Consider the following 57,834-nt stretch of genomic DNA (forward strand, 5'->3'; position numbering starts at 1 on the left):
CCCTCAGCAACGGGGCCGCAGACCCCCGCTTCGTCACTCTCGTGGGAATTTGGGAAGCAGCGCACGGATCTGTGATGAAGCCTTGATCTTTGTCATTTGAAGGTGTCACCCGGGGAGCCTTCAGGAGCGGCCGAGGAGTTGCTGTAAGTCGGGGAGCTAGGGAGGAGGAGCCAGGGTCCACTGGAGTTTCAGCGATGCCACGTCACCTCGTCTCCTCTTCACCCAGGCAGACCCTGCCGCGAGGGCATCGGCCTCCGGGCGCGGCCAGATGAGGCGGACGTTCTTAGGAGAATGGTGAGTAGCAGAATTGTTATTGGTTATTGGCCGCTGTGCAGCTAAGATCCTGCAGTGATGTTTGGTGTTCTTGATTGTAGCTGAGCAAGGGGCCACAGTCGGTGACTCTAGGAAACTGCCAGCGGGCGAGGCGGCCTTCCTCGGCACGGGACGTGGATTCTCGTCCCCGGACGTCCGAGAGATAAGTGGAGGGCCGGGACCCTGAGAGGGGATGGAAGCGAGGCGCTGGGAGGGCTTTTGGAGGCAGCTTTGGAGATGGGGGTGGCCCTTTAGGCCACCTAAAGGAAAAGCCTCACAGTGCTGAAGTGCTCAGGGCAGAGCAGTGCCGGTGCACGGTGTGTCACTTGTCTGTCGTGCCTTCTGTGTCTTTTGCCTTAGTCCTTTGAGGGGCTTATCGGAAGCCCGGGCGTCCATCTTTGCATCTCTCATCTCTGTGTTCCTCGGCCCCGTGCCGATTCCTTCTTACCTTTGGCTCGGGAGCCCGGACAGGCCTTGGAGTAGCATCCGGTCAGATGTCTTTGAGGTCTTGTTCTGGGCTGTTCTCGACAGCTGTGATTTGTGACAATTGTGACGGCAAGGATGCGTTCTAGCAGATTAGGACTCGTAGCGATGCGGAGATCCGTAGAGCATTCTGACGCTAGGATTCTCGGGCATCCTTCTCTGCCTTGCTTGGAATAGGTCATTCAGTTAGCATCTTGTTCCTGCAGGGTTCTCTGCGCCTTAGAGGCTCGCCATCAGTCTCAGCTAGGTCATCTCATTCTGCAGTCTCTGGCTCCCTGAGGGCATTCTTCTCGCTCAGAGCTTTCTCCCCCTGTTGTGTCCCCTTGTTTGTCTTGTTCTGTGTCACGGGTGTCTGGGTATTTGGTCTGGAGCTGCTCTGCCCTGCTGCATAGCCTGGTGTAGGTCTAGAATGGGGCGTGTCCTGGGGCCTGGAAATTTGTAATGTGGGGTGTATTTGGACTCTAGATGGGATCTGTAGATTGATGAAGGCTATCTGGAGCTGTTAAGTTATCCTGCAGTGCTCTGACTTTTGTCCTCACGTTCTTTCAGACGCAGCCAGATGGAATCCGTGGCAGAGGGCCCCGTCCCGGGTGAGGGGGGTCCCCCGAGAAGGTCAGTCACCGTTTGTCTTTGCAGGGGAGTATAAATGGTGCCTCTGTATTACAGCTATTTTCTTTGTTGTTATTTTTAGGAACTAAAGCCGGATACTAGCGGTCAAGGTAAGTGGGCAAGGTGAGCAGTGAGCGGTGGCAGGCAGCAGTTGTTCTTGCTCCGGTCTCAATTCCCGGTGCAGCTCTTAGGCTCCGTTCTTGTTTGCGTGCTCTAGGCGGTCCGCTCGTATTACGCCGAGACCCCCCTCAGCAACGGGGCCGCAGACCCCCGCTTCGTCACTCTCGTGGGAATTTGGGAAGCAGCGCACGGATCTGTGATGAAGCCTTGATCTTTGACATTTGAAGGTGTCACCCGGGGAGCCTTCAGGAGCGGCCGAGGAGTTGCTGTAAGTCGGGGAGCTAGGGAGGAGGAGCCAGGGTCCACTCGAGTTTCAGCGATGCCACGTCACCTCGTCTCCTCTTCACCCAGGCAGACCCTGCCGCGAGGGCATCGGCCTCCGGGCGCGGCCAGATGAGGCGGACGTTCTTAGGAGAATGGTGAGTAGCAGAATTGTTATTGGTTATTGGCCGCTGTGCAGCTAAGATCCTGCAGTGATGTTTGGTGTTCTTGATTGTAGCTGAGCAAGGGGCCACAGTCGGTGACTCTAGGAAACTGCCAGCGGGCGAGGCGGCCTTCCTCGGCACCGGACGTGGATTCTCGTCCCCGGACGTCCGAGAGATAAGTCGAGGGCCGGGACCCTGAGAGGGGATGGAAGCGAGGCGCTGGGAGGGCTTTTGGAGGCAGCTTTGGAGATGGGGGTGGCCCTTTAGGCCACCTAAAGGAAAAGCCTCACAGTGCTGAAGTGCTCAGGGCAGAGCAGTGCCGGTGCACGGTGTGTCACTTGTCTGTCGTGCCTTCTGTGTCTTTTGCCTTAGTCCTTTGAGGGGCTTATCGGAAGCCCGGGCGTCCATCTTTGCATCTCTCATCTCTGTGTTCCTCGGCCCCGTGCCGATTCCTTCTTACCTTTGGCTCGGGAGCCCGGACAGGCCTTGGAGTAGCATCCGGTCAGATGTCTTTTGAGGTCTTGTTCTGGGCTGTTCTCGACAGCTGTGATTTGTGACAATTGTGACGGCAAGGATGCGTTCTAGCAGATTAGGACTCGTAGCGATGCGGAGATCCGTAGAGCATTCTGACGCTAGGATTCTCGGGCATCCTTCTCTGCCTTGCTTGGAATAGGTCATTCAGTTAGCATCTTGTTCCTGCAGGGTTCTCTGCGCCTTAGAGGCTCGCCATCAGTCTCAGCTAGGTCATCTCATTCTGCAGTCTCTGGCTCCCTGAGGGCATTCTTCTCGCTCAGAGCTTTCTCCCCCTGTTGTGTCCCCTTGTTTGTCTTGTTCTGTGTCACGGGTGTCTGGGTATTTGGTCTGGAGCTGCTCTGCCCTGCTGCATAGCCTGGTGTAGGTCTAGAATGGGGCGTGTCCTGGGGCCTGGAAATTTGTAATGTGGGGTGTATTTGGACTCTAGATGGGATCTGTAGATTGATGAAGGCTATCTGGAGCTGTTAAGTTATCCTGCAGTGCTCTGACTTTTGTCCTCACGTTCTTTCAGACGCAGCCAGATGGAATCCGTGGCAGAGGGCCCCGTCCCGGGTGAGGGGGTCCCCCGAGAAGGTCAGTCACCGTTTGTCTTTGCAGGGGGAGTATAAATGGTGCCTCTGTATTACAGCTATTTTCTTTGTTGTTATTTTTAGGAACTAAAGCCGGATACTAGCGGTCAAGGTAAGTGGGCAAGGTGAGCAGTGAGCGGTGGCAGGCAGCAGTTGTTCTTGTTCCGGTCTCAATTCCCGGTGCAGCTCTTAGGCTCCGTTCTTGTTTGCGTGCTCTAGGCGGTCCGCTCGTATTACGCCGAGACCCCCCTCAGCAACGGGGCCGCAGACCCCCGCTTCGTCACTCTCGTGGGAATTTGGGAAGCAGCGCACGGATCTGTGATGAAGCCTTGATCTTTGACATTTGAAGGTGTCACCCGGGGAGCCTTCAGGAGCGGCAGAGGAGTTGCTGTAAGTCGGGGAGCTAGGGAGGAGGAGCCAGGGTCCACTCGAGTTTCAGCGATGCCACGTCACCTCGTCTCCTCTTCACCCAGGCAGACCCTGCCGCGAGGGCATCGGCCTCCGGGCGCGGCCAGATGAGGCGGACGTTCTTAGGAGAATGGTGAGTAGCAGAATTGTTATTGGTTATTGGCCGCTGTGCAGCTAAGATCCTGCAGTGATGTTTGGTGTTCTTGATTGTAGCTGAGCAAGGGGCCACAGTCGGTGACTCTAGGAAACTGCCAGCGGGCGAGGCGGCCTTCCTCGGCACGGGACGTGGATTCTCGTCCCCGGACGTCCGAGAGATAAGTGGAGGGCCGGGACCCTGAGAGGGGATGGAAGCGAGGCGCTGGGAGGGCTTTTGGAGGCAGCTTTGGAGATGGGGGTGGCCCTTTAGGCCACCTAAAGGAAAAGCCTCACAGTGCTGAAGTGCTCAGGGCAGAGCAGTGCCGGTGCACGGTGTGTCACTTGTCTGTCGTGCCTTCTGTGTCTTTTGCCTTAGTCCTTTGAGGGGCTTATCGGAAGCCCGGGCGTCCATCTTTGCATCTCTCATCTCTGTGTTCCTCGGCCCCGTGCCGATTCCTTCTTACCTTTGGCTCGGGAGCCCGGACAGGCCTTGGAGTAGCATCCGGTCAGATGTCTTTTGAGGTCTTGTTCTGGGCTGTTCTCGACAGCTGTGATTTGTGACAATTGTGACGGCAAGGATGCGTTCTAGCAGATTAGGACTCGTAGCGATGCGGAGATCCGTAGAGCATTCTGACGCTAGGATTCTCGGGCATCCTTCTCTGCCTTGCTTGGAATAGGTCATTCAGTTAGCATCTTGTTCCTGCAGGGTTCTCTGCGCCTTAGAGGCTCGCCATCAGTCTCAGCTAGGTCATCTCATTCTGCAGTCTCTGGCTCCCTGAGGGCATTCTTCTCGCTCAGAGCTTTCTCCCCCTGTTGTGTCCCCTTGTTTGTCTTGTTCTGTGTCACGGGTGTCTGGGTATTTGGTCTGGAGCTGCTCTGCCCTGCTGCATAGCCTGGTGTAGGTCTAGAATGGGGCGTGTCCTGGGGCCTGGAAATTTGTAATGTGGGGTGTATTTGGACTCTAGATGGGAGCTGTAGATTGATGAAGGCTATCTGGAGCTGTTAAGTTATCCTGCAGTGCTCTGACTTTTGTCCTCACGTTCTTTCAGACGCAGCCAGATGGAATCCGTGGCAGAGGGCCCCGTCCCGGGTGAGGGGGGTCCCCGAGAAGGTCAGTCACCGTTTGTCTTTGCAGGGGGAGTATAAATGGTGCCTCTGTATTACAGCTATTTTCTTTGTTGTTATTTTTAGGAACTAAAGCCGGATACTAGCGGTCAAGGTAAGTGGGCAAGGTGAGCAGTGAGCGGTGGCAGGCAGCAGTTGTTCTTGTTCCGGTCTCAATTCCCGGTGCAGCTCTTAGGCTCCGTTCTTGTTTGCGTGCTCTAGGCGGTCCGCTCGTATTACGCCGAGACCCCCCTCAGCAACGGGGCCGCAGACCCCCGCTTCGTCACTCTCGTGGGAATTTGGGAAGCAGCGCACGGATCTGTGATGAAGCCTTGATCTTTGACATTTGAAGGTGTCACCCGGGGAGCCTTCAGGAGCGGCCGAGGAGTTGCTGTAAGTCGGGGAGCTAGGGAGGAGGAGCCAGGGTCCACTCGAGTTTCAGCGATGCCACGTCACCTCGTCTCCTCTTCACCCAGGCAGACCCTGCCGCGAGGGCATCGGCCTCCGGGCGCGGCCAGATGAGGCGGACGTTCTTAGGAGAATGGTGAGTAGCAGAATTGTTATTGGTTATTGGCCGCTGTGCAGCTAAGATCCTGCAGTGATGTTTGGTGTTCTTGATTGTAGCTGAGCAAGGGGCCACAGTCGGTGACTCCAGGAAACTGCCAGCGGGCGAGGCGGCCTTCCTCGGCACCGGACGTGGATTCTCGTCCCCGGACGTCCGAGAGATAAGTCGAGGGCCGGGACCCTGAGAGGGGATGGAAGCGAGGCGCTGGGAGGGCTTTTGGAGGCAGCTTTGGAGATGGGGGTGGCCCTTTAGGCCACCTAAAGGAAAAGCCTCACAGTGCTGAAGTGCTCAGGGCAGAGCAGTGCCGGTGCACGGTGTGTCACTTGTCTGTCGTGCCTTCTGTGTCTTTTGCCTTAGTCCTTTGAGGGGCTTATCGGAAGCCCGGGCGTCCATCTTTGCATCTCTCATCTCTGTGTTCCTCGGCCCCGTGCCGATTCCTTCTTACCTTTGGCTCGGGAGCCCGGACAGGCCTTGGAGTAGCATCCGGTCAGATGTCTTTTGAGGTCTTGTTCTGGGCTGTTCTCGACAGCTGTGATTTGTGACAATTGTGACGGCAAGGATGCGTTCTAGCAGATTAGGACTCGTAGCGATGCGGAGATCCGTAGAGCATTCTGACGCTAGGATTCTCGGGCATCCTTCTCTGCCTTGCTTGGAATAGGTCATTCAGTTAGCATCTTGTTCCTGCAGGGTTCTCTGCGCCTTAGAGGCTCGCCATCAGTCTCAGCTAGGTCATCTCATTCTGCAGTCTCTGGCTCCCTGAGGGCATTCTTCTCGCTCAGAGCTTTCTCCCCTGTTGTGTCCCCTTGTTTGTCTTGTTCTGTGTCACGGGTGTCTGGGTATTTGGTCTGGAGCTGCTCTGCCCTGCTGCATAGCGTGGTGTAGGTCTAGAATGGGGCGTGTCCTGGGGCCTGGAAATTTGTAATGTGGGGTGTATTTGGACTCTAGATGGGATCTGTAGATTGATGAAGGCTATCTGGAGCTGTTAAGTTATCCTGCAGTGCTCTGACTTTTGTCCTCACGTTCTTTCAGACGCAGCCAGATGGAATCCGTGGCAGAGGGCCCCGTCCCGGGTGAGGGGGCTCCCCCGAGAAGGTCAGTCACCGTTTGTCTTTGCAGGGGAGTATAAATGGTGCCTCTGTATTACAGCTATTTTCTTTGTTGTTATTTTTAGGAACTAAAGCCGGATACTAGCGGTCAAGGTAAGTGGGCAAGGTGAGCAGTGAGCGGTGGCAGGCAGCAGTTGTTCTTGTTCCGGTCTCAATTCCCGGTGCAGCTCTTAGGCTCCGTTCTTGTTTGCGTGCTCTAGGCGGTCCGCTCGTATTACGCCGAGACCCCCCTCAGCAACGGGGCCGCAGACCCCCGCTTCGTCACTCTCGTGGGAATTTGGGAAGCAGCGCACGGATCTGTGATGAAGCCTTGATCTTTGACATTTGAAGGTGTCACCCGGGGAGCCTTCAGGAGCGGCCGAGGAGTTGCTGTAAGTCGGGGAGCTAGGGAGGAGGAGCCAGGGTCCACTCGAGTTTCAGCGATGCCACGTCACCTCGTCTCCTCTTCACCCAGGCAGACCCTGCCGCGAGGGCATCGGCCTCCGGGCGCGGCCAGATGAGGCGGACGTTCTTAGGAGAATGGTGAGTAGCAGAATTGTTATTGGTTATTGGCCGCTGTGCAGCTAAGATCCTGCAGTGATGTTTGGTGTTCTTGATTGTAGCTGAGCAAGGGGCCACAGTCGGTGACTCCAGGAAACTGCCAGCGGGCGAGGCGGCCTTCCTCGGCACGGGACGTGGATTCTCGTCCCCGGACGTCCGAGAGATAAGTGGAGGGGCCGGGACCCTGAGAGGGGATGGAAGCGAGGCGCTGGGAGGGCTTTTGGAGGCAGCTTTGGAGATGGGGGTGGCCCTTTAGGCCACCTAAAGGAAAAGCCTCACAGTGCTGAAGTGCTCAGGGCAGAGCAGTGCCGGTGCACGGTGTGTCACTTGTCTGTCGTGCCTTCTGTGTCTTTTGCCTTAGTCCTTTGAGGGGCTTATCGGAAGCCCGGGCGTCCATCTTTGCATCTCTCATCTCTGTGTTCCTCGGCCCCGTGCCGATTCCTTCTTACCTTTGGCTCGGGAGCCCGGACAGGCCTTGGAGTAGCATCCGGTCAGATGTCTTTTGAGGTCTTGTTCTGGGCTGTTCTCGACAGCTGTGATTTGTGACAATTGTGACGGCAAGGATGCGTTCTAGCAGATTAGGACTCGTAGCGATGCGGAGATCCGTAGAGCATTCTGACGCTAGGATTCTCGGGCATCCTTCTCTGCCTTGCTTGGAATAGGTCATTCAGTTAGCATCTTGTTCCTGCAGGGTTCTCTGCGCCTTAGAGGCTCGCCATCAGTCTCAGCTAGGTCATCTCATTCTGCAGTCTCTGGCTCCCTGAGGGCATTCTTCTCGCTCAGAGCTTTCTCCCCCTGTTGTGTCCCCTTGTTTGTCTTGTTCTGTGTCACGGGTGTCTGGGTATTTGGTCTGGAGCTGCTCTGCCCTGCTGCATAGCCTGGTGTAGGTCTAGAATGGGGCGTGTCCTGGGGCCTGGAAATTTGTAATGTGGGGTGTATTTGGACTCTAGATGGGAGCTGTAGATTGATGAAGGCTATCTGGAGCTGTTAAGTTATCCTGCAGTGCTCTGACTTTTGTCCTCACGTTCTTTCAGACGCAGCCAGATGGAATCCGTGGCAGAGGGCCCCGTCCCGGGTGAGGGGGGTCCCCGAGAAGGTCAGTCACCGTTTGTCTTTGCAGGGGGAGTATAAATGGTGCCTCTGTATTACAGCTATTTTCTTTGTTGTTATTTTTAGGAACTAAAGCCGGATACTAGCGGTCAAGGTAAGTGGGCAAGGTGAGCAGTGAGCGGTGGCAGGCAGCAGTTGTTCTTGTTCCGGTCTCAATTCCCGGTGCAGCTCTTAGGCTCCGTTCTTGTTTGCGTGCTCTAGGCGGTCCGCTCGTATTACGCCGAGACCCCCCCTCAGCAACGGGGCCGCAGACCCCCGCTTCGTCACTCTCGTGGGAATTTGGGAAGCAGCGCACGGATCTGTGATGAAGCCTTGATCTTTGACATTTGAAGGTGTCACCCGGGGAGCCTTCAGGAGCGGCCGAGGAGTTGCTGTAAGTCGGGGAGCTAGGGAGGAGGAGCCAGGGTCCACTGGAGTTTCAGCGATGCCACGTCACCTCGTGTCCTCTTCACCCAGGCAGACCCTGCCGCGAGGGCATCGGCCTTCGGGCGCGGCCAGATGAGGCGGACGTTCTTAGGAGAATGGTGAGTAGCAGAATTGTTATTGGTTATTGGCCGCTGTGCAGCTAAGATCCTGCAGTGATGTTTGGTGTTCTTGATTGTAGCTGAGCAAGGGGCCACAGTCGGTGACTCTAGGAAACTGCCAGCGGGCGAGGCGGCCTTCCTCGGCACGGGACGTGGATTCTCGTCCCCGGACGTCCGAGAGATAAGTGGAGGGCCGGGACCCTGCGAGGGGATGGAAGCGAGGCGCTGGGAGGGCTTTTGGAGGCAGCTTTGGAGATGGGGGTGGCCCTTTAGGCCACATAAAGGAAAAGCCTCACAGTGCTGAAGTGCTCAGGGCAGAGCAGTGCCGGTGCACGGTGTGTCACTTGTCTGTCGTGCCTTCTGTGTCTTTTGCCTTAGTCCTTTGAGGGGCTTATCGGAAGCCCGGGCGTCCATCTTTGCATCTCTCATCTCTGTGTTCCTCGGCCCCGTGCCGATTCCTTCTTACCTTTGGCTCGGGAGCCCGGACAGGCCTTGGAGTAGCATCCGGTCAGATGTCTTTTGAGGTCTTGTTCTGGGCTGTTCTCGACAGCTGTGATTTGTGACAATTGTGACGGCAAGGATGCGTTCTAGCAGATTAGGACTCGTAGCGATGCGGAGATCCGTAGAGCATTCTGACGCTAGGATTCTCGGGCATCCTTCTCTGCCTTGCTTGGAATAGGTCATTCAGTTAGCATCTTGTTCCTGCAGGGTTCTCTGCGCCTTAGAGGCTCGCCATCAGTCTCAGCTAGGTCATCTCATTCTGCAGTCTCTGGCTCCCTGAGGGCATTCTTCTCGCTCAGAGCTTTCTCCCCCTGTTGTGTCCCCTTGTTTGTCTTGTTCTGTGTCACGGGTGTCTGGGTATTTGGTCTGGAGCTGCTCTGCCCTGCTGCATAGCCTGGTGTAGGTCTAGAATGGGGCGTGTCCTGGGGCCTGGAAATTTGTAATGTGGGGTGTATTTGGACTCTAGATGGGATCTGTAGATTGATGAAGGCTATCTGGAGCTGTTAAGTTGTCCTGCAGTGCTCTGACTTTTGTCCTCACGTTCTTTCAGACGCAGCCAGATGGAATCCGTGGCAGAGGGCCCCGTCCCGGGTGAGGGGGTCCCCCGAGAAGGTCAGTCACCGTTTGTCTTTGCAGGGGGAGTATAAATGGTGCCTCTGTATTACAGCTATTTTCTTTGTTGTTATTTTTAGGAACTAAAGCCGGATACTAGCGGTCAAGGTAAGTGGGCAAGGTGAGCAGTGAGCGGTGGCAGGCAGCAGTTGTTCTTGCTCCGGTCTCAATTCCCGGTGCAGCTCTTAGGCTCCGTTTTTGTTTGCGTGCTCTAGGCGGTCCGCTCGTATTACGCCGAGACCCCCCTCAGCAACGGGGCCGCAGACCCCCGCTTCATCACTCCCTTCCTCCTCCCCCTATTCCTGTTCTTTGTCTGTGGACCCTCCCCTCCTCTCCCTCCCTCGCAAACCCGACCCCCACTGCCCTGTCCCTATCCCGCTCCTCCGTTTTATTCCTCTTCTCTCCCTCCCCTGTGCACCGTCCCTCTTCCCCGCTCCCGGCCTTTCCCTTGCCCTCCCGCTTTCCTCCACAGCCCGACCTCCCTCCCTACCCTTTTTCATGCCCTGCTACTAGCCCTCTTCTCTTCCCGTCGCCCCGTTCCTTCTTTCCCCGCAGCCGCGGGGCCGGGGGCGCCGGAGAATAAAGCCCAGAGGGCCGGAGCCCGGCGCCCCTGGGCCCTTGCGGGAGTCCCCGCACGGGGCCGGAGGCTCTCGGCGGATCCCCCCGTGCCGGTCAAACCCCGCCCGGCCCCGCCGGACCTGCGGCTTTGCCGGCATCGCGCTGAGAGCGGTCCCCGCTCTGTGCCGTGCCGTCCGTGCCGCGTCCCCGCCGTCTCTGCCGCTCCCTCTCTCTGCCCCTCGCCCGTGACAGTGAGGCTGGGCAGGAGCTTCGACCCTTCTGGGGGCTGCCCCCTTTTCTTGTTGCGGCAGAGTCCCTTTCGCGGGGAATGTACATGTGGAAAGGGATGGAAGCAAGTGCTGGGCTGCTGTCCAGGGCAGTTAAGACTCGTTCTGTGCCTTCTTTGGGGGCCAGGAAAAAGGGGTGAAGGCTCGGGGCTCTGGTGTCATTTGGGGCACCCTAAGGTCCCTAGGAGAGTGAGGCACGCTGCGGCGGAGGAGCAGGTGGGTGGCGAATGAGGGGGGGTCATGCCGGGTGCCGTCCCCCCGAGGGACCCAAAGCTGCCCCAAAATGCACAGGGAGGGGGGGTGTGTAGAATACTACTAAATCCTGGCAAATGTTTCGTTTTTATAGGTATTGGTAAAAATAGGAAAGTATTGCTAAATTCATTTGGAATGAAAGCCCCATGTATGCGCTGTGAGGATGTAATGTACAATTAATATATGTGTATATATAAATATAAATATAAAATAGAAAAAAATACAAAATCACAGAAATCGATACAATACCTAATAGATATTCTAGTGTATATGTCTTATTATACCACATTACATGTAATATATTATATATATCTAAATATAGTATGTCAATATACTGTAATATAATATACAAGAGCATGTAAATGTAAATATCAAAAGCATGAATATAGAAATATTCAAATATAGTTTAAAATAAAAGGATTTTTAAAATTTTGTATTTGTTAGTAGGCCGGGTTTTTATTGTAAAAATTAGAAATATAAATAAATTAGAAATCTATGTATAGAAGTATATCATACGTACATTAAAATCTATATAAAAATTAAAATGTAAGTAAATAGAAGTATTAGCAGTATGTATGAAATATAATATATATATATTATTTTATCTATCTTGTTATCTTATTATATATATTATATACATTTATAAATATAATCCACCAATAGAAAGTATAAATACGATAAAAATATTTAAATATTGTTTAAATAAAGGGCTTTTTTGGTTTTTATTTGGTTCTAGGCAGGGTTTTTATTTAAAAAAATATGAATATACATTTTATTTTGATAGAATTCTAAATATAAAAATATATAATCAATGTATAAAGATAGATATAAAAATATAAAATATAAGTAAAATAAGTAATAGGAAGAGATAGAATATAAATAACGACATATATCAATCTACCTTTAAAATGCAAATTTGAATATAAATGCGAAAAATATATAGATAAATTTACAAACAGTTTAAAAGAAAGTTTGGGGTTTTTTTTTAGGTTTTTACTTGGATAGATGCAGGGATTTTATTTTTAAAAATATAAACCTTTTAGAAATATCAATCTAAATATAGAAATATGTAATCAATATATTAAGACATGCATAAAAATATAAAATAAAATAAACTTTAAGTAATATGAATGAATGTAAGAAATTATAAAATTATCATTATACATCAGTATACATTTTAAATCAAAATGTGAATATAAATATAAAAAATATAAAAATAATATAGATTGAAATATAGCTTAAAAGAAAAGATTTTTTATTTTGGTTATTATTGGGTTAGAGGCAGGTTTTTTTTTTTTTTTTTGGTCGGTGTTTTTCGGTTTCGTGCGGGATGTTTAGGGGCATTTATTGCAGAGGATGTTTTGAAGGGGGTCGCGCCTGTTCTTCTTTGCGGGCCTTCCCCGCCTGCAGCCCCAGGGCGGGCGGCAGTGCCGCCGCCTTGTGGCCAGAGTGCAGTACTGCAGCCCTCGCCCGAGGTCCTCCCGCGGCCGCCACCTTGGGAGTGGGTTGTCGCGGACTCGCTTGACCTTCCCAATATGGCGGCAAAAAAAGGCGGGAAAAAGGAGGACCACGGTCTGTTTACTGCACTGCCTGCACGCCCCCCTGACGCCGGCGCCGCCCCGCGGGATTTTTTTCGCTTTTTCCCGTGTCGTGGCCACGGACTGTGAGCTCAGCGGCTGTGCAGGCGGTCAGGTTTTGAGCGGGCGCCGACAGGCATCGGCAAAAAACGCCTCTCCCTTCCGAGGGCCTCACGCGGCCGCCATCCTGAAACTGTCGCGGCGGCCGGGACACTCTTGACCTTCTCAATATGGCGGATAGAAAAAAAAAAAAAAAAAAAAAAAAAAAAAAAAAAAAGCGCGGGAAAATCGTGGTCCGCGTGCTGCACTGCCCGCGCGCCACGCAGGGGCCGCCCCGCCGGGATTTCCCGCGGCCTTGCCAGTACTGCGGACACGGGCTGTTGCCACACTTGCGCCGCGGGCGGGTGGGTTTCAGGCAGCATTTTTCTTTTAAATAAGAGATCGTTAATATTAATATCATAGAGCTAGAATTTGCTTACAGGCAGGGCTTTTATTTTAAAGAACAGAACTATTTTTGCAATAGAAATATAGAAATGTATATTAATATATCTGGATATATAAAAAGATAAAATATAAATAAATAGAAGTCATAGGAAGAAGATATTTAATATAGAATCGAAATAACATCATGCATCAATATACATGATAAATGGGAATGTGAAAAGTATAAATATGAAAGATAGTTCTAGAGAGTTTAAAAGAAAAGGATTTTGGAGGGGTTTTATTGGGTTAGAGGCAGTGTGTTTTAGTTTGTGTGCGGGTGTTTTTGGGCCATTTATTTTTCAGGATTTTTCCAAGGGGATCGCCCCTGTTCTTTTCTGCCTCCCTTCCCTCCGGGCGAGCGGCAGCCCCCGGCTGTGGCCGGCGGCGGTGCTGCCGCCTTGTGGACAGAGAGCGGTACTGCAGCCCCCCCCAGCCAGCGCCCTGCCCCTCGCCGCTGGGTGCCGGCTGAGGGGGGAAGGACGGCTGCCGAGCGTGGGAAGGGCGAGGCGCGGGAGGGAGCGAGCGGCAAGCGGGGCGGTGTCTGTAAATAGAGGGGAGGGGTGAAGGAGATTCGGGACAGCAAAGGGACCCGATGACTGAGAAGAACGGCAGCGGCGAGGGCGGCCCGGCGGGGCCGCTTTCGGCGGGCGGCGGAGGCGCGGTCGCAGCGCTCACGGGCCGGGGGCGGCGGGCGGGGGGCGAGCGGCGTCGGAACAGGGCTGCACTCCCCTTTCCCGATCCCCGCGCGCGTCCCTCTCTAGACGCTGGAAGCGACCGCGTGCCGGAAAATGCCGCCGGGGCGGCGCGCAGGCGGCGGAGCGGGGCCCCGGCTTTCCCCGCCCCTCCTGCCGCCATCTTTGGAAGGTCAAGCGAGCCGTCCCCGTCCCGCCGCGTCGCTGTCTCGTCCCGCCGCGTTCCCGCCGCCTCCCCGTGCTTCCCCGCCGTCTCCACTCTGACACGATCCGCCCCCGTCCCGGACCCCCTCCGCTGCAGGGAAATGCAGGAGAACGCGAAAGCATCGGGGCAGAGCAGCCGCTGGAGGTGCCCGAGCCGTCTCCCCCTTGCCCGCAGGGCCGGAGTTGCCCACCGCCGGCAGCTGACAGCTACGCTGACAGCACGGGCGGCTCCGGCACACGCTTTGCCTCGCTGTGTTCCGGTGCCGTGCTGCTGCGGGAGGACGGGGCCAGCGCTCCAAAGGCCAGAGCAGAGCGCTGGCGAATGGGAGGCGAGGAAGGCTTGGGCTAAGGATGGATTGCAACCGGGCTGCCTGTAAGTGCGCAGAGAGACCTTTGTCATCCACGCTGCCAAAAGGAGCACCTGGTACACCCTATAGGTGTGCCTTGTGTTTCACGTGTTTTCATTTCCTGTTTGTGTCATCCCAAAAAGCAGGGACGGAGCAAATGGGACTGGTTCCCACTGTTGCTGTGTGAAGGCTTTTTACAGGCTGCTGTATTGATGTCATCTTTTTTTCACCCCAAGTTTGGCTTTTCCCATGCTTTTCCCGTAGCTGCTGCATTGGGTGTTCCCAGGAGGGCTGGGTTCCTCAGCAGGGGTCTTAGGAGTTGCTGTGGATTCTGATTTTTCTGAAGCTGTATGGAGGCGTGCTAGCGAATCAGCTCTTTTCTCTCCTGAAAAGCTTTCCATCTATGTCCACCCGTGCGTCTCTGTGTTTTAATCACGTAGCCGGACGCGCTGAGGTTTTTACTTTCTAAGCCAAAAGCTGAGGCAGATGACCGTTTGCTTTGTGTGTGTGAGGAGTGGCATTTGTGCTGGAGAGCTGCGGTTGGGAACAAAAGATGGACTTAATGTGCTCTGGGGACGGGCACGGGAGGAAACGCACAGAAAGGCAAGGCAGTGATGATTGCGGAGGAGAAATGAGAGGTGGTTGCTTCCGATCCGTGGGGACTTTCCTTGGGAGTGATCGATCAGAGAGCGTATGGAAGTAGAGAGTATCTTCTGGCTGCTTCTGTTCTGTAAACTTCTCCCTGGCTTCACAGGTCCGTGCTGGAGAGTGGGAGAAGGGTCCCTGCTGGCTGCCGTGTCCTGGGTGGGCACAGAGCTCTGACCTTGGCCAGATGGGCTGGTGAGTATTGAATCAATCCCTGCCTCCTCGTGAGCAAGTTGTTTGACGGAGTTTGAGGCAGGGACGGCTTTTAGCCGGCTGCAGTTCGGTTTCTTTCTCACAGGTTTCCGGGTGTTTTGATCCTGACGTCGCCAAAGCCTCAGGTTTGCTGAATTGGGGCTCTTACCTGTGTGACCCGTGAAATGTCCCGGAAGCTGATCGATGTCTTCCTGCTCCCGCTGTGTTCATTTGGGCTGTGCTTCAGGCTTCTCTCCCTGGGCCCTTGCCGTTGCCGTATCTCTTGGATGCCGTGCAGAACGGAATCAGGCAGCCAAGCCTCAGGTTCACCTTCTCCCTCACCCTCTGCGCTGCTCGTGTGGCACAGCAGATCCTGAAGCCAGGTACTGGGACGTGCTGCGTGTGTCACTGCTGGGGTGAAAAACAGAGCCCTGGGGAGTGTCGATCCCCTCACCTGCTCTGTGCTCGTGCGCTCTTGCCTGAGCTTTTCCTCCTGGGCAAGAGAAGGGGAGGGTGGGCAGCAATGGGAATGCGCCTCAGAGCAAAGGCCTTCTGCAGTTGCCGGGCTGTTCTCCCAGCTCGGAGCGCTGCACGCTCACTGACTGCAGCTTCCAGGAATTGTCGTCCGTGCTTGTGGATTGGGAGCGCTGTCCTCCTCCACCATGCCAACCTTTTCTCTTTACAGAGGAGCACGTGTACATAAGGGTAAAGAGATTCCTTCTGTCACACCGGTATTTGGACCTGAGGAAGGTACCAGGTTTTCTCCAGCTTTTCTACAGTTTTGATTTTGAGGTAAGAGTCCCATTTTAGGTACCCAGTAATTCTTCAGAAATGTATTAGAAACAGCCGCAAAAATACAATGAAACCTCATGCTCCCACGGGTAGTTAATTAGAAGCGTCTTTCTTATGTTTCATGTAGGAATTCAAAATGTTATTTCTGTGGGGTTTTTGTTGTCTTCTTAATACTAGCGCACAAGGAGTTGTGCTGTGTATGCTCTGTGAGCACAAGAAAAGAATGTTCTGCCCCGGCTAGCTACAATTCCTCTTTGAGTTTAGGTTAGTAACTTTGAGTTCAACTGAAGTATTTTAGAAACAGCAACTTCTAAAATTCCATTTCCACTGCATGTTTGGGCTGCAGACTGACTGTTCCCAATGGATGTTAGCGATTAAATTTGATAGGAATGGAAAATTGAGAAGTCCAGAAGAAGCTGTGGTAATTCCTGAGCTGGCACTCAGAGGGAACCGGGGTTTTGTGCTCTTAGGAGCATGTATCCTTTGGAAATGTCTGAATGTCTGACGGTGGTATTTTTCTTTATGGCTTCCAGTACAAAACAGCACGAGTGGATCCTCAGATTTCTTGGGGAAGGGCTGCGTGACAAACATTGCTGTGAGCTCTATGTCTACCAGAGGATTTTCCGGGTCATTCTTTCCTTTCTCAGCAGTCCTTTGTGTGACCAGGGCTCCCAGGTAAGAATTGAAAAAGAACAGTTCCCAAATACCCCAAACCACAAAAGCTTGTATGGCCTCAAGATCTCAAGTACAAAACAGAAAGGAGCAGCTGATTCTGCCTTGGTCCTCTTGAAAATCTGTTCCTTGTTGGTTTTGTGGATGTGTGGAGGGGGAAATAATTTAGGTTGTGTCTAAACCGGTCCCATCCTTATCCCCTGAAACTGGGACCGGTTCCTGCCATCGTGGAGCCTCACGTGGGTGCCGTGGTTTTGCTCCTGCAGTCGGGGTCTTTTCTTTTTGGGGTCTCTATTCCCCAGCCAGCACGTTTGTCACCTGCACAGTGCTTCGGCAGGAGGGAAACTCGCCTGCCGGGAGCTCTCAGGTTTGGGAGCATCCACCCTGAGGATTTCAGGTATCAAAACCTCGGACAAAAAGAGAAAACTGTCTTGCTACCTGAATACTTCTTGTAAGAGCAGCACCTGTGGTGTGAAGCGTTGAAGGGAGAATGTCTTTCCTTCTCTGGAGTTGCTGAGAACAGGCGGTGTTCATTTTAGCTGGAAGTTGATCGGGTACCAGCCAAATTGCTCATTTTATTTTAGATAATCAGATCTTGGCTGTAAAAGAACAAGTTGCATTTTCTGTTTCAGAGTCCTATTCTGGAGATACGACAGAGTGCTGCCCGTGTCACCTCTAGAGCTGCCCATGAGCCGATAGAGGATCACAGCCTCCTCTCGTGGGTCCTGCACGGCTTAGAGAAAAGGTAACCAGCCAAGTACGGGAGACATGGGGACAATTTCCTGTCCACGGCTGAAGAATGACGTGGCTGAGGATGAAAGCAAGGGGGACAGACCTGGAGACGGGGGCACCGAGGGCTGCACTGGCAGAACTTGCTGAACGCTGAGGTGTCCCTTGTGTTTTTGAGAAGAGAATCAAGAGGCTTTCAGGTGGTGGTGGGAGGGACGATGGTGGGGGGGCTGTGTGATTTGGGAATCACTTCCTTGACAAAGCAAAAGGACACCTTGTGCTGGTGTCTTTAGCTTTGAAATTTCAAGCAGCCTCAGTTCCCATCCTGTCACAGGACCTGCTGCACAGGAAGTGGCACAGTAATGGATTTGAGCTGTCTAGAACGTTACTTCTCCTCCCCTTGCCTCTCCCTGACAAAAAAAATCTCTTCTGCAAGCACAGAGTGCCCTGACAGGTTCAGGCAAGTGCACCAAAAGTGCCCTAGAATATGGTCCCCCGTAGGAGATGGACCAGCTGCTGGTGAGGATCTGCCTTTCAAATGTGGTTTTCTTTTCTTTTTTTCTTTTTGTTCTGTTTCATTTTGTTTTTCAGGTTTCTGGAGAACCAGGTGATAAATAAAATTATTTCCTTACTCCATCCTTTGTGGCTAATAAATTTAGGAGACAAGAGAGAAAACAGGAATCGGTCCCAGATGCTGCTGTTGAGATGGATATATGATCTATCTATCTGTATATAGATATATGTATATACATATATCTGTGTAGTGATAATAATGGGATTTTTTATGATACGTTGCTTCACCGTTTTATATTTTTAATAAAGTGTGATTTTAAGTTATTAGTTATGATATTTTATTATAGTTATTGGCTAAAGTAACATTTTCTTGTATTTTATTGGTATCAAGTAATTAATGTTAATCATTAATTGGTAAGAGTTTATAATGAATTATTAAGCTATGAATATTGTTCATTAAGGTACGTCTTTTTTACTGTAGGTATTTTCATGTGTTTATATGGGTTTTTATGTTAATGATTTGGGGTTTTTATGTTATGAATATATTAGTATTTTATTAGGTTTTTCTTGTTAGTTTAGTTGTTTGGTGTGTAGATTATTCATTAAGTATGTTTATCTATAAATGTTTTAAATTTAAGTTATAAATCTACTTGTTAAGGATTTTTGTAGAGTTCTATGTAAAAATTTAAATCGGTAGGGGAGATAAAAAGCAGTAATTATTAATAAGATGAGTATTTTAGTTTTTAATAATGATTTAAGTTATTTAGTGATGTTTTAATTCTTGAAAATATTATTTCGTTATTTTTTATTTATGTGTGATTGATTAATTTAAAATTTTTGAAATGTTTTTGTAAATTGATTTCTTGTGATTTCATCAATTTATATATTTTTTAAATGTTTTATATTTATGATTATGTGTGAATAATAAAAAATGAACAGTTGTTTTACTTTGTAAGGTAGTATGTTTAAAGATGTTCCTATTTGGCAGTAATTTATTTAATGTTATAGATGTGTTATTGTTTCATTTGGCTAGTTAATAAGTAAGTTCATTTAATGTGGTTAAAGTGTGAGTTGTAGTTATTTTAGGTGTTAAAAGAGATGCAGCAATAATAGAATTAGGTTATTAAAAGGTCGTACTGTTTTGATCCTGAGAAGTAAATTTGTGTTGGAGCGATTGGGTATTTTTGGGTGGGTGTTTTTTTTTTTTTTTTTTTTTTTTTTTTTTTTTTTTTTTTTTTTTTTTTTTTTTTTGGTTTTTGTTTTTTTTGTTTTTTTTTATGTATTATTGTTAAGTTTGGTCTTAGTGGATTAATTGTTTTAAATTGTAGGTTTGCTGTTTTGAGGTAACTTCTTTGTGGTTTGGTGTGGTTTGGGGGTTGTTTTGTAACTAAATATTGTACAAGTATTTGTAATGATTTGAGTAATTTTACTTTTGGTGGTTTACCTGTCATTTGGGGTATGAGTGTATAAATGTTATTTGAAGAGTTTATGTTACGTGTAAGTTTTTTGATTTGCAATTTAGTGTTTGTAAAGGATAAGGTTAGTTGTGAGGAGGTATACAAACGAGACACGTTGAAAAGAGATTTTTCGGGTTGGTGACTGATAAACAGTGTATTTGGATGCGTGGTTTTAGTTAGTGTTACTTGTTTGTTCTGTTTTGGTTGTGGAACTATTTCTTTTAGGGTTTTTTTGTGTGTTTTAAATAAGGCTTGACACAGTGAGTAGGACTCGTGTGTGATTTTTCTTTTTTTTAAGTGTGAAAACTTAAGTATAACGTGTTCTTTAGGTTATGAAATTGACGGGACTACTTTATCGGCTACTTACTGAGTCTTGTAGTTGAGTAGGCTTTTGTAACTCTGATTTTGAAATCAAAGAAGAAAACTGAGGATACGAAGGAGGTTATCTCCTTCTAGGACAAAAAGGGTTTAGCGCAGAAACTGCTGGGTCTAATGTGGCGCGGGGGTTTCCGTGCGCCGGCCGGGCCGGGCGCGGGGCTCGACGGCAGGAGAGCGGCGAGCTGTGCGCGTGCGCGGGAGGCGCGCTGCCGCGGGGAGCCGAACGGAGCCGAGCGGAGCCGAGCGGAGCGAGCGGCTCCGAGTTGAGCCGAGCCGAGCTGCGCCGAAGAGGCGAATCCAGCCGAGTCTAGCGGAGAACAGCCGAGTGTAGGCGAGGAGCCGAGCGGGGCCGAACCGAGCCGAGCTCCGCCGAGCGCAGCATCCCGAGCAGGGCGGGCCGCCGGGGCGGGCTCGGGGTGGATCGGCGCTCTCTGAGGCTCCCCCTCTTGTCCCTCTCTCTACCAATCCTTCTTCCTTTCTTCCTCCTTCCCGTATTCCCCTTCTTTCTCTCTCTATCCCTTAGTTCCCTCTCTCCCCAAAGCCGACCCCTTTCTCTCCCTTTTCGGTCTCCCCTCCCGTCCCCCCCTCTACCCTTCCTTCCTCCTCCCCGTATTCCTGTTCTTTGTCCGCGGACCCTCCCCTCCTCTCCCTCCCTCGCAAACCCGACCCCCACTGCCCTGTCCCTATCCCGCTCCTCCGTTCTATTCCTCTTCTCTCCCTCCTCTGTGCACCGTCCCTCTTCCCCGCTCCCGGCCTTTCCCTTGCCCTCCCGCTTTCCTCCACAGCCCGACCTCCCTCCCTCCCTACCCTTTCTCATGCCCTGCTAGCCCTCTTCTCTTCCCGTCGCCCCGTTCCTTCTTTCCCCGCAGCCGCGGGGCCGGGGGCGCCGGAGAATAAAGCCCAGAGGGCCGGAGCCCGGCGCCCCTGGGCCCTTGCGGGAGTCCCCGCACGGGGCCGGAGGCTCTCGGCGGATCCCCCCGTGCCGGTCAAACCCCGCCCGGCCCCGCCGGACCTGCGGCTTTGCCGGCATCGCGCTGAGAGCGGCCCCCGCTCTGTGCCGTGCCGTCCGTGCCGCGTCCCCGCCGTCTCTGCCGCTCCCTCTCTCTGCCCCTCGCCCGTGACAGCGAGGCTGGGCAGGAGCTTCGACCCTTCTGGGGGCTGCCCCCCTTTCTTGTTGCGGCAGAGTCCCTTTCGGGGGGAATGTACATGTGGAAAGGGATGGAAGCAAGTGCTGGGCTGCTGTCCAGGGCAGTTAGACTCGTTCTGTGCCTTCTTTGGGGGCCAGGAAAAAGGGGTGAAGACTCGGGGCTCTGGTGTCATTTGGGGCACCCTAAGGTCCCTAGGAGAGGGACGCACGCTACGGCGGAGGAGCAGGTGGGTGGTGAATGAGGGGGGGTCATGCCGGGTGCCGTCCCCCCGAGGGACCCAAAGCTGCCCCAAAATGCACAGGGAGGGGGGTGTGTAGAATACTACTAAATCCTGGCAAATGTTTCGTTTTTATAGGTATTGGTAAAATAACGTTTTGATCTAGGAATGAACCAAGCAAGTGCCCTGAAACCATCAGAACAGCTGCAGGGGCTGAAGGGAATAGAAAGGGCGCTCTGGCACCTTTTGCCTCCATTCTCTGCCAGTCCCCAAAACGTGTCGCAGTCCCGTAAGAGGCGTTTGTCATCCAGACTGCCAAAATGAAGACCTGTAAAATCCTAGCTCTGCCTTTTGTTTAACGTGTTTTTACTTCATATTTATGTCATCACAGAAAGCAAGGAAAGGAGAAATGTGACTGGTTCCCACTATTGCTGTGTGCAGGCATTTTGAAAGGCTGGTGTACTTATGTTCTCTTTTTCCACTCCAAGCTTGACTTTTCCCCTCCTTTTTCGAGGTCTGCTGCTTTGGGTGTCCCAAGGAGGGCTGGGTTCCTCAGCAGGGGTCTTAGGAGCTGGTGCTGATTCTGCTTTTTCTGAAGGTGTATCAAAGTGTGCTTCCAAAATGACTATTTTGTCCACCGGAAAGCTTTCCCTCAATGACCATCAATGCATGTGCGTGTTTTAATCGTCTAATCAGACGGACTAAGAAAAGCCAACACCCCTAGTGGATTTCTGCTTGGTGTGTGTCTGTGAGAAGTGGGCTGTGTGCTGGACAGGGAGAGGCGCTGGCAACAGCGCCAGGTGTGAGCTGTGAGGATGATGAGGGCTCAGAGCAGCCCCAGGTGTGAGCTGTGAGGATGATGAGGGCTCAGAGCAGCCCCAGGTGTGAGCTGTGAGGATGATGAGGGGGCGGCTCCTGCCGGCGGCTGTTTTAGGGGGTTTGCCTCAGCTCACTCTTGCATGGAGCTGTTGGAGAAGAGGAGTTTGGGGGGGGGCTCCCGGCGTTGTCTCATGGAAGGACGGTGAGAGCTTCAGACAGGGTCTGGGGGATCGCTTGGATACCTGGAGCATTGCTCAAAGGAGGTGCCGAGGGACAAACCTTTGTGCCGGGAAACAGCAGCCAAACAGGTGAGACGGTGTGCCTTTGTAGCGGGGACTTTTCTCCTTTCCCTTTTAAATTTCGTTTTGCCAATCCCTCCCCATTGCTCCCCGAAAAAAAAAAAAAAACCCACCAAAAAACGCCAAAACCAAAAAAAAAACCAAAAAAAAAACAAACAAACAAAAAAAAAAAACCCAAACAAACTAGGGTTTATTAAGACAAAAGAAATTCAAAATGAGGGAAGCAACTTCTCTTCCATTATTGCCTGTGTTTGAACTGGGTGGGATTCCCGTGCACTCGTGGTTTTGAGGGTCTTGATTGAAGGAAAACATGCCTTTTCCAGGGTGTTAGGGGTATCCCGGGGTGGCAGCGAATCCCTGTGTTCTATTTCAAATAGAAGGGGAAAAATATTGTTGTTGTATGCTGGGTTTTGACTTGAGGGTAGCCCCCCCCCCCCCCATTTTCATCATCCTGAGGTTTAAATGGAGGGGGTAGTTGGTAGAGGACGTGTTGTCCGTCCTTGTAAAGGGTTTGGATTGCGGTAAAAATCCCCCTTTTACCATCATTTGAGGAAAGTACTTTCTTTTCTGCTCTTATAGGGGCTGAAACTGAAGGGGAGAACACATTTATTTGCCCTTGTTGAAGTGAGGCGAGCACCTGAGTGTGGCGTAAGTTCCGGGGGTTGAATTGAAGGAGGCTGCAGCTCTCGCAGCGTTTGAAGGGTTGCGATCGGGCTGTGCCGCTGCATTGGAGGGCGCTTCTTCTGCCCCTGGCCCGGCAGCCAAGGCTGTGGCGCGGGAGCTGCTGGCGTTGCCCGGGGAGCTGCCGAGGTGGAAGGGGACTTGGGCGCGGCCGGGCTGGCGCGGGACTGCCGGAGCCGCGCCGGAGCGAGGCGTGCGGAGCCGAGGGGAGCTTTGCCGGGCCGGCGGGCGGGAGAGGCGGCGCGGGCGCTGCGCCGGTGCCGGCCGGTGCCGGCCGCTCCGGGCGCGGGGCTCGGGCGCGGCCGGGACCCCCTGCAGCCCTCAGGAGCCGCCGGAGGAGCCGCTTTCTTACCGGAAGCCGCCTCTGCCCGCCCGGTGCCGGGAGCGCGGCTTTTAATTTTCCAAAGTTCCTTGATGTTGTGACTTTGAGGTGGTTTTTAGGAATTGATTGTATCGTTTTATTTTGTTCGTAATTGATGTATGATAACGGACATGGTGTACTTCTTGAATGTTATGGTTCTTGTTTCAGGTGCTGATGGCAAGGGTTTTTTGGGATTGAGTATTGTTGAATATTTTTTGTTGTGGAATTTGCTAGTTTTTTTTGTTTTCATTTTTTTTTTTACTATGTAGTAATATTTTTATGCTATAAAAATATAATTAAAACAGTAAAATTTTAAGAGGATCTGTTGTTTAAGGTCTACAAAAGTCTATATAGGTCATACCATGAAGTAGAGGGTAGGTTTATAATTTTGCTGGAGTGGGTTTTATAAGTGTGAGTATGTAGTGTTCGTTTTGATGGGTTTTAGGTACTGTCCTGTAGTTAATCAGTGAGGTATTTATAATATTGGAAATTGCATTATTATTTATAGTATAATAGAGGTTTTATTCATTTAGTTTGTTTGACTGTCGTGTATGTTTTGTTTGTTGTTGCAGAGAATCTGTGAAATACTGATTATGGTAACAGGTTTCTTTGGTGTTCTTGATTGTAGCTGAGCAAGGGGCCACAGTCGGCGACTCTAGGAAACTGCCAGCGGGCGAGGCAGCCTTCCTCGGCACGGGACGTGGATTCTCGTCCCCGGACGTCCGAGAGATAAGTGGAGGGCCGGGACCCTGCGAGGGGATGGAAGCGAGGCGCTGGGAGGGCTTTTGGAGGCAGCTTTGGAGATGGGGGTGGCCCTTTAGGCCACCTAAAGGAAAAGCCTCACAGTGCTGAAGTGCTCAGGGCAGAGCAGTGCCGGTGCACGGTGTGTCACTTGTCTGTCGTGCCTTCTGTGTCTTTTGCCTTAGTCCTTTGAGGGGCTTATCGGAAGCCCGGGCGTCCATCTTTGCATCTCTCATCTCTGTGTTCCTCGGCCCCGTGCCGATTCCTTCTTACCTTTGGCTCGGGAGCCCGGACAGGCCTTGGAGTAGCATCCGGTCAGATGTCTTTTGAGGTCTTGTTCTGGGCTGTTCTCGACAGCTGTGATTTGTGACAATTGTGACGGCAAGGATGCGTTCTAGCAGATTAGGACTCGTAGCGATGCGGAGATCCGTAGAGCATTCTGACGCTAGGATTCTCGGGCATCCTTCTCTGCCTTGCTTGGAATAGGTCATTCAGTTAGCATCTTGTTCCTGCAGGGTTCTCTGCGCCTTAGAGGCTCGCCATCAGTCTCAGCTAGGTCATCTCATTCTGCAGTCTCTGGCTCCCTGAGGGCATTCTTCTCGCTCAGAGCTTTCTCCCCCTGTTGTGTCCCCTTGTTTGTCTTGTTCTGTGTCACGGGTGTCTGGGTATTTGGTCTGGAGCTGCTCTGCCCTGCTGCATAGCGTGGTGTAGGTCTAGAATGGGGCGTGTCCTGGGGCCTGGAAATTTGTAATGTGGGGTGTATTTGGACTCTAGATGGGATCTGTAGATTGATGAAGGCTATCTGGAGCTGTTAAGTTATCCTGCAGTGCTCTGACTTTTGTCCTCACGTTCTTTCAGACGCAGCCAGATGGAATCCGTGGCAGAGGGCCCCGTCCCGGGTGAGGGGGCTCCCCCGAGAAGGTCAGTCACCGTTTGTCTTTGCAGGGGGAGTATAAATGGTGCCTCTGTATTACAGCTATTTTCTTTGTTGTTATTTTTAGGAACTAAAGCCGGGTACTAGCGGTCAAGGTAAGTGGGCAAGGTGAGCAGTGAGCGGTGGCAGGCAGCAGTTGTTCTTGCTCCGGTCTCAATTCCCGGTGCAGCTCTTGGGCTCCGTTCTTGTTTGCGTGCTCTAGGCGGTCCGCTTCTGTTACAACGAGACCACATCCGCAAGTGGCCAATGGACCCCGGTTTTCACTTCTGTGGGAATTGATATTGTGAATTAAATTTTTGTTGGAATGTGTGGGTATTTTGTGTTGTTTTTGATATATTATTGTTTTAAATTATAGGTGTCATATTTTGAGGTAACTTCTTTGTGGTTTCAGGTTTTTTTTTGTTTGTTTATTTTTTTGTATGTAATTATTTTTCATGGATTTATTTTTAATGTCTTTTGTAATTTGTAGTATTGTAATTTAATTGTCATTTGGGATAAGAGTGTATAAATGTTATTTTATGTTTATGTTATGTGGAGGAATTTTTGTATTTACTGTTTGAATTCTGTGAGGGATAAGGTTAGATGTGAAGAGGTATACTTAACAAGGCATTTAGAAAATAGATTTTTAGGATTGGTGACCAATAAACATGGTGTGTTTGTATGGGTGGTTTTAGTTAGTGTTACTTGTATGTTTTGTTTTGGTTGTGGAATTCTTTATCTTAGGTTGTTTTGGTTTTGTTTTTTTTTAAGCATTTTACATAAGGGTTGACATAGTGAGTAGGACTCTTGTGTGGTCTATTTTTCGTGGAAACATAAGTATATTTCAGGTTATGAAATTTATGGGACTACTTTCTTGACTACTTACCAAATCCTTTTTAGGCGAAGTTTTTTTTATACTCTGATTTTGAAATCAATGAAGAAAAATGAGAAAACGCAGGAGGTAGATAAGTTTTTTTCTTCTAGGACAAAAAGGGTTTAACACAGAAACTGCTTGGTCTAATCTTACGCGGGGGGTTTCCGTGCGACGGTCGGGCCGGCCGCGGGGTTCGGCATCAGGAGAGCCCCGAGCTGTGCGCGCTGAACGGGAGGCGGCGCCGCCCCCAGGGAATGGAACGGATCCAAGCTGAGCCGGACCGAGCCGAGTTGATCCGAACGCAGCGAGCGGAGCCGAGTTTCACCGAGCCGCGCTCCGCCGAGCGCAGCATCCCGAGCAGGGCGGGCCGCCGGGGCGGGCTCGGGTGGAGTCGGGGCTCTCTGAGGCTCCCTCTCATGTTCCTCTCTCTACCGCTCATTCCTCCTCGCGGTATTCCTGTTCTTTCTCTCTTTCCCCCATTTCCCGCTCTCCCCAAAGCCGGCACCTTTCCCTGCCTTTTCGGCCTCCCCTCCCGTCCCCCCCCCCCCTCTACCCTTCCTTCCTCCTCCCCGTATTCCTGTTCTTTGTCCGCGGACCCTCCCCTCCTCTCCCTCCCTCGCAAACCCGACCCCCACTGCCCTGTCCCTATCCCGCTCCTCCGTTCTATTCCTCTTCTCTCCCTCCTCTGTGCACCGTCCCTCTTCCCCGCTCCCGGCCTTTCCCTTGCCCTCCCGCTTTCCTCCACAGCCCGACCTCCCTCCCTACCCTTTCTCATGCTCTGCTAGCCCTCTTCTCTTCCCGTCGCCCCGTTCCTTCTTTCCCCGCAGCCGCGGGGCCGGGGGCGCCGGAGAATAAAGCCCAGAGGGCCGGAGCCCGGCGCCCCTGGGCCCTTGCGGGAGTCCCCGCACGGGGCCGGAGGCTCTCGGCGGATCCCCCCGTGCCGGTCAAACCCCGCCCGGCCCCGCCGGACCTGCGGCTTTGCCGGCATCGCGCTGAGAGCGGCCCCCGCTCTGTGCCGTGCCGTCCGTGCCGCGTCCCCGCCGTCTCTGCCGCTCCCTCTCTCTGCCCCTCGCCCGTGACAGCGAGGATGGGCAGGAGCTTCAACCCTTCTGGGGGCTGCCCCCCTTTCTCGTTGCGGCAGAGTACCTTTCGGGGGGGATGTACATGTGGAAAGGGATGGAAGCAAGTGCTGGGCTGCTGTCCAGGGCAGTTAGACTCGTTCTGTGCCTTCTTTGGGGGCCAGGAAAAGGGGGTGAAGACTCGAGGCTCTGATGTCATTTGGGGCACCCTAAGGTCCCTAGGAGGGGGAGGCATACTGCGGTGGAGGAGCAGGTGGGTGGCGAATGACGGGGGGTCATGCTGGGTGCCGTCCCCCAGAGGGACCCAAAGCTGCCCCAAAATGCACAGGGAGGGGGGTGTGTAGAATACTAAATTCTGGCAAGTGTTTCGTTTTTATAGGTATTGCTAAAGAATAGGAATTTATTGCTAAATTCATTTGGAAAGAAACCCAGAGCAGCCCAAGGTGTGAGCTTTGAGGATGAGGACGGGGGCGGCTCCTACCGGAGGCTCTTTTAGGGAAAGGGTTTGCCTCAGGTCCCTTTTGCATGGAGCTGCTGGAGCAGAGGGGTTTATGGGGAGCTCCGGGGGCTGTCTCATGCAAGGACGGTGGGAGCTTCTGACAGGGTCTGGGGGAGCACCTGGATACGTGGAGCATTGCTCAAGGGAGGTGCCAAGGGACAAACCTTTGTGCCGGGAAGTTGCAGCCAAACACGTAAGCCGGTGTGGATTTGTAGCGGGGACTTTTCTCCTTTCCCTTTTAAGTTTCATCTTGCAATCACTTTCTGCTGCCCCGGAAAAAAAAAAAAAAAGGGCTTTTGAGGACAAAAGAAATTCAAATTGAGAGAAGCGACTTCTCTTCCATTATTGTCTGTTTGAACTGGGAGGGATCCTCCTTCACTTGTGGTTTTGAGGGTACTGATTGAAGGAAAACCTGCCTTTTCCACGGTGTTAGGGGTATCACAGGGGTGACTGGGAATCCTCGTGTTGTATTTTAAATGGAAGGGGAAAAATATTGTTGTCGTATGATGGGTTTAATCTGAGGCTAGCCCCTCCATTTTCATCTGCCTAAGTTTTCAACTGAGGGGGCAGCCCTGTTGTTCGTCCTTGTAAAGGGTTTGGATTGAGGTAAAAATTCCCCTTTTACCACCACTTGAGGCAAACCCTTTTTCCTGCTATTATAGGGGCTGAAACTGAAGGGGAGAACACATTTATTTGCCCTTGTTGAAGTGAGGTGAGCACCTGAGTGTGGCGTCAGTTCCGGTGGTTGAATTGAAGGAGGCTGCAGCTCTCGCAGCATTTGAAGGGTTGGGATCGGGCTGTGCCGCTGCATTGGAGGGTGCTTCTTCTGCCCCAGGCCCGGCACCAATGGTTCCGGCGCGGGAGCTGCTGGCGTTGCCTGGGGAGCTGCCGAGGTGGAAGGGGACTTGGGCGCGGCCGGGCTGGCGCGGGACTGCCGGAGCCGCGCCGGAGCGAGGCGTGCGGAGCCGAGGGGAGCTTTGCCGGGCCGGCGGGCGGGAGAGGCGGCGCGGGCGCTGCGCCGGTGCCGGCCGGTGCCGGCCGCTCTGTCCGCTCAGGGCGCGGGGCTCGGGCGCCGCCGGGGCCCCCTGGGCCCGGTGCCGGCCCCGCCGGGCAGGGGGAGCGGGCGGGGGGCTCCCGGCGCGGCGCCGCCTCTGCCTGCCGCAGGAGCCGCTTTCCTGCCGGGAGCCGCGCTCCGCCCGGTGCTGGGAGCGCGGCTTTTCATTTTCCGAAGGTCCTTGGTGTAGCGGTTTGGAGGTGGTTCTTAGGCATTGATTGTATCGTTTTGTTTTTTTTTTTTTTGTAGTTGGCGTATGATAAGGAATACGGTCTACTTCTTGAGTGTTATGGTTCTTGGTTCATGTGTTGATGATAAGGGTTTTCTTTGAATTGAGTTTTGCTGTTGGATTTTTTTTCTTTTTGATGGTGTATTATGTTTTTAAAGGACGTGTTTTTTAAGGTTCACAATGGTTTTTATGGGTTGTTGCATGAAGTAGAGGGTAAGTTTTTAATTCTCTTGTAATGGCTCTTATTAGCGTATATAGTGTTTGTTTTGGTGGGTTTGAGGTAGTGTCCTATAGTTAATTGGTGAGGTTTTTAAAATATTGTTAACTACATTACCGTTTATTATAGGGATTTTATTTCTTTGGTTTGTTCGATTGTACTGTATGTTTTATGGTTATGGATCCTTTGGGAGATATTGTTTATGGCTACATTTATCTTTTGGCATCGTGTTTATTTCTAGGTGGTATTTTTGTTTTGATGGTTTGAGACATTATGGGTTCATTGAGTTAGGAATAATTTTTGTGTTGTTGTTAATGTAAGGGTTTTTTTTTGTAATTTGATGTATTTGGTGGTTGTTTTTTATTAGTTTTATTTTGGGAACATGGGTATTTATATGGTGGATTTTTTAAGGTAGTTTTATTTTGGTAGTGATTTTTTATTTCTTGGTGGTTTAGATTTTTTTATATCGTTAATTAGGTTGGTGGGTTTTTTTTGTAAGTTTTATAGAGTATCGGTTGCTCTTTATGAGTTAGTGTAGAGACAGAGTTTTAGTAAGTTGGTTGGATTTATTTTTTTAGTGTTTGTTGTGATTTGCTCTGTGGGTTTCTATATGGTTGTTTTTTATTTCTGTTTCATTTTTGTGATGTGATAAGAATTGTTAGTGAAAAGAGTGTAGTGTGTTTTTTTGCTGGTAGTTGGTTCTATGGTGGAGTTTTTTAAATTAGCGTTATTTGGTTTTGGGGTTTTTTGTTAGTTAGAGATTAGGTTTTTTTGTTAGTTAGAGATTAAAGTTTTTATTTTGGGGTTAATTTGTAATGATTTTTAAGGTTTTAGGGCAATTTAGAGTTTTGACAGGGGTGTACTGTATGATGAGAGTAATTTCTTTGTTTTATGTGGAGTTGATGGCAGGGTAGAGGACATTTTTGCATAGAGTATGTGTTCTAATCACGGTAGTTGGGATGGTATGAGGAGTTGTTTCTTAATTGGATGAACCAAGGTATTGAGCAAGCTGGTTGCTGTTGGAGACCACCCAAAAAGCACATTCCACCAATGATGGAATTGGCCTTTTTCCAATAATTTAAATACCTTCCGTATAGTCTCCATGTCATGGTGTATTGTAATCAGAGTTCTCTTTCCTTTATCTTGAATTTCTTTAAGAATTTCCTTTAATTCATGATGTTTCAAACATTGGGTAACCACAGTTGTTCATCCCTATAGGCACAGGCAATATTTCTTTGACAGTAATTAAGTTTGCCTTTATATGTTGGTATGATACCCCAGGTACCTGACAGGAATAATCAATTTTGACAAAGTTCTAAATGCACAAGTTAAATTGAGTTTTTTTCACAGTGATCTCATCCACTATTATAGCGGGGCGTGCTATTCGAGGCAGACAGAGCCTTGTCCTGTATAGACGAGCAAGGTTGTCTGGTTAATGGGATGCATTTCAAAGCGATAAATACTTTGCTCTGTATCCAGAGCCTAAATTCAGAGCAGTTTGTTAAGCATTTGTAACAGTATTTAGGATTCTTGATGAGATTCATGAAATCCATCCTGGATGTACACACATTTATATCTTTAAACATTTTTTCCTCCTTATACAGTTGCATTTGTAATTTGTAGCGTTTGATCCAGAGACTTACAGGAGTCAAAATCATAGGCTTTCCCTTGGCACTTATATACCACTCACATTATATATAAGCGGTACCGTATTAGCTGCGGTTATAGCAATAATTATAAATGCAACAACTCTCTAAGCTACACCTACCTGATTATCTATTACAACTACAAGCTTTTCTATTCTTTGGGAGGATTATATCACTATGCTTATCATTTTACTCACACTCTATTTATTTCCTCGAGAAAGTTTTAATTTTAGTTTATAAAATAACTGGTATAACTTTCTCAAGTCCCTCAGGAGTTTCTTCACTTGGGAAATACGGATCCAGGCGTTTTGTTCCTTAATCTTGATTGCAGTAAAGGTGGTGAGGAGCATTTGGAATGGTCCCTCTTACTGCAGTTCCAGAGTCTTCTCTGCAACAGACTTAAGATATACATAATCCCCAGGCTGTACACTATGTACTGGTTCATAACAATTCTTTGGTCACCTCTTGTGCTTTGGTAGTTCTAGTAGGGAAAGCTTCTGGCCACCCTGAAAAGGTATCTGTTCACATCAATAGGTATCAATACCCCCCTCTCCTGGGCACTTCTGAAAAATTGTTGTGCAGGTTCAAGTTTTGTTTTAGGAATATTTTTGGGAGTAGTTTGGAGGCAAAGGCTACATTGGCGAGTCACCCGAAACACTGTATTTTGCAAGTTTCTGGCTAGGATTCTCTTTTTCAAGTAATTATACAAGGCATCTATTCCCTAATGCGTTCTCTCACGTTCATCTTTCACTTATGACTATAGCACGGAAGAGGAGATCACCAGCTTTCCTTTCTCCGCATCTGTAACAGCCTACCGCTCTCGATTATAACTTCTACTTTTTCAGCAAGCCTTTTTTCTTTTTTACCGTATCTTGGCTTACTTTCAATAGAAATTTGTCCATCTGGGATTAAGGCTGCCTCAACTGTCTCAACAATTACCTCACCTTTAACTGCTTCTTTTGTCTCTCTGTCTGCCAGCTCATTCCCGTGTTCTAATTCAGAGCTCACTTTTTTGTGTGCCTCGATGTGCGCGACAGCTGGACTGCCTCCAACGGCTTTATTATCTCTTGTGCACGTTTAATGCTTTTTGTTTGCGAGTTCAACAGTTCTCTTTCCTTCCAGATGGCTCCACTCGCACGGACTACCCCAAACGTATACCTCGAGTCCATAAATATTGATTTTCTTTCCTTCTGCCAGCTCTAAAGCCCCGGTTAAGGCAATTATTTCAGCCTTCTGTGCCAAGGTGTCGGTCAGTAACGATCTAGACTCTATTACCTCTCGGCTCGTGCTAACCGCATACCCAGCATATCTTTTTCTGCTGATGACATAGCTACTTCCATCAGTAAACCAGGTCTCAGTGTCCTCGAGAGGGTTGTCCTTCAGATCCGGGCAACTGGAGTAGGTAGCTTTGATAGTCTCCAGGCCATCCTGGATCACCGGTTCTCCCATACTACCACTGAGGAAAGAAGCTGGGTTCACAATGTTAGTCACCACAATTTCTACATCATCTCGGTCCACCATTATGACTTGGTATTTCAAGAATTTCTGTGGAGAGAGCCAACGTCCCTTTTACTTCCAGCCTTTACTTCCAACATTGCAGACATCGCGCGGGACACCAGCAGAGTCATCTTCTGGCCCGGGGCGAAGCCGCGCGCTTCTAGGACGTTCGCCGCCACCGCCGCAAAGCTCCGAAGCGTCCCGGACATCCCTTAGCCGCCGCATCCAGCCGCTTAGAGAGGCAGGCGACCGCCCCGCGTCACGGGCCCAGATCTCGCGCTAACATTCCCAAAGCAATTCCCTGCTTTTCACGAGAAAACGGGAACGGTTTACTCACATCTGGAAGTCTTAGTGCTCGAGGTGACACGAGGGCCTTCCTTAGCTGGCCGAAGGGTCGTACCGATTCTGTCGTCCATCGGAGATCTCCGTTTCCTTCCCTGATCACAGCATACAGGGGTTTAACTAACAGTTTATAATTATACACTTGTTATAAATAGAGGCGAATAATTTGTTCAGCCTTTCTAGAGTCAATCAGAAATTTATTGATTACAGCGAGTGACGGCTAGCAAACGGCGCCGGGTGCAGCCGGGGAGTCCCCGCTCCGCCTACGGCTCACACACCGTTTTCCCCCTTCCCACAGTCTTTTTATACTTTTTTTTTTCCCAGGGCCGCGGTATCTCTGGGTGTACTCTGCGCTTGCGCCTTCTGTTGCCAGGGGGTCGTCTTCTACTCTCCGGTGGTCGTTTGACGAAGGCTCTTCTCTTCTTCCTCGGTGAAAGTCCACGGCCCTGTAATGGTCTTTTCCATATAAGGTTATATGTTATATGCACCTAAGTTCTAATTACACAACTAGCTTAAGTAATCAACATATTAGCTAGTTTCTGTCTGGCAGTTTTCTGTTATCTACACAAGGCTTCTCCTTTGGCTCTCTGTTATCTTACACAAGGCTTCTCCTTTCTGTCTTGATGAACAAAGAGTCTTTTCTACCTTATTACAATCCCCCCTTTTCTTTTTCTTTATTTTGTTCATCAAACTTTTTTAGTTATTTTAACAGTGTTATAAAATAGGGGTTTAACATCAAAACAAAGCTAACCATGTTTTGTAATCTGGGGGTTAGGCACGCTCTCTCTACTAGCTTCTAAAGGGTGTTAAATCGAGAATCTTCGCTAGTGGGTATTATTGTCTGGTTATCACTCGTTGAATTTTCTATTCCTGAGTTACTTTGATTACTGATTATTTCAACATAACCTGGCTCTCTATCTTTGGCTATTACCAGGTTAGGGCCTACTGGCCGGGTATCTGGTGGGATAGGCTCTTTCTTACTGGGTTCTATGTACTGAAAACCCCACGTTCGTCTTACTGTCTATCTCGGATCTGACGGTTTAGTTACATTCATATACACAAATTGACAATTCCCCGGATTGACCATGCCGCTCGACCAGTCCTTCTGCGGAGCTTTACAGCCCTGGGGTCTTTAAGAACTAGTAAGCCATTGATCTCCTTCTACTGACCCATCCGATGCTATTGTTTCACAGCCCCAATACCCACAGAAGTATTCCCCGGGGTAATTGCAATATCCCTTTCCTGGATTTGATGCTGGACACATCGATGGGGGCCAATGTGCATAATGACGATGTAAAACTAGGAGATCTGGACAATAGCTGACTTTGAATTTCCTTCCTATCTACTCGCGGTAATATCTATTTAAAGGGTCGATGTGAAAATTGAGAATATCTTCCTGGTAATAACATAATCAGAATTACAATAACGATAACTTGCCAAGGAGGACAGAGTCCAGGTTTTGTACTTACCTCATAATTTCCTACCATTTCCCTTTTAGCTTGTTGCCCTTTTTGTTTACCCAGGGTGGTTGAGTCGGTACCTTTTGGGGAGATTATCAATACCCAGTCGGTAATATTTGGAGTATCTCTGCATTATTCCACTTGGGATCGGGAAGAGCCTGGTTCTTTCCCCTCTGCCTCGCCCGCCGACTCAGGCGCTTCGAGCCGCGGGGATTACCATCTTCTCGGCAGCAGCGGTACTCTCCAGCGCATCCGTTACCTTTTCCCCTTCTAGCCTTATACCGCTCCCAGTTCTTATCCTTGACCGGGGATGAGTCACACGGGATTTCTTTCAGCTCTTTCCGACAACACCGGTTTACAATATGGGCAACAAGGGGGGGGCAGGTTCATTCAGGTGGAAAAAAATTCTCAGGGTTAACCCCTTTTCTGTAAACCTCCCACCACTCTTCTGATTTGAACCTTACCCACTTATTCTCCAATTCCCCTAACTCTAATATGATTCTTGTTAATCCTTGCTCTAGCTTGTAGCAGCTGGAGCAAATCCCAGTAGGCGGCTTTCCTTTGCGGCAACGGACTCACCGCCGTTCTCGGCAAACAAAGCACACGAAAGGATAACAATCACAACGTATTTCTTTACACACTACTCCATAATCATCAGCCAAGGGGTAAGTGTATCTTTTCCGTTCCCCTTCTTGGTCTATCTGGATTACCCAGACTGAGTCCGACAGTTTTTCTTCGAGGTGACCTTCAGGTTTCCGGGTCGGCTCGTTACTCTCCGACGGTCAGCTGTAGTCCTTTTGTCTATCGGATCGTAACCTGCGTCTGTGGGTCACACTAGGGGAGCACAGTGAGGCTTCCTAACAGGGCAGGATGCATACGTATACTTCTATTCGTCCACATTACCTTAACTTTATTTTTCACTTACTCTCACGCACAACAAAACAATCACAACAACAAGGTACCTTTTATTTTTCAACACACTTTTTACACTTTTAGGTTTCCCTGGCCAGTCTCAGTGTTCTCGGATACCCCTCAATCCAGCTGTGTTGTTCCTAACTCCAGATCCTCTCCGATTTATCTTCAAACTGGCAAAATTTTTATTCAATTCTGGGTGCTCTCAAATATTAATATCTCAACCCAGCAAACTTAATTCTGGGTGCTCTCAGAATGTTAATCCCTCAACCCAGCAGGTTTGAAGCAACCCTGGATGCTCTTGGAATATTAATCCCTCAACCCAGCAGGTTTGAAGCAACCCTGGATGCTCTTGGAGTATTAATCCCTCAACCCAGCAGGTTTGAAGCAACCCTGGATGCTCTTGGAACATTAATCCCTCAATCCAGCAGGTTTGAAGCAACCCTGGATGCTCTGGGAACATTAGTCCCTCAATCCAGCAGGTTTAATCAAGCCTGGATGCTCTTGGAATATTAATCCCTCAATCCAGCAGGTTTAATCAACCGTGGATGTTCTTGGGCATTCTTATCCCTCAATCCAGCAGAATTTTTAGGGGCCCCTCCTACACATTTTACCTTTTATTTTTCCCCAATAGATTATGCCAAGAAAACCCTCTTTTTACCTTTTAATTAAATTTTTTTTTTCTAATTAATTACCTTTTATTCCCCCCCCTCACCAAGGGGTCCCCACTCTTTCTCTGAGACCCAGTCCCAGGGGGGGTTCTCTCACTCTTTTTATCACTCACTTCATCTCTTTACTGGCCGCTTTTCTCGCGAAAAAGACGGAAACGCAGCATGGGAGACTACCGCTCTCGCTTAGCAGGTCTGGGGTAACCAGCCCGCCTCTCATTCACACACATTCATCCCCCCTTTATTCGCCCTGTAATGCAAAGGATCTCCCAATGACAGCTTTTAACACTACAGGGCAGTGCTATTGTATAACAAACACTTAACTCTTAGCCCAGCCGGGCTCGCTGGCTACTTTTGCAAGCTCTTTACCAACTAGCGATGCTTGTAAGCGGTGCTTGTAACTCCTAGCTTGTACCACGCTCCCACTAGCTGCATTATCAGCTAGCGGCGTTCAAAGCAGCTCCTCAAACCGCGGCTTGTGCCCGCGCACCCGCTGCGCTATCAGCTGGGCCGCGCCTAAAGCACCTTTGCAAGCCCCGACTTAAGCCCCGCGCCGCGCTCCGCCCGCTCACCAGAGACAGCCCGTGCCGCGCATGCGCACCACCCGCTCCATCAGGGAGTGTAGCTGAACTGCCCCGCGCATGCGCTCTTCGGCACCGCCGCGCCGCGTCTCTGTATCTTAGTAACGCCGCACCGCGCTTCACGCACACACACAGACACATAGACACACACACACACACACAAGCACGCACGTCCGGATGTAACAGACACACCACACCGAAACTGGGGCACACCACACTGCAATCGGGACACAACACACAACACACTGAAATCGCGATTTCTCCCTCCCCGAGCCGCGCTATCAGCTGGGGAGGTCCTCTTGCCTTTTCCTAGTCTGGATTCTAGTTACCCGCTGGTTATTGCCCTGGAGCTCAACATTCACCTCATTCTCACCTCATCCCCCTCCGAACCGGGGCAGAGGGACGTTGTGGTGAATGCAGAGGTAGGAGTGGAGGGGGAGGAGGTATGTAGGGTGGAGGGGTGGAATCGGGTAGGTCTGTATCCTACCTCGTCCTTTCCTGGAGGGGAAGGCATCCTAGTTTTTAATCATTAGTCCTTATGGACTATCTGGAGGAATTTGGGGAAGCTTTACAGGGTTTCCCCTACCCATGGGACCAGAGGGCTTGCTTTTCCTCTGTCCCATCTTCCGGAGCGCCTTCTCACACACACCTCTACGCTTCCCTCAATTCGTGGCCCAGCCCGTCGCCGGGTGTGGGAAACGCACTACTACGAGGTCCACGCTCACGTCGTCTCACAGAGACGTCTCACTCATCACACTCCGGGATCCCATCCCCGACCGAGGGGGCCCCGCTGCCTCCGAACGGGGCAACCTCAGTAGCCCCGAAGGACCGCTGAAAGGTACTTACACAGTCCTGTGTCTTCGCCCGGGACTTTGTGCACAAAGATTAAGGGGTTGCCGGCTATTCTTTGCTTGCCACCGAATTTGGGTTCGTCGGTAAGGGTCCCAGGAGGAGGTCTCCTGAACGGGGCTCGCTGCCAAGGCAGCGAGGGGGCCTCCCCGTGAGGAGGTTCCAACGGATAGCCCTTATCCGAGTCACGGCACCAGATTGTTATAAATAGAGGCGAATAATTTGTTCAGCCTTTCAAGAGTCAGTCAGAAATTTATTGATTACAGCGAGCGATGGCAAGCAAACGGCACCGGGTGCAGCCGGGGAGTCCCCGCTCCGCCTACGGCTCACACACCGTTTTCCCCCTTCCCCCAGTCTTTTTATACTTTTTTTTTTCCCGGGGCCGCGGTATCTCTGGGTGTACTCTGCGCTTGCGCCCTCTGTTGCTAGGGGGTTGTCCTCTACTCTCCGGTGGTCGTTTGACGAAGGCTCTTCTCTTCTTCCTCGGTGAAAGTCCACGGCCCTGTAATGGTCTTTTCCATATAAGGTTATATGTTATATGCACCTAAGTTCTAATTACACAACTAGCTTAAGTAATCAACATATTAGCTAGTTTCTGTCTGGCAGTTTTCTGTTATCTACACAAGGCTTCTCCTTTGGCTCTCTGTTATCTTACACAAGGCTTCTCCTTTGATTTTCTGTTATCTACGCAAGGCTTCTCCTTTCTGTCTTGATGAACAAAGAGTCTTCTCTAACTTATCACACACTTACAGTCCTTTATCGTCTGGGGTTTTGGGGTTTGGCATATCGCTTCCTTGTCATTTTGCATTAGAGTCTTTGTCCAGCACTGCCGTCATCACTCAAGGAGACGACTGTTTGTTTTACTACCTGAGCCTTTTTGTGAAGTACTCTATATTTTTGTAAACCCAAAAAGTTCAGGAGGCTTACCGTCCACTCCACGTACGCCTCTTGGGTTCCGGTAGTTATCCGGAGGCCATCTACTCGCTGCAGCAGCTGTCCTTCCTCTGATGAAGCTGCCCAGGACTCTAGATCTCTTGTAGGTTGCTCTCCGAATATCCCGGGGCCGTTATTAATACCGTCCACGTGAGCCGAGTCTTACGCCCACTTTTGGGATTTTCCCATTCGAAGGCAAAAATTTTCTGGCTGGCTTCACGAGGAGGGAGGCAAAAGAAGGCACCCTTCCAATCAGAAATGGTAAATTAGGTTAATTCGGCTGTTAAACAGGCCAACAAAGCACAGGGGTTGGCAACCACCGGGTATAAGTCCTCGGTTATCTTATTAACAGCTCTTAAATCTTGTACTATTCGGTAAGATCCATCAGGCTTTTTAACATGTAAAATAGGAGTATTGCACTCAGACCGACACTCTTTTAATAGCCCTACGTGTAAAAAATTGTCAATTACGGACTAATCCCTTCTTTCTTTCCTTTTTAAGGGATATTGTTTAACTCTAAGTGGTTGTTTCCTTTCTTTAAGATTAACTTGCACCGTGGGTGCATTCTTTGCTCTTCCTGGTATGTTAGAAGCCCACACCTCAGAAGATACCTCATCCATCATTTTACTTTACCTCCAAAATAATCTCCCCATCTTTTGCTTTTACCTGCTACACAAACCTATAAATGCCCACTTGTTTTCCAAATTTACAAAAATACGCTTTTTCAGATTGGCCAGTTGCTCCCCTTACCATAACATAACTATCTGTTATAGACATTAAGGCTTTACTTAATGCCGAGTAGGTTTCCCCCACGTCTACTATAAATTCTATTTTCTTCATTGCCATTTTTCTCCAAGAACTTGCTGTTATTTCCTTGCTCCTCACGACCAGCGGCTACTAAAATCCTTATAGCTCTCCGAGTAGCCTTTGTTTCTTTAAGATGATAAAGCGCCAGTCTCGCCCTTCTCTACCGAAACGTCTGCGTATACCACAACGTTTTACACCGAACACAGCAAAAACAAACCCAGGGTTCACAAGGGTAGCTTTTTGAATGAGCAACCTCTACCAAATTCTGTCTCTTCTGATTTCTGATTTTATTTATAGGACACCCGAGCTACTTATTGTTATGCACTGTACCTAAATGTTATTTCACAAAATGTTACAGTCCTTTCCTAGTTTTTCCTGCATAATCCAATCTTCATGTACTAAGTATGACTTTGAACACAGTAACTTTAAAATCTCTGGTTCAAAATCTGCTCAACTAAAGTTTTGTTTCTATTGATACAGGGCACACTCAATTTGCTGCCTCGTGGAATAACAATAATATTGTTTTGCACACATTCCCCAAGATCAAGTCCAAAGCAGTGAGGTAAAGGGACTCCTTTGATCCGTTTTGCCACGATTAAAACAAACGAAAAGGCCGTGCCTGTTACAGCAAAAGCTCTGATACGCCTACAAACACAAATGGGGGGGGGGGGGGGGGCAATTCCTGCAATTCTTTTAATTTGTTTTAAACGTATATAAATTCCCACACTAGTTTTTCCACATAAAATGCTGCACTTGTTGCAAACAAAATCTTAAAATCTCTACGGACACAACTATACGGTCTCAAGAATCAAGTTACCACAATGCGGGGGAAAAAGCCACACAACTCCCCTGTACCTGAAATCTAGGGAATCAACTTAGAATATGCTCTCTCTATTACAGCTCTGCTAGCCCACGAACACCGGCTCAAGTTAAAACTTTTCGAAAAGGGTTGCTTAACCCCTTCAACTCAGGCTCAACCTTAATGTACAGCTTAACAACACAGTTCACACGAAGTATTTCAGAACCATTTCTGCCCAGTTTCAAACTGAAACCGACAAAATTCCTTGCCGTTCAGAATTTCAGGAGGTACCGGGCCACGGGCCCCTGGACACGAATGCCGGCCCTTTTCCCCGTGACACAAAAGTCATCACCCTGGGTTCCTGATGTCCGTTTGTAGGAGGCACTTTGAACTGCCAGAGCAGTTCAAATCGGAGGTGGCAGCAGGTTGGGTTCGGGAGACATCCCGCACCATTCGGAATTTTCACAGGCGTCCACCCACTCAAGGCCACGGGCCCCTAGTCACGAATGCCGGCCCTCTCCTCCGTGCAACAAAACTCACCACCCCGCGTTCCTGGCGTCAGTTTGCAAGAGGCGCTCGGCCCTGCCAGGGTAGCCCGAGTAGCAGGTGGAGGCCGGTTGCCTTTTGGAGACATCCTGTGCCGTTTAGAGCTTTAGGAGGCAGCAGCCCGCTCAGGGCCGCAGGGCCCCGGACCCGAACGCCGTCCATTTTCCGTGGGAACGAAAACTCACCACCCCGGGTTCCTGACGCCAGTTTGCAGGAGGCGCTCGGCACTGCCCGGGCAGCCCGAGTCGGAGGCGGCGGCAGGTCGGGTACGGGAGACACCCCGCGCCGTTCGCAATTTCAGGAGGCGCCTGGCCACTCAGGGTCACTGGCCCCCGAACGCCAGTGCGTTTCCTTGTGAAACAAAACTCACCACCCTGGGTTCCTGAAGTCAATTTGTCGGAGGTACTTGGCACTGCCAGGGTAGCCTGAGCTGGAGGCAGTACCAAGTTGGGTCCGGGAGACATCCCGCGCCTTTTGGAATTTTAGGAGGCAGCAGCCCACTCGGGGCCACGGTGTGAATGCCCTGTGAAACAAAACTTGCCACTCCCGTGTGTTGATATCAGTTTAGAGGAGGTATTTGAGACTTCAAGGGCTGCCCGAGTCCTTGGCGCAGGCAGCTTCGCTCCGGGAAAAATCCCGTCGTGTTCGGACTTGGAGGAGGCAGAAGGCCACTCGGGGCCACAGGCCCCCGGACACATCTTCTGCCCCTTTTCCCCGTGAAACCAAACTCACCCTCCCTGCGCATCGTCCGTTCGCAGGAGGCGTGCGACACTCCGAGGGCATCGAGATTTCTCAGCGTCGGCAGCTGCGGTCTCTCAGGAATCGTTCACCGTCTGCAGTTTTGGAGGCAGAATCCCAGTTTTGGCCACGGGCACAGAGAGAGGATATACGCTTAATTTCCTCGGAAAGTAAAATTCATCGTTCACAGGGTAGACGAAGGGTTTTGTAGGGGAGGGAACTGCCCACGGGACCTTTCTTCACGTCATCCCCCACTCCACGGCGTAGCAGTTCCCCGTGTGACCGGCTGCTTTTAGAGGGTTACCCGGTGTCACGGTTTAGAACGGGAGGAAATTCAGGGAAGCGATACAAAGCTTTTTGCGTAACTGACGGCAAAGGTGCCGGTGTCGGAGTAGCGGTCGCCGCTGCCTAAAATCCGTCCCCCACGAGCCTCTCCCGTGGAAAAGCAAATTGAGATAACCTTCAGGCGACGCGGTCAGACCCTCAGCCAACGCTCACTGCAGGTGGCTCAGCGATAAAGGCAAGAAAGGCTCTTTTTACACGGTTTTATTCTGGCGGAGGATATCACACACGGCTGAAGCGAACCCAGCGAGGTAAAAAAAGAGACCGACCACGTGGAGGAGACAGCTTAAGGGGAAGGGGGCAGAGCTAAGGGCTGGGCAGAGGGGTTTGGTCTCCAAGGAAAGGGGGGTGGCCACCAGGGATACCAATCCAGCGAGAGGACAGGGAAAGGAGAAACCAGGGGAAGTTACACGCGGGAAGTTGCGGCCGAAGCCCAAAGGGGAGTCTGTTTTTCTCCTCAGGAGGACTAACTCTACGGTGACTAGTTACTGCCGTTGCCAGGGGTGAGGACTTGGGAATTGACTGAGGTGGGAGAGTTCATGGGATGCTATAAGCTTGTTGAAGCACCGCGAAGCTGGACACGCCTCAGTGAACCAGACACGTTAAAGACGAAAAAACCCGGGAACTCTCTCTTTCCTTGCGGTCGGTGAGGAGGTGGCGGGCCCCGGCCCCCCATGTCAGCCAGGCCGGTCCGGGCGGTCCCGCTGCGGGCCGGGCCCCTTCTCCCCTCCCCGGGCCGTCCGCCGGCTCCCCCATCGGCTTCGGTCTGGCCGGGCCCCAGCAGCTGCCGGGCGGGAAGGCGGGGGAGGCTGCGGAGCCCTGGCCGGAGCGGCGCTGGCCGCGGCTGTGAAGCGCTTACCGTCAGGGCCCGTCCCCCTCAGCGTGGCTGAGATCAGAGACCCTTGCGGCTCGCGCCCAAAACCAGAGCCTGCCGCGAAGCCAGTCCCGACGCAGCCCAGTCGCAGATCCTCGCCGCGAGTTACCGGCGGGTCAGGTGGGCCTCGGGCGTAATGGTAACCCTTTCAATACTTCAGTCGTCTCTCGAGTAAGAGAAAAAACCAAAATGCAAGCACGTAAAAGAACAACATAAAGGCATCGAAGTCAGTAAAGAAGTAGTTAAGTCCCGAATGGGAGGGAGGAGGAGATGCCTTGTTTTTAGAGCTAAAATCCTCTTACGAGTTATTAAAAAAAGGACTCTTTTTTCCTTATAACGCACGAAACTATAAAGAGATGAAAGTGTTCAAATTGATATCAAGGAAAAGCCTCCGTGCTAAAAGAAACAAATGTTAAAATAACTGTAATCCCATAAGAAGTTTAAACAGAAAAAGAAGGAAAATTAGTGCTGTGCTTCTCCAAAAAGAAAAAGATTTCTGTTACCAGAGATAAAAGTAATTTTAGAGATGAATAATAAAAACTTTTGCCTTTAAACAGCTCATCTTTAAAACAATTCCCCCTAAGTCAACAAAGCCCATCAACAAGGTGTGGGAAGGCTCGTAAAAATGAAAAAAAATTCACAATAGCAGAATTCCCCAGACAACCGTTATTCATAACGGAATTAAGCACCACAAGAAAACGGTTTTTTCCCTCTCGTAAAGAAATCTCCATCACCCTAACAACACAGCTTTCTCTCGCTAAGCGGAAAAAAACTATTTTAAAAGTAATAAACGGTCTACAAATCTTACCTTTAGTTTCTTTATATTATCAGTGGGAAAGAAAAAGTTGTGGGGGAAGAGAAGTGTTCTAAATGGTTTGTTTTAATTCTTACTATCTTTTTTTTATCTTCTAGTTACTTTTACTAAAATTTTCTTTATACCCTTTTTAAGTTTTAAATCTACTTTACTTTTCTCCTATCTGCCAGCAAGAAGCGAGCGTTTTAGTAATTAACCAACACCAAACCCGCCACACCCGGGCACACCCGCACAGGGAGTTGTTACTCCAGAGGCGTTAACGAGGCTATCCCACTGTCCTTCTAGGAACCATCCATCAGGGCCCGGGGGGCAGCCGGACGCGTCCATTCGAGAAAACGCCGAGGGAAAAGCCCTCTTACCGAGGGGCAGCACCTGAGCCGGCAGGGCAGCGTGCGGGGTTCCAGGGGAGAGCTTTCAACTGTCCGCTTTTATCGCGTCAATCCCTCCCTAGAGTCCTCTGTCCTTCTGCAGCACCTCCAGAAAACCGAGGGGTTATTCGGAGGTAAGGGGTTTAAATTGATGGAGAAAGCTTCCTTTTCCATTATTTTTTGTGTTCACATTGTGAGGGAATCCCATTCTCTTGCAGTTTTAACGGTCTCAGCTGAAAGGATTCCTGCTTCTTTTATGCTGTTAGGGGTGTTAATTAACAGGCAATTCCCATTTTTCATTATTTTCCACTTTAAATAGAAGGGGAAAACCTTGGCAGAGCTTACTTGCGGGTTTGAATTAAGGGTCACTGCCCCTTTTTGTTGTCCTAAGGCTCAAATTGAGGGGGAAGCCAGCTGTACCTACTTTGTTTCATCGCCAGAGAGATTTAAAGCGAGGAACACCCCTCTTTTCCCAATATTTTATGGGACTAAATTAAAGGAGAGAAGCCATTTATTTGCCATTGTATCAGTTTCAGTAGACTGGTAACTAAAGAGGTAACCGCCTAATTTCCTTGTTTTGAGGGGTTCACCTGACGGAAGCTCTATCTTTTTCAGCAATTTAATGGTTTCAAACTACATTTCAGGGCACTTGTATCTGTGCCCTGGGACTGAATACCTCAGACAAGGGCAAGCCAGGCCTGTACTTAACCCTAATGCTGCCCAGGAGTCTATTATTTTTCTTATTTTTATATATAATAGAGATAGCCCTAATTAGAGGTCCTAAGGAGACTTGGGCCATTTATATAATCAGTATTGTTCTCCACCCTACTTAGTCACATGTGGAATACTACTTAGCAGTTACTAAAGAATAATTAGGTGAGCTAATAACAAGTTACCCAACTTACTTAGCTGTGCTACCTAAACATAAAGTTTTATTTCTTACCGGTTTTCTGCCCTTTTGCTCAAAGCAGCTATAGAAGGGGAAAAAAAAAACAAAAAAAAAAGCATTGTCATTTCCCTGAGGATCAAGCCCTTTACTCACCTTGAATTCAAGTCAGAGGAGCCAAACGGCTGCAGCTCCTGGGAGGGCTTTTATACCCGGTGGGATTTGCCCCTCCTCCCTTTTCCCGGGCATCATGGGAGCGAGAGGCGGGCCCAATCAGGGGTATATTAACCCCAGCCTCTGCGAAGGGGCTTCATTCCCTCTTTGGGATGCACTGAGGTAGGAGGTCTCCTCTCATTTCAGTGAAGAGGCTCTTTCAGCTTATCTCAGCTTGTTTTCAGCAGGTGCTTTTCGGCCTCTGAAGCAATAGGGGCTTTGAACATACTGCGAAGAATACAGAAATGAGCACAGGGAGTATTTACATTCATGATTTTTGGTTGCGTGTTCAGGGGTGATTAGGTGCTTTTGTAATTTCTGGGTTTGTTCTTTTCTATTTATTTTTTTTTTTTTTTACAAGGAAGTTTTACAGGAAACTTCCTGAAATTTTAGGCTGTGTCAAGTGAGACGCTTCAGATTTTTTTCAGCAGCTTCATCATATCACAAGAGGGATCTGCTCTGTGTTGAAGATGATGTTTGAGATTGAGGGTTTAGATGAGTAAAGTTGAGGATTGTGACCAGGAGAGGGAGGGTGAGTAGATGTCTGGTTAGGAGTTATTGGGGGAGGGGGGGTTTGAAGGCAGCAGGGTGAGAAATGGTGTCTATTTGAGGACCCCCCAAGGTTTTTAGCAAGCATGGCAGAGGCATTCACATGTCTTGGGGCACCCCAGCTCATCTACAGCACTCACAGAAATATCATGTAACTTTGGATCTCTCTAACCCAGGTGCTAGTCATAACAGCTATGGCCTTGGACTCGGGATGAAGCTGGAGCCTTGAGGACCTAGGCATACTTAGGAGAGGTCAAGGAGCTGACTCGCTGGGATTTGGCCCACATAGCACTACAGTCACACATTGGTTTTGGTGTTCTTTATTGTAGCTCACTAAGAGGATAACCGGCGATCACGGGGCCTTCCGAGGCCGACTGGTTTCAGGTCCAACGTGGATTCACGTCGCCAGTCATCCGAAAGATAAGTCACGGGCCACGGCCCGGAGATGGGATGATCGTCGGGTAGCGGACTGGAAGTTCCTGGGACAGATTTAAAAATGAGCGGAGGGTCAAGGGATGTCCTCTAAGGGGCTTTTAGGACAGCTCAAGGGAGAGGCCCTACTTTTGACTGCAGCTGTAGGGCGTGCAGTGCAGAACAGTTTCGGTCTGTGTCGTGTTGTGTCGTGTACCGTGTTTCGTAGCGTATCATTGGGGTGCCTCGGATCACGTATCTGCCTTTTCCCCTCGAGGGCCTTACCGCAAGCATCGGCCACGATCTCTAGGTTCTCGAACGCTCACGCTTCTCGGCACGACGCCGATACGGTTTGTTCTTTTCCCGGCGGCCTCGGCCACGTCTCCGAGTCCCAGTTCAGAAGCATCGAGTCAGATGACTTTTGAGGCCTTGCTCCCAGCAATGTCACCGTCCATCCTTTCCAGCCAGGAGTTGTAACGTCCTGGTGTTTCTAAGATTGTAGGGATACAGAGAGCATTCTAAATGTAGCATTGTCTCATGGTCAACTCGATCATTGTGACTAACAGGTCACTCTGTCAGTCTTTTCTTTTGCTCCCTAGAGCTTCCGCCATCCACCGTTGCCATAGCATCAGGCAACTCTTTCGGCATCCTCTCGGTCCTTGCCGTTATTCTTCTTGCCAGTAAGATTTCTATCGTCCTTCTGTCACAATCTTATTAACGTAATGTGTTGTTTGTCTTTAGCGTCCCCTCGTTTGTCACGTCCTGTCCTGTGTCACGGGTGTAAGCACCTATTTGTCCCGAAGCTGTTCTGCCCTGCTGCATTGCCTGGTGTAATAGGACAAGTCCCAGGGACTTGAAATTTGTAATGCAGGGTATAGTTGGAGTCTAGATGGTATTCTTAGATTAACGTAAGGTGTCTGGAGCTGTTAAGTTATGCTGCAGCTTAACTTTCTTTCAGATGCGGGCGGATTAAATCCGTGGCGGAGCGCCCCATCCCTGGAGAGGGGGTTCCCTGGGCGGGTCAGTCACCATTTCTCTCTGCAGTGGAAGTGTAAATGGCGACTGTGTGTTACAGCACTGTTTTCTGTCTTTATATTTAGGCATTAAATCCGGATGTCAGCAATCAAGGTGAGCAGGTTGCAGAAGCAGTTGTTCTCGCTCAGGTGTCAATTTCCGGTGCAACTCTAAGCCTCCGTTCTCATTTGTGTGTTTTAGGCCGTGTACTTGGAGTATGCCAAACCCCCATCACCATCTGGCTGATGGACCAGGTTTCCTGTGCTTGTGAGCCGTCTGGAAATATTTCAGGACTCTGTGATGAAGCCTTGAAATCTTGTGTTTCAAGGTGACATCCAGGTAGCCTTTGGCAACGGCTGAGGATTTGCGGTGAGTTAGGGAGATCGGGAGGAGGAGCCAGGGTCCACTTAGGTTTCAGCAATGGCACATCACTTTGTCTCTTCTTCACCTAGGCATGCCCTGTGATGACTGCGTCAGCCTCTGAGCACGGCCAAAGCGTGCGGCCCGAGCACCCGGGCGTTCTTAGGAGAACGGTGAGTAGCGGAATTGGTGGGTTTTGTCTATCGTGCAGCTAAGATCACACAGTGTTGGTTTTCTCTATTGTAGCTGAGCAAGGGACCACAGCCCGGAGATTGCAGGAAATTCCCAGGAGGCGAGGCAGCCTTCCTTTGCACCCAATGTGGAGTCTCATCCCCGGACGTCCTAGAGATAAGTCAAGGGCTACGAACAATAGAGGGGATGAAAGCGAGGCGCTGGGAGGGCTTTTTCAGTCAGCTTTGGTGGCGGGGATGTCCAAGAAGCGTCCCCTTAGGCCACCTAAAGGGAAAGTGTTTCTTTTGATCACAGTGCTGAGGTGCTCAGGGCAGAGCAATCCTGGTGTGTGTTGTGTCACGTGTCTCTTGTGCGTTCTGTGTGTTTGGGTATATCATGTCATATGACTTTTACCTTAGCTCTTGGAGGGCCCTATCAGAAACCTGGCCTCATGGCATCTGTGATCTCTGCGTTCCTTGGACAGGCACCAATGCAATAGGACTCTTGATTCTGGAGGTCAGACAGGCATCTGAATTGCATCTCTCAAATGTCTTTTGAAGTCTTGTTCTGAACGGTGTTGACAGCTGCGCACCGCAACGATCCATTAGAGCAGATTAGGACTTGTGAGAATGCCAAGCTAGCTAGAGATTCTTTACGTAAGATCCTTGGGCATTCATCTTTGTGATTCTCTGAAGAAATCATTCCGTTAGCATCTTGTTCCTCCAGGGTTCTCTGACCCACGCCGGCTTGCCGTCAATCTCACCTAGGTCATCTCGTTCCGCAATCTCTCGGTCCTCGCAGGCGTTCTTCTCTCCGAGAGCTCTCTCTCCGTGTCGTGTCCCCTCATTTGTCACGTCTTGTCCTGTGTCACGGGTGTCTGCACGTCTTTGTTCTGGACCTGCTCTACCCTGCTGCGTAGCCTGTAATAGGACAAGTTCGGGGGACTTGAAATTTGTAATGCAGGGTGTAGTTGGGCTCCAGATTGTATTTGTAGATTGACATGACACGATCGGTGCTGTAAAGTTATCCTGTAGCCATTTGACATTAGTTGTAACTGTCTTTCAGATGCAGATGGATTAAATCTGTGGCAGAGTCCCCCAATCCCAGGTCAAGGGGGTTCTCATGAGCAGGTCAGTCGCTGTTTGTGTTTGCAGGGGAAGCATAAATGGTGACTATGTGACAGCACTCGTCTTTGTCTTTATTTTTAGGAAGTCGAGGCAGATAGCAGCAGACAAGGTCAAGCGTGGCAGGTGAGCAGCGGACAGAAGCAGTTGTTCTTGCTCACGTCACAATTTTTGGTGCAACTCTAAGCATCCGTTCTCATTTGTGTGCTTTAGGGAATCCACCTGGAGTATGCCAAGCGCCGTCACCGACTGGCCGATGGACCGGGTTTCCTGTGCTTTTGAGCCCTCTGGAAGTAGTACAGGACCCTGTGATGAAGCCTTCAAATTTTCTATTTCAAGGTCCCCTCTGGGTAGCCCACGGGAACGGCCAAGGAGTTGCAGTGAGTCGGGGAGGTAGGGAGGAGGAACGAGGGTCCACTCATGTTTCAGGAATGCCCAGTCACCTTGTCTCCACTTAACCTAGGCGTACCTCGCGACAATGGCGTCGGCCTCCGAGCGTGGCCGAAGAGTCCGGCCCGAGCACTGGTGCTTCTTAGGAGACGGTGAGTAGCAGAATTGTCAGGTTTTGGCCCATGTGCTGTTAAGATTGTGCACTGATGTTTGGTTTTCTTTCTCTTGGCAGAGTAAGAGCCAACAGCCTGGTGACAGCTGGAACTTCCCAGACGGGGAGGCGGCCTTCTTTTGCACCCGACAGGGATTCGCATCCCCGGATGCGTGCGAGATAAGTCGTGGGCTACAGAGGGGATGGAAGCGGGGTGCTGGGTTGGGAGTCCCCGGGAGGGGTTTTTGTCTCCGTTTTAGCGATGGGGATGTCCAAGAAATGTTCCCTTAACCCACCTAAAGGGAAAGCGTCTCTTTTGATCGCAGCGCTGAGGTGCATTGGGCAGAGCAGTTCCTGTGTGTGTCGTGTCACTTGTCTCTCGTGCATTCTGTGTTGTTTGGGTCCCTCATGTCCTTTATCTTTTTTACCTTAGCCCTTTGAGGAGCATATGGGTCACCCTGGCCTCATTCTTGGCATCTGTGATCTTTGCCTTCCTTGGCCTGGCCCCAGCGCCTTAGGACTTTTGTCTCGGGAGCCCTGACAGACATTGGAATCGCATCTGTCTTTAGAAGCATCCGGTCAGATGTCTTTTAAGGTCTTGCTCTGAGCCGTGTCGACAGCCACACACCGCAATGATCCATTATAGCCGCTTAGGACCGATAAGAACGCGAAGGTAGCTAGAGCCTTTCGACCGTAAGATTGTTGGACATTCATCTCTGCGGTTCTCTTAAGAAATCATTCTGTTAGCATCTTGTTCCTGCAGGGTTCCCTGAGCCTCATCGGCTCCGAGCCGTCCGTCTCAGGTCTCTAGGTCGTCTCGTTCCGCATTCTCCCGGCGCTCGCCGGCGTTCTTCTCGCCGAGATCTCTCTTCCCCCTGTCGCGTCCCCTCGTTCGTCACGTTCTGTCCCGTGTCACGGGTGTCTGCACGTATTTGTCCCGGACCTGCTCTGCCCTGCTGCATAAGCCTGTAACGGGACAAGTCCCAGGAGTTGAAATTTCTGATGCAGGGTGTAGTTGGGCTCTAGATTGTATTTGTAGATTGACATGTTTGGTGCTGTTAAGTTATCCTGCAGCCATTTGACATTACTCCTACCTTTCTTTCAGATGCAGATGGATTAAATCTGTGGCAGAGCCCCCAATCCCAGGTCAAGGGGTTTTCCCTGAGAAGGTCGGTCACTGTTTGTGTTTGCAGGGGAAGCATAAATGGTGACTATGTGACAGCACTCGTCTTTGTCTTTATTTTTAGGAAGTCGAGGCAGATAGCAGCAGACAAGGTCAAGCGTGGCAAGGTCAGTGAGCAGTGGACAGAAGCAGTTGTTCTCGCGCAGGTCTCAATTTCTGGTGCACCTCTAACCATCCGTTCTCATTTGTGTGCTTTAGACCATCCACTCGGTGTACGCTAAGCCCCTGTCATCAGGTGGCGGACGGACCGGGTTTCCTGCGCTCGTGAGCCCTCCGGAAGTATTACGGGACCCCGTGATGAAGCCCACGCATCTTGTATTTCAAGGTCCCGTCCGGGTAGCTTGCGGGAACGGCCGAGGAGCTGCGGTGAGTCGGGGAGGTAGGGAGGAGGAGCGGGGGTCTGCTCCAGTTTCAGCCGTGCCCAGTCACCTTGTCTCCACCTTAACCTAGGCGTACCTCGTGACGGCAGCGTCGGCCTCGGAGCACGGCCGAAGCGTGCGGCCCGAGCGCCAGGGCCCTCTTAGGAGAAGGTGAGTAGCAGAATTGTCAGGTTTTGGCCCATGTGCTGTTAAGATTGTGCACTGATGTTTCCTTTTCTTTGTCTTGGCAGACGAAGAGATAAGAGCCTGGTGACAGCTGGAACTTGCCAGACGGGGAGGCGGCCTTCTTTTGCACTCGACAGGGATTTGCACGCCCAGAAGTGTGCGAGATAAGTCGAGGGCTACGACCCGCTGAGGGGAGGGAAGCGGGGTGCTGGCTTGGGACTGCCCGGAAGGGATTTTGGAGTCTGCTTTGGAGATGGGGATGTCTAAGAAGCGTCTCCTTAGGCCACCTAAAGGGACAGCGTCTCTTTTGATCTCAGCGCTGAGGCGCGCAGGGCAGAGCAGTTCCGGTGTGTGTCGTGTCACTTGTCTCTTGTGCATTCTGTGTTGTTTGGGTCTGTCACGTCACTTGTCTTTTTTTACCTTAGCTGTCTGAGGGTCATCTTGGCATCTGTGATCTTTGCGTTCCTCGGCCCGGCACCAACGCCGCAGGCCTTTTGACTCGGGAGTCCGGACAGGCATCGCAGTCGTATCTGTCTTTAGAAGCATCCGGTCGGATGTCTTTTAAGGTGTCGTTCCGAGCGGTAGCGACAGCCGCGCACCCCAACGATCCATTATAGCGGCTTAGGACTCGTGAGAACGCCAAGCTAGTAGCTCATTCTTACCGTAGGCTTTTCAGGCATCCCCTTGTGCGGTTCTCAGAAGACATAGTTTTCTTAGCATCTTCTTCCTGCAGGGTTCTTTGAGCCTCATCGGCTCCGAGCCGGCCGTCTCGCCTAGGTCATCTCGTTCCGCAATCTCTCTGTCCTCGCGGGCATTTTTCTCGCCAAGAGATTTTTCTCCTCGTGGCGTCCCCTCGTTTGTCGTGTCCTGTCCTGTGTCACGGGTGTCTGCACGTATTTGTCCCGGAACTGCTCTGCCCTGCTGCATAGCCTGTAACGGGACAAGTCCCAGGAGTTGGAATTTCTGATGCAGGGTGTAGTTGGGCTGTAGATCGTATTTGTAGATTGACATGTTTGGTGCTGTTAAGTTATCTGCAGCCATTTGACATTACTCCTACCTTTCTTTCAGATGCAGGCGGATTAAATCTGTGGCAGAGCCCCCAGTCCCGGGTCAAGGGGTTTTCCCTGAGAAGGTCGGTCGCTGTTTGTGTTTGCAGGGGAAGCATAAATGGTGACTATGTTACAGCACTGTTCTTTGTCTTTATTATTAGGAAGTCCAGGAAGATAGCTGCAGTCAAGGCCAAGTGTGCCAGGTGAGCAGTGGACAGAAGCAGTTGCGATCGCTCGGGTCTCAATTTCCGGTGCACCTTTAACCATCCGTTCTCATTTGTCTGCTTTAGGCCATCCATCCGGCGTACGCTAAGCCCCTGTCATCAGGTGGCGGACGGACCGGGTTTCCTGCGCTCGTGAGCCCTCCGGAAGTATTACGGGACCCCGTGATGAAGCCCACACGTCTTGGATTTCAGCTTGTATTTCAAGGTCCCGTCCGGGTAGCTTGCGGGAACGGCCGAGGAGCTGCGGTGAGTCGGGGAGGTAGGGAGGAGGAGCGGGGGTCCGCTCCAGTTTCAGCCGTGCCCAGTCACCTTGTCTCCACTTAACCTAGGCGTACCTCGTGACGGCAGCGTCGGCCTCGGAGCACGGCCGAAGCGTGCGGCCCGAGCGCCAGGGCCCTCTTAGGAGAAGGTGAGTAGCAGAATTGTCAGGTTTTGGCCCATGTGCTGTTAAGATTGTGCACTGATGTTTCCTTTTCTTTGTCTTGGCAGACGAAGAGATAAGAGCCTGGTGACAGCTGGAACTTGCCAGACGGGGAGGCGGCCTTCTTTTGCACTCGACAGGGATTTGCACGCCCAGAAGTGTGCGAGATAAGTCGAGGGCTACGACCCGCTGAGGGGAGGGAAGCGGGGTGCTGGCTTGGGACTGCCCGGAAGGGATTTTGGAGTCTGCTTTGGAGATGGGGATGTCTAAGAAGCGTCTCCTTAGGCCACCTAAAGGGACAGCGTCTCTTTTGATCTCAGCGCTGAGGCGCGCAGGGCAGAGCAGTTCCGGTGTGTGTCGTGTCACTTGTCTCTTGTGCATTCTGTGTTGTTTGGGTCTGTCACGTCACTTGTCTTTTTTTTACCTTAGCTGTCTGAGGGTCATCTTGGCATCTGTGATCTTTGCGTTCCTCGGCCCGGCACCAACGCCGCAGGCCTTTTGACTCGGGAGTCCGGACAGGCATCGCAGTCGTATCTGTCTTTAGAAGCATCCGGTCGGATGTCTTTTAAGGTGTCGTTCCGAGCGGTAGCGACAGCCGCGCACCCCAACGATCCATTATAGCGGCTTAGGACTCGTGAGAACGCCAAGCTAGGTAGCTCATTCTTACCGTAGGCTTTTCAGGCATCCCCTTGTGCGGTTCTCAGAAGACATAGTTTTCTTAGCATCTTCTTCCTGCAGGGTTCTTTGAGCCTCATCGGCTCCGGGCCGGCCGTCTCGCCTAGGTCATCTCGTTCCGCAATCTCTCTGTCCTCGCGGGCATTTTTCTCGCCAAGAGATTTTTCTCCTCGTGGCGTCCCCTCGTTTGTCGTGTCCTGTCCTGTGTCACGGGTGTCTGCACGTATTTGTCCCGGAGCTGCTCTGTCCTGCTGCATAGCCAGGCGTAATTGCACAAGTCCTGGAGACCTGCAATTTGGAATGGGGGATGTAGTTGTATTCTAGATGGTATTCCTAGATTCATACAGGATGCTTGGACCTGTTAAGTTATCCTACAGTTGTTTGAATTTTCTCCTAACTTTCTTTCAGATGCAGACATTTAAGATCTGTGGCAGAGCGCCCCTCCCGGGTCAGGGGGTTTTCCCCGAGAAGGTCAGTTGCTGTTTGTATTTGCAGGGGAAGCATAAATGGGGACTATGTTACAGCACTGTTCTTTGTCTATTATTAGGAAGTCCAGGCAGATAGCTGCAGTCAAGGCCAAGTGTGCAAGGTCAGTGAGCAGTGGACAGAAGCACTTGTTCTTGCACATGTCCCAGTTTCTGGTGAAAGTCTAAGCATCCCCTTTTTTTTTTTTTTTTATTTTTTTATTTTATTTTATTTTAGGCGGTCCTCTTGCGAGATGTCTCTGACCCCAGATGTCTGAGGCCAGGTGGGTGCAAGCTTAAGGTGTAGGTGGGCGTACTTGTCGGGTCAGGGTCGTGGTCTTTTCTCGGTATGTCAGTGTGGTTTTTTTTTGCTTTGTTTCTTTGCAGGTGTCATTGCTGCCCTCGGCGTGTGAAGGAACAGAGTCAAGCGGGTGAGTCGGCATTTAGGCTGGGTGACTCATAGGTGACCGTTATGCGGCAGCACGCTAAGCCTGTACCTTTTCCTTTTGTAGGTATCCTCCTGGCAGCCTGTTGAGTCGCATCAAGATTTCAGGTGAGCCGGGGCAGCGGTGCGTCAGAGTTCCGGGGGTTCCTCTTTTGCAGGGCGCTAGTTGCATTTTCTGTTTTGTCTTAGGTACCGTGAGGAGGCGCATAGGTGAAATTTGGAAACGGCAGCACCGAAGCGGATGTAGAGACCGTGTCGCCGTCCACGTCCGGCTGATGATGGATTTTGTCTGGTTGTCTTGCAAAAGCTAAGTGTTGGGGCCCGTAGGTGGGAGAAGGGGAAAAACCTTTACTATCACAGGAGACAATTAGATGTTAGCTTAGAGGAGAGGCCCATAGTGGGACGGGCCTCTAGGAAGCAGAGGGAGAGGGTTTCTACTCAGCCTCACCAGAGTCTTCGCCGGGCAGGGCAGTTCCGATCCGTCTTTGCGTCCTCGCGAGGTTTGCGTCGGCGGCCTTCTTCGACTCTCGACGTCGTCGTGGATCTTTTCACCCGAGGAGCCCGCCTTCACGTCCGGAGCTCTAGCCACGGTCACGCCGTAGTCATCGCTTTCTTGTCTAGGCCTACTGAGCTTCTTAGGCTTCCTCTTAAGTCCTTTGGCACTAACATCTTGAAAGGAGTTAAATTTCATCATCATATGCTATTGCCCTAGGGCTTTCTTTCCTTTGGTATCATCGGCCTATGAGTCATCTTGGACTAGCAATCTTGGGTCCATAAGGTGGAACTGCCAGGCAGTTTCCACTCGTGTCTGTGTTATGTTGTCCGTGTCTGTGTTATGTTGTCTGTGTGTGTGTTACGTTGTCCGTGTCTGTGTTATGTCGTCCGTGTCCATTGATTTGTGCATCATAGGCCTTTGTTACATCTTGAGGCTTTCTCTGCATTGTTCTCTGCCGTATCGGCCATATTTTACTCGTGTACCTTCCTGGATATCGCTTATTCCAGCATCGTTACATTGTTACTTTTTGAGACGGGAAGAAGTACAGGAGACGTTCTCATCCATCTTCCTTCTCACCTTTGGTAGTGCCTTCTCTTCCCGTGCCATTCTCTCGGACTTCTAGAGGGAGCATATTAGACCGTCGTCACCTGACCGCAGTAGTTCCGTAGCTTGCGCCTTCTCAAAGGGTATAGGGCTCAACAATTCATCTTCCGGAGAGTTACGTCAAGTCCTCACTTATATTGTATCTATGTTGGCTTATATTGTACGTGCTTAGGTTGTACCTTCCTATGTTGGCTTATACTGTATGTGCTTATATTGTATGTACTTATGTCGTATGTACCTATGTCGGTTTATATTGTATGTACTTATACTGTATGTACCTACGTTGGCTTATATTGTGCATATATTGTATGTACCTACCTTGGCTTATGTTGTACACGCCTCTGTCGTGCCACTTACGATCGGAGCTGCCCTGCCCAGGCGCGTAGTCACGGTTAGGTAGAGCAGTTATAAAACTTTACAGTTCATCTGTCTTCTATGGGGGTTTTGGGTACAAAATTTATGGACCCGGAGCGGGAATAGCTCCTTGCTGTCAGATAGTCACTCGTTGACCGCCTCCCGTCGCCTCTGTCGTCTCGCAGGTCCCCGGGTCTCTACAAGTTATCCCGGAATCTACCGCCGGACATCGAAGAGCCGCGGTCAGAAGACGCGTCGAAGCGTCAACGTAGCATTTCAAGTAAGGGTCGCGGTCAGCGTGTAAGCGGAAGAGCGCGTGAGAGAGCGTGATTGTCCGTGTCTGTCTGTGAGAGCTTGTGTCTGCAGGTGTGAGTGTGTGTCGACCGCTTCTAACCTTGTGCGTATGGCCTTTGCCTTTCAGGTTTTTCAGCTCATTTTTAAATTTAGAATAAAAAATCCCCAGCCGGGGGGTTTTTTTTTTTCCCCCCGGCTGGGTTTTTTTTTCCTCGGTCCCGGCCGGTCCGCGAGGCGACGTTCATCGCCAAAGTTCGGAGGCGGACCGTCCCGGGACCGGGGTTTTCGTCAGGCAGGAGAATTTTTTCGGACGCTCCCGGGAACCACGTTCCCGAGGAGCGTCGTGCATGCGTGTCGATGGCCGGGGGTCAGAGGAGCGGTTGAGACGAGAGCGAGGGTGGGTTTGTGCGTGAGCTGAAGGAGGGCTCTGTGTGTGTGTGTTTGTGTGTGTGTGTTGACCGGTTCTAACCTTGTGCGTATGGCCTTTGCCTTTCAGGTTTTTCAGCTCATTTTTACATTTAGAATAAAAAATCCCCAGCCGGGGGGTTTTTTTTTTTTTCCCCCCGGCTGGGTTTTTTTTTTCCTCGGTCCCGGCCGGTCCGCGAGGCGACGTTCATCGCCAAAGTTCGGAGGCGGACCGTCCCGGGACCGGGGTTTTCGTCAGGCAGGCGGATTTTTTCGGAGGCTCCCGGGAACCACGTTCCCGAGGAGCGTCGTGCATGCGTGTCGATGGCCGGGGGTTAGAGGAGCGGTTGAGACGAGAGCGAGGGTGGGTTTGTGCGTGAGCTGAAGGAGGGCTCTGTGTGTGTGTGTTTGTGTGTGTGTGTTGACCGGTTCTAACCTTGTGCGTATGGCCTTTGCCTTTCAGGTTTTTCAGCTCATTTTTACATTTAGAATAAAAAATCCCCAGCCGGGGGGTTTTTTTTTTTTTCCCCCGGCTGGGTTTTTTTTTTCCTCGGTCCCGGCCGGTCCGCGAGGCGACGTTCATCGCCAAAGTTCGGAGGCGGACCGTCCCGGGACCGGGGTTTTCGTCAGGCAGGCGGATTTTTTCGGAGGCTCCCGGGAACCACGTTCCCGAGGAGCGTCGTGCATGCGTGTCGATGGCCGGGGGTTAGAGGAGCGGTTGAGACGAGAGCGAGGGTGGGTTTGTGCGTGAGCTGAAGGAGGGCTCTGTGTGTGTGTGTCGACCGGTTCTAACCTTGTGCGTATGGCCTTTGCCTTTCAGGTTTTTCAGCTCATTTTTACATTTAGAATAAAAAATCCCCAGCCGGGGGTTTTTTTTTTTTTTTTCCCCCCGGCTGGGTTTTTTTTTTCCTCGGTCCCGGCCGGTCCGCGAGGCGACGTTCATCGCCAAAGTTCGGAGGCGGACCGTCCCGGGACCGGGGTTTTCGTCAGGCAGGAGGATTTTTTTCAGAGGCTCCCGGGAACCACGTTCCCGAGGAACAACGATTGCTGGGGCTTAACGGAGCGGTTGAAACGATAGCGACAGTGAGTTTGTGTGCAATGTGAAGGAGGCGGTCACGGTGGATGACTGTTGGTTTCTGTGTGCTATTTTTGTTTGGTCTTTCCTCTAACAATCAATCAAAATGTAATGTAAATAGAAAAAAGGTTATATTGTGTTAATGTGCGTTCGTTGTCTATTGCCCCGTATTGTTCCGTGTTTGCATTTGCTGCTGCATTTCCACATACGGTTCTGTACGTAAGTGGGATTTCTACCGGTCAGCGTACGGATTGTATCTATGCTCCCATTGGTATACATTGTTTCCATGTATTTTGCTGGAGTGTAAATAAAAAAAATCATTCAATAAAGTTGAATCAACCCTAACAATGATGCCCCCCGCTCCCTTCCCCTCCCCCTTTGGCTCCTGTGTTTTTTTGGTGTGGTTTAGTCATTTTTTTTTTCCTACTGTATTTCTTCCTTTGCTTCTTCTATTAGTTTTCTTTCTGTCACGTCATTTCTGTCCGTCCCTAAGTTTGTTTCTGTTTCTTACTGATTCTAACTGTCTCTCTCTGCTTTTCTATTTCCCTGTATGTCTTTTCTTCTGTTTCTCTATTTCACTATTTCTAACTATTTATTTTTCTCTGTAGTTGATGCTTTTACTCTTTATTTCTTTTTCTCTCTGGCTTCTCTTCTTTTTTTTCTGTATTGTTTTGTCCTCTTCTTCACTCTCACCGTCTTTCTTTTTCACTCTAACCCTTCTCATTTTTTACTCTGTGCCATTCTTTTCCTATTTCTTTTCCTCTCTCTTTCTCTCCTTCTCTCCTTAAACTCTCTTTCTCTCTTTAAACTCTCCTTCTCTCCTAAAACTCTCTTTCTCTCTTTCTCTCCTAAAACTCTCTTTCTCTCTTTCTCTCCTAAAACTCTCTTTCTCTCTTTCTCTCCTAAAACTCTCTTTGTCTCTTTCTCTCCTAAAACTCTCTTTCTCTCCTAAAACTCTCTTTCTCTCTTTCTCTCCTAAAACTCTCTTTCTCTCTTTCTCTCCTAAAACTCTCTTTCTCTCTTTCTCTCCTAAAACTCTCTTTCTCTCCTAAAACTCTCTTTCTCTCTTTCTCTCCTAAAACTCTCTCTGTTTGTCTCTTTCTCTCCTAAAACTCTCTTTCTGTCTTTCTCTGCTTAAACTGTCTTTCTCTCCTAAAACTCTTTCTCTCTTTCTCTCCTTAAACTCTTTCTCTCTCTTTCTCTCCTAAAACTCTATTTCTGTGTTTCTCTCTTTTTCTCCTAAAACTCTCTTTCTCTCCTAACTCTCTTTGTCTGTTTCTCTCCTAACTCTCTTTCTCTCCTAAATCTCTTTCTCTCTTTCTCTCCTCTCTTTCTGTTCTAACTCTGTCTTTTTCTTTCTTTCCATCTTTTCATTTCTAACTTTGTTTCCCTTTCTAGCTTTCAAAAAGCAGCAGTAGAAACTTTCAGGCTCCCTGGGAGTAAAACAAAAAACAAACTTTAAATAATTATTAAAAAAAGAATTTACTCCCCGGGAGCCTGAAATTTTCTACTGCTGCACCGGACATATAGTTTTTCTTCTTTTTTTATATACCTATACATTCCCTAATTAGGGCTCCAGCTGGCAGGTAC

At 50.2% G+C, this 57,834-nt stretch overlaps 2 protein-coding genes and 4 long non-coding RNA genes across 18 annotated transcripts; 4 read left to right on the top strand and 2 right to left on the bottom strand.

The window, feature by feature from the left end:
- The first annotated feature begins 12,741 nt into the window (after nucleotides 1-12,741).
- LOC128783364 (uncharacterized) lies at nucleotides 12,742-18,433 on the top strand. 9 transcript variants are annotated; one of them, XM_053934011.1, is made up of 9 exons: nucleotides 12,752-14,083; nucleotides 14,812-14,897; nucleotides 14,982-15,040; nucleotides 15,142-15,277; nucleotides 15,580-15,686; nucleotides 15,864-15,950; nucleotides 16,033-16,107; nucleotides 16,220-16,361; nucleotides 16,991-17,665. In XM_053934011.1, exons 1-6 carry the CDS (start codon nucleotides 13,407-13,409, stop codon nucleotides 15,894-15,896), a joined length of 1,098 nt encoding a protein of 365 aa, XP_053789986.1. In that variant the 5' UTR covers nucleotides 12,752-13,406; the 3' UTR covers nucleotides 15,897-15,950; nucleotides 16,033-16,107; nucleotides 16,220-16,361; nucleotides 16,991-17,665. The 9 variants fall into 9 exon arrangements, 7 of the variants coding, with proteins under 7 accessions (XP_053789988.1, XP_053789987.1, XP_053789986.1 ...); XM_053934013.1 differs by lacking the exon at nucleotides 16,033-16,107 and having other exon boundaries at nucleotides 12,742-14,083; nucleotides 15,142-15,218; XM_053934010.1 differs by lacking the exon at nucleotides 16,033-16,107 and having other exon boundaries at nucleotides 12,753-14,083.
- Nucleotides 18,434-22,091: 3,658 nt separating this feature from the next.
- Nucleotides 22,092-22,621, bottom strand: LOC128783367 (uncharacterized). Its single transcript, XR_008429122.1, has 2 exons — nucleotides 22,556-22,621; nucleotides 22,092-22,282 (listed from the first exon to the last, which is right to left on the bottom strand). It is a non-coding gene; the product is annotated as an uncharacterized LOC128783367 (long non-coding RNA).
- A 1,690-nt stretch (nucleotides 22,622-24,311) lies between these two features.
- Nucleotides 24,312-25,296, top strand: LOC128783366 (uncharacterized). Its single transcript, XR_008429121.1, has 2 exons — nucleotides 24,312-24,730; nucleotides 24,838-25,296. It is a non-coding gene; the product is annotated as an uncharacterized LOC128783366 (long non-coding RNA).
- Nucleotides 25,297-35,824: 10,528 nt separating this feature from the next.
- Nucleotides 35,825-38,865, top strand: LOC128783368 (uncharacterized). The gene is made up of 3 exons (XR_008429123.1): nucleotides 35,825-36,094; nucleotides 36,351-36,510; nucleotides 38,742-38,865. It is a non-coding gene; the product is annotated as an uncharacterized LOC128783368 (long non-coding RNA).
- Nucleotides 38,866-44,694: 5,829 nt separating this feature from the next.
- Nucleotides 44,695-45,351, bottom strand: LOC128783365 (uncharacterized). The gene is made up of 2 exons (XR_008429120.1): nucleotides 45,087-45,351; nucleotides 44,695-44,869 (listed from the first exon to the last, which is right to left on the bottom strand). It is a non-coding gene; the product is annotated as an uncharacterized LOC128783365 (long non-coding RNA).
- A 5,858-nt stretch (nucleotides 45,352-51,209) lies between these two features.
- LOC128783369 (uncharacterized) lies at nucleotides 51,210-56,579 on the top strand. 5 transcript variants are annotated; one of them, XM_053934015.1, is made up of 9 exons: nucleotides 51,210-51,258; nucleotides 51,342-51,421; nucleotides 51,502-51,593; nucleotides 52,517-52,579; nucleotides 52,656-52,697; nucleotides 52,960-53,003; nucleotides 53,085-53,125; nucleotides 54,656-54,738; nucleotides 54,892-56,579. In XM_053934015.1, exons 4-9 carry the CDS (start codon nucleotides 52,517-52,519, stop codon nucleotides 55,180-55,182), a joined length of 564 nt encoding a protein of 187 aa, XP_053789990.1. In that variant the 5' UTR covers nucleotides 51,210-51,258; nucleotides 51,342-51,421; nucleotides 51,502-51,593; the 3' UTR covers nucleotides 55,183-56,579. The 5 variants fall into 5 exon arrangements, 4 of the variants coding, with proteins under 4 accessions (XP_053789990.1, XP_053789989.1, XP_053789991.1 ...); XR_008429124.1 differs by lacking the exons at nucleotides 51,210-51,258; nucleotides 51,342-51,421; nucleotides 51,502-51,593 and adding an exon at nucleotides 52,811-52,856 and having other exon boundaries at nucleotides 51,655-52,579; nucleotides 53,207-56,579; XM_053934014.1 differs by lacking the exons at nucleotides 51,210-51,258; nucleotides 51,342-51,421; nucleotides 51,502-51,593 and having other exon boundaries at nucleotides 51,655-52,579.
- Nucleotides 56,580-57,834: the final 1,255 nt, after the last annotated feature.

This window comes from Vidua chalybeata, unplaced genomic scaffold, assembly GCF_026979565.1.
Source record: "Vidua chalybeata isolate OUT-0048 unplaced genomic scaffold, bVidCha1 merged haplotype scaffold_234_ctg1, whole genome shotgun sequence".
Classification (NCBI taxonomy): Eukaryota; Metazoa; Chordata; class Aves; order Passeriformes; family Viduidae; genus Vidua; species Vidua chalybeata.

Coding starts and splice junctions, on each gene's coding strand:
- LOC128783364 (XM_053934008.1), top strand. CDS start 13,407: ATGACTGAGAAGAACGGCAGCGGCGAGGGCGGCCCGGCGGGGCCGCTT. Junction 15,041..15,141: donor TGACGTCGCCAAAGCCTCAG/GTTTGCTGAATT, acceptor GCTGTGCTTCAG/GCTTCTCTCCCTGGGCCCTT. Junction 15,278..15,579: donor ACAGCAGATCCTGAAGCCAG/GTACTGGGACGT, acceptor TTCTCTTTACAG/AGGAGCACGTGTACATAAGG.
- LOC128783369 (XM_053934014.1), top strand. CDS start 52,433: ATGGTATTCCTAGATTCATACAGGATGCTTGGACCTGTTAAGTTATCC. Junction 52,698..52,959: donor GTCAAGGCCAAGTGTGCAAG/GTCAGTGAGCAG, acceptor GTTTCTTTGCAG/GTGTCATTGCTGCCCTCGGC. Junction 54,739..54,891: donor AGACGCGTCGAAGCGTCAAC/GTAGCATTTCAA, acceptor TTTGCCTTTCAG/GTTTTTCAGCTCATTTTTAA.